At 50.1% G+C, this 66,123-nt stretch overlaps 2 protein-coding genes across 3 annotated transcripts in view; both read right to left on the reverse strand.

Moving 5' to 3' along the window:
• Positions 1-19,756, reverse strand: part of LOC132805519 (atrial natriuretic peptide receptor 1-like) — a 52,648-nt gene extending 32,892 nt beyond the window's left edge. Inside the window, exons 1-9 of the mRNA XM_060820631.1 lie at positions 18,979-19,756; positions 17,083-17,282; positions 15,474-15,587; positions 14,091-14,226; positions 12,270-12,364; positions 9,533-9,668; positions 8,536-8,623; positions 4,436-4,556; positions 2,512-2,586 (exon numbers count right to left, since the gene is read on the reverse strand). Of these exons, the coding sequence (XP_060676614.1) occupies positions 2,512-2,586; positions 4,436-4,556; positions 8,536-8,623; positions 9,533-9,668; positions 12,270-12,364; positions 14,091-14,226; positions 15,474-15,587; positions 17,083-17,282; positions 18,979-19,756 (1,743 nt within the window). The remainder of the gene's footprint in view (positions 1-2,511; positions 2,587-4,435; positions 4,557-8,535; positions 8,624-9,532; positions 9,669-12,269; positions 12,365-14,090; positions 14,227-15,473; positions 15,588-17,082; positions 17,283-18,978) is intronic.
• Positions 19,757-34,066: 14,310 nt separating this feature from the next.
• ilf2 (interleukin enhancer binding factor 2) lies at positions 34,067-59,951 on the reverse strand. Of its 2 annotated transcripts, none has more exons than XM_060820573.1 (14): positions 59,898-59,951; positions 59,761-59,803; positions 59,003-59,107; positions 56,479-56,556; positions 54,695-54,797; positions 52,913-52,978; positions 50,623-50,739; positions 49,128-49,206; positions 46,356-46,443; positions 44,821-44,882; positions 44,304-44,418; positions 42,820-42,910; positions 38,721-38,865; positions 34,067-34,228 (listed from the first exon to the last, which is right to left on the reverse strand). In XM_060820573.1, exons 3-14 carry the CDS (start codon positions 59,099-59,101, stop codon positions 34,210-34,212), a joined length of 1,062 nt encoding a protein of 353 aa, XP_060676556.1. In that variant the 5' UTR covers positions 59,102-59,107; positions 59,761-59,803; positions 59,898-59,951; the 3' UTR covers positions 34,067-34,209. The 2 variants fall into 2 exon arrangements, with proteins under 2 accessions (XP_060676556.1, XP_060676557.1); XM_060820574.1 differs by having other exon boundaries at positions 38,689-38,865.
• Between the last annotated feature and the right edge of the window lie 6,172 nt (positions 59,952-66,123).

Genomic DNA, 66,123 nt, shown 5'->3' on the forward strand with positions numbered 1-66,123 from the left:
GTCTACATCCCATCAGGCCCAGTCTACATCCCATCAGGCACAGTCTCCATCCCATCAGCCCCAGTCTCCATCCCATCAGCCCAGTCTCCATCCCATCAGGCCCAGTCTCCATCCCATCAGGCCCAGTCTCCATCCCATCAGGCACAGTCTCCACATCCCATCAGCCTGGTCTCCATCCCATCAGCCCAGTCTCCATCCCATCAGGCACAGTCTCCATCCCATCAGCCCCGTCTCCATCCCATCAGGCACAGTCTACATCCCATCAGCCCAGTCTACATCCCATCAGCCCAGTCTCCATCCCATCAGGCCCAGTCTACATCCCATCAGGCACAGTCTCCATCCCATCAGCCCAGTCTACATCCCATCAGGCCCAGTCTCCATCCCATCAGGCCCAGTCTCCATCCCATCAGCCCCGTCTCCATCCCATCAGGCACAGTCTACATCCCATCAGCCCAGTCTACATCCCATCAGCCCAGTCTCCATCCCATCAGGCACAGTCTACATCCCATCAGCCCAGTCTACGTCCCATCAGCCCAGTCTCCATCCCATCAGGCCCAGTCTACATTCCATCAGGCACAGTCTCCATCCCATCAGGCCCAGTCTCCATCCCATCAGGCACAGTCTCCACATTCCATCAGGCCCAGTCTACATTCCATCAGGCACAGTCTCCATCCCATCAGGTACAGTCTCCATCCCATCAGGCCAGTCTCCATCCCATCAGCCCAGTCTCCATCCCATCAGGCACAGTCTACATCCCATCAGCCCAGTCTCCATCCCATCAGCACAGTCTACATCCCATCAGCACAGTCTCCATCCCATCAGGCACAGTCTACATCCCATCAGGCCCAGTCTCCATCCCATCAGGCCCAGTCTACATCCCATCAGGCACAGTCTCCATCCCATCAGCCCAGTCTACATCCCATCAGCCCAGTCTACATCCCATCAGGCACAGTCTCCATCCCATCAGGCACAGTCTACATCCCATCAGGCCCAGTCTCCATCCCATCAGGCCCAGTGTCCACATTCCATCAGGCCCAGTCTACATTCCATCAGGCACAGTCTCCATCCCATCAGGCCCAGTCTCCATCCCATCAGGCACAGTCTCCATCCCATCAGCCCAGTCTCCATCCCATCAGGCACAGTCTACATCCCATCAGCCCAGTCTCCATCCCATCAGCACAGTCTACATCCCATCAGCACAGTCTCCATCCCATCAGGCACAGTCTACATCCCATCAGGCACAGTCTCCGTCCCATCAGCACAGTCTCCATCCCATCAGGCACAGTCTCCATCCCATCAGCCCAGTCTCCATCCCATCAGGCACAGTCTACATCCCATCAGCCCAGTCTCCATCCCATCAGGCACAGTCTACATCCCATCAGCCCAGTCTACATCCCATCAGCCCAGTCTCCATCCCATCAGGCACAGTCTCCATCCCATCAGGCCCAGTCTACATCCCATCAGCCCAGTCTCCATCCCATCAGGCACAGTCTCCATCCCATCAGCCCAGTCTACATCCCATCAGGCACAGTCTCCATCCCATCAGCCCAGTCTCCATCCCATCAGGCCCAGTCTCCATCCCATCAGCCCAGTCTCCATCCCATCAGGCACAGTCTACATCCCATCAGCCCAGTCTACATCCCATCAGCCCAGTCTCCATCCCATCAGGCACAGTCTCCATCCCATCAGGCCCAGTCTCCATCCCATCAGCCCAGTCTCCATCCCATCAGGCACAGTCTCCATCCCATCAGCCCAGTCTACATCCCATCAGGCACAGTCTCCATCCCATCAGCCCAGTCTCCATCCCATCAGGCACAGTCTACATCCCATCAGCCCAGTCTACATCTCATCAGGCACAGTCTCCATCCCATCAGGCCCAGTCTACATCCCATCAGCCCAGTCTCCATCCCATCAGGCACAGTCTCCATCCCATCAGGCACAGTCTCCATCCCATCAGGCCCAGTCTCCATCCCATCAGGCACAGTCTACATCCCATCAGCCCAGTCTACATCCCATCAGCCCAGTCTCCATCCCATCAGGCACAGTCTCCATCCCATCAGGCCCAGTCTCCATCCCATCAGCCCAGTCTCCATCCCATCAGGCACAGTCTCCATCCCATCAGCCCAGTCTACATCCCATCAGGCACAGTCTCCATCCCATCAGCCCAGTCTCCATCCCATCAGGCACAGTCTACATCCCATCAGCCCAGTCTACATCCCATCAGGCACAGTCTCCATCCCATCAGCCCAGTCTCCATCCCATCAGCCCAGTCTCCATCCCATCAGGCACAGTCTCCATCCCATCAGCCCCGTCTCCATCCCATCAGGCACAGTCTACATCTCAGACATTCACCCCCCCCCCCACTCCCCTTGGGAGTGAGACCCCCATTCTCCCCCCTCACTGCTGGGGGAGTGGGGGCCCCCAGTAGTTGCTGTGTTGTTGTGTGACCCACCAATGCCCGATGAGCTGACCCCACAGGGAGGTTCGGTGACATTGCCTGTGGTGCCCTACCTTGTAATACGCCGTCTTGGCAAAGAGCTGGCACTGCTCATCGCTCGGCACCAGTAACCCACCGTTCGAGTCACGCTGCAGGAGACCAACTCTGTCAACAGCACATTCAAACTTCCTTTAAACCAGACCCAGCCCCCCCGACCCTGGGGGGCCCCACCCCCGACCCTGGGGGACCCCACGCCCTGACCCTGGGGATCCCACCCCCTGACCCTGGGGATCCCACCCCCTGACCCTGGGGGGCCCCACCCCCGACCCTGGGGGACCCCACGCCCTGACCCTGGGGAACCCCACGCCCTGACCCTGGGGGACCCCACCCCCTGACCCTGGGTGATCCCACCCCCTGACCCTGGGGGACCCCAACCCCTGACCCTGGGTGATCCCACCTCCTGACCCTGGGGGACCCCACCCCCTGACCCTGGGGGATCTCACCCCCTGTCCCTGGGGAATCCCACCCCCTGGACCCTGGGGGATCTCACCCCCTGACCCTGGGTGATCCCACCCCCTGACCCTGGGTGATCCCACTCCCTGACCCTGGGGAATCCCACCCCCTGACCCTGGGGGACCCCACCCCCTGTTCCTGGGGACCTCACCCCCTGACCCTGGGGGACCCCACCCCCTGACCCTGGGGATCCCACCCCCTGTTCCTGGGGACCTCACCCCCTGACCCTGGGGGACTGCACCTCCCTGACCCTGGGGGACCCCACCCCCTGTTCCTGGGGACCTCACCCCCTGACCCTGGGGAATCCCACCCCCTGACCCTGGGGATCCCACCCTCTGACCCTGGGTGATCCCACCCCCTGACCCTGGGGAATCCCACTCCCTGACCCTGGGGAATCCCACCCCCTGACCCTGGGGGACCCCAGCCCCTGACCCTGGGTGACCCCACCCCCTGACCCTGGGGATCCCACTCCCTGACCCTGGGTGATCCCACCCCCTGACCCTGGGGAATCCCACCCCCTGACCCTGGGGATCCCACCCCCTGACTCTGGGGAATCCCACTCCCTGACCCTGGGGAATCCCACCCCCTGACCCTGGGGGATTCCACCCCCTGACCCTGGGGGATCCCACCCACCCTGACCCTGGGGGAGTTCACATACACACACACACACACACACACAGACACACACACACACACAGACTCAGACACACACACAGACACACACATACAGTCATACACAGGCACACACACACAAAGACAGACACACACGCATACACACAGACACACACACAGACACATGCACAGACACACAGGTACACACACACACTCACGCAGACTCAGACACATTCACTCACACACATAGAGACACACAAACACACATACACACAGACACACAGACTCACAAACAGACACACACTCACACAGACTCAGACACTCTCACTCACACACACACACACACACACACATACACACCCACACACAGACACACACACACACACACACATACACACCCACACACAGACACACACAGACACACACACACACAGACACACACACACACACAGACTCAGACACACACACAGACACACACATACAGTCATACACAGGCACACACACACAAAGACAGACACACACGCATACACACAGACACATGCACAGACACACAGGTACACACACACACTCACGCAGACTCAGACACATTCACTCACACACATAGAGACACACAAACACACATACACACAGACACACAGACTCACAAACAGACACACACTCACACAGACTCAGACACTCTCACTCACACACAGACACACACACACATACACACCCACACACAGACACACAGACACACACACACATACACACCCACACACAGACACACACAGACACACACACACACACACACACACATACACACCCACACACAGACACACACACACACACACACACACGGCCCCCCCCAGACACTGCTGCCCTCCCCATACCCACCAGGGACAGGGTCAGTTTGCTGCCCGTATTCCCCAGGGTCTTCTCCGCGCTGCTGAAGTGAATGTTCTCTGAGCGGATCCTCCACAGCTCGCTCGCCAGCTCCTTCTCCAGCTTCAACTTCCTACAGAAGGACATCACAACCCGAGAACGAGAGTCAAACTCCCCTTTCCTCTGTCATCCCCACCACAACAACAGAGAGAGAGATTCCCTGATGGGATTTACAACAGGCAGAGGTGGCTGAGTGAAATATACAAGGGTCCTGAGAAGGAGTTAACAGGGAGAGTGTCAGTGTCTGTGTCTGTGTCTGTATGTGAGTGTGTGAGAGAGAGTGAGAGTGAGTGTGTGCGTGAGAGTGAGTGAGTGTGTGTGTGTGAGAGTGAGTGAGTGTGTGTGAGTGTGTGCGTGTGTGTGTGTGAGTTTCTGAGTGTGTGTGTGTGTGTGTGAGTTTCTGAGTATTTGAGAGTGTGTGAGTGAGTGTGTGAGAGTGTGAGTGTGTGTGAGAGTGTGAGTGAGTGTGTGTGTGTGAGTGTGTGTAAGAGTGTGTATGTGAGTGAGTGTGTATGAGAGTGTGAGTGAGTGTGTGTGTGCGAGAGTGTGAGTGAGTGAGTGTGTGTGAGTGTGTGTGTGAGGGAGTGTGTGTGAGAGTGTGAGTGTGTGTGTGCGAGAGTGTGAGTGAGTGTGAGAGTGTGTGAGAGAATGTGTGTGTGTGAGTGTGAGTGAGTCTGTCTGAGAGTGAGAGTGTGTGTGAGTGTCTGGGTGTGAGTGAGTGTCTGAGTGAGTGTGAGTGTGTGTGTGAGTGTGAGTGAGTGTATGTGAGTGTGAGTGTGAGAGTGTGAATGAGTGTGTGTGAGTGAGTGTGTGAGCGTGAGTGAGAGTGTGAGTGAGTGTGAATGTGAGAGTGTGAGTGTGTGTGTATGTGTGTGTGAGTGAGTGCGTGTGAGAGTGTGAGATTGTGTGTGAGTGTGAGAGTATGAGTGTGTGAGAGCATGAGTGTGTGTGTGAGTGTGAGAGTATGAGTGTGTGTGAGAGTGTGAGTGTGAGATTGTGTGTGAGTGAGTGTGAGTGTGTGTGTGAATGTGAGTGTGTGAGTGAGTGTGTGAATGTGAGTGTGAGAGTGTGTGAGTGTGAGAGTATTTGTGTGTGTGTTTGTGAGTGTGGGTGAGAGTGTGTGTGAGTGAGTGTGAATGTGTGAGTGTGAGCATGTGAGTGAAAGTGAGTGGTGTGAGTGTGTGTGTGAGTGCATGTGTGTGTGAGAGTATGAGTGTGTGTGTGAGCGAGTGTTGTGTGAGTCTGTGAGTGTGTGTGTGTGTGTGAGTGTGTCTGTGAGTGTGAGTGGGAGTGTGTGTGAGTTTCTGAGTATTTGAGAGTGTGTGAGTGAGTGTGTGAGAGTCTGAGTGTGTTGAGAGTGTGAGTGAGTGTGTATGAGAGTGTGAGTGAGTGTGTGTGCGAGAGTGCGAGTGAGTGAGTGTGTGTGCGAGAGTGTGAGGGAGTGTGTGTGAGTGTGCGTGTGTGCGAGAGTGAGTGTGTGTGAGTGTGAGAGAATGTGTTTGTGTGAGTGTGAGTGAGTCTGTCTGAGAGTGTGTGTGTGTGAGAGTGTGAGTGTCTGAGTGTGAGTGAGTGGGTGTGAGTGTGAGTGTGTGTGAGTGTGTGAGTGTGTGTAAGAGTGTGTATGTGAGTGAGTGAGTGTGTGTGAGAGTGTGAGTGAGTGTGTGTGTGCGAGAGTGTGAGTGAGTGTGTGTGTGTGTGAGTGTGAGAGTGTGTGAGAGAATGTGTGAGTGTGAGTGAGTCTGTCTGAGAGTGAGAGAGTGTGTGTGTGTGAGTGTCTGAGTGTGAGTGAGTGTGTGTATGTGAATGTGAGTGTGAGTGTGTGAATGAGTGTATGTGAGTGTGAGCGAGTGTGTGAGCGTGAGTGAGAGTGTGAGTGAGTGTGAATGTGAGAGTGTGAGTGTGTGTGTATGTGTGTGTGAGTGAGTGCGTGTGAGAGTGTGAGATTGTGTGTGAGTGTGAGAGTATGAGTGTGAGTGTGAGAGTATGAGTGTGTGTGAGAGTGTGAGTATGAGTGTGAGATTGTGTGTGAGTGTGTATGTGAGTGTGTGTGTGTGAGTGAGTGTGTGTGAATGTGAGTGTGTGTGAGTGAGTGTGTGAATGTGAGTGAGTGTATGAGAGTGTGAGAGTGTGTGAGTGTGAGAGTATTTGTGTGTGTGTTTGTGAGTGTGGGTGAGAGTGTGTGTGAGTGTGAGCGTGTGACTGAAAGTGAGTGGTGTGAGTGTGTGTGTGAGTGCATGTGTGTGCGAGAGTATGAGTGTGTGTGTGTGAGCGAGTGTTGTGTGAGTCTGTGAGTGTGAGTGAGTGTGTGTGTGTGAGTGTGTGTGTGAGTGTGAGTGAGTGTGTGTGTCTGTGAGTGTGAGTGAGAGTGTGTGTGGGTTTCTGAGTATTTGAGAGTGTGTGAGTGAGAGTGTGAGTGTGTGTGTGTGCGAGAGTGTGAGTGTGTGTGAGTGTGAGAGAATGTGTTTGTGTGAGTGTGAGTGAGTCTGTCTGAGAGTGAGTGTGTGTGTGTGAGAGAGTGTGAGTGTCTGAGTGTGAGTGAGTGTCTGGGTGTGAGTGTGTGTGTGAATGAGTGTGTGTGAGTGAGTGTGTGAGCGTGAGTGAGAGTGTGAGTGAGTGTGAATGTGTGAGTGTGAATGTGTGAGTGTGAATGTGAGAGTGTGAGTGTGTGTGAGTGTGAGTGTGTGTGTATGTGTGAGTGTATGTGAGAGTGTGAGATAGTGTGAGAGTATGAGTGTGAGTGTGAGAGCATGAGTGTGTATGTGAGTGTGTGTGAGTGTGAGAGTATGAGTGTGTGTGTGAGAGTGTGAGTGTGAGTGTGAGATTATGTGAGAGTGTGTGTGAGTGAGTGTGTGTGAATGTGAGTGTGTGTGAGTGAGTGTGTGAATGTAAGTGAGTGTATGTGAGTGTGAGAGTGTGTGAGTGTGAGAGTATTTGTGTGTGTGTTTGTGAGTGTGGGTGAGAGTGTGTGTGAGTGTGAAAGTGTGAGTGTGAGCGTGTGAGTGAGTGTGAGTGGTGTGAGTGTGTGTGTGAGTGCATCTGTGTGTGAGAGTATGAGTGTGTGTGCGAGCGAGTGTTATGTGAGTCTGTGAGTGTGAGTGAGTGTGTGTGTGTGAGTGTGTGTGTGAGTGTGAGTGAGTGTGTGTCTCTGTGAGTGTGAGTGAGAGTGTGTGTGAGTTTCTGAGTATTTGAGAGTGTGTGAGTGAGTGTGTGAGAGTGTGAGTGTGTGTGAGAGTGTGAGTGAGTGTGTGTGTGTGAGTGTGTGTAAGAGTGTGAGTGAATGTGTGTGTGCGAGAGTGTGAGTGAGTGTGTGTGTGTGTGAGGGAGTGTGTGTGAGAGTGTGAGTGTGAGTGTGTGTGTGTGCAAGAGTTTGAGTGAGTGTGTGTGTGTGTGAGGGAGTGTGAGTGAATGTGTGTGTGCGAGAGTGTGAGTGAGTGTGTGTGTGTGAGGGAGTGTGTGTGAGAGTGTGAGTGTGAGTGTGTGTGTGTGCAAGAGTTTGAGTGAGTCTGTGTGAGAGTGAGAGTGTGTGTGTGAGTGAGTGTGTGTGTGTGAAAGAGTGTGAGTGAGTGCCTGAGTGAGTGTGAGTGTGTCTGTGTGTGAGTGTGTGTGTGTGAGTGTGAATGAGTGTGTGTCAGTGTGAGTGAGTGTGTGTGAGTGTGTGAGTGAGTGTGTGAGTGTGAACGTGAGTGTGAGTGTCTAAGTGTGAGTGAGTGTCTGAGTGAGTGTGAGTGAGTGTGTGTGTGAGTGTGTATTCATGAGTGTGTGTGAGTGTGAGATTGTGTGTGAGTATATATGTGTGTGTGTGAGATTGTGTGTGAGTATGTGTGAGTGTCAGTGTGAGAGTGTGAGTGAGAGTGTCTGTGTGTGAGTGTCAGTGTGAGTGTGTGAGTGTGTGTGTGTGTGTGTGTGTCCAGGCTAGACCAGGGCCCCAGGACAGTGACACTGAGTGTCCCCCTGCCCTCCCACCCCACAGCTGTCAGGAGAGTGACCGTCCGCCTGTCCCAGGGCAGTGGCTGCGAACCCCCCTCTGCCCTGAGTGAGGGAGAGCCCCTTACCTGTAGATGAGGAATGAGCTCATGGTGATGATGATGAGGATCACGCTGCCTCCAATGGCGAGGCCCTCCAGCGTGGTGAACCCTCTCCCTGTCAGACAGGCAGAGGAACACACTGAGTCAGTCCAACCGCGGCGAGAGGGGGGAGGGGAGAGGGGGGAGGGGGGAGGGGAGCACAGGGAAAGGGCAGGGGGAGGGAGCAGGGGTTAACGCTCAGTTGGAACGGAGTGAATCTCCAACAGAAGGCAGAGAGACGCTGTCGGTTAAGGCTTTGTCAAAGCCCCAGCAGCAACATGGTCTTCCATTTGGGGTCCCGCACTTCAGGAAGGAGATTGAGACCCTGGGGGCAGAGGGGCAGAAACAGCCTTACCCCTGACAGGGGAACTGGGGGAGATCTGAACCCGATAGCTCAGGCAAAGGGCCGACACATGGCCAGAGGGCTGAATGGTCTCCTCCCTCCACAGAGGGACTGCACCGGACCGCGTTGGAAATGCCGGTCTCTCGCAGAACGTTCCATAAGGTGGACAAGGGGCTGGCGCTCACTGGGGGAAATATTTAGTAGACGGAGGGAGTGAGAGAGAGAGAGAGAGAAAATGATAGCGAGGTGTGAGAGAGAGAGAGGGAAAGGACAGAGAGAGACAGAGAGAGAGAGAGTAAAACAGAGCAAGGGTGTGTGTGAGAGAGAGAGGAGTGAGAGAGAGAGAGAGGGAAAGAACAGAGAGTGACAGAGAGAGAATAAAAGAGAGCAAGGGTGTGTGTGAGAGAGGAGTGAGAGAGGGAAAGGACAGAGACAGAGAGAGAGAAAGGGCAGAGATAGACAGAGAGAGTAAAACAGAGCAAGGGTGTGTGTGTGTGTGTGAGAGAGAGAGAGTGAGAGAGAGAGGAGTGAGAGAGAGGGAAAGGACAGAGAGAGAGAGAAAGAGAGAGAGAGAGAGATGGGGAGGGTGAGACAGGCAGGGGTAAGGACCAACGCTGAGCTGACCGGTGAGCAGCCACTGACCTCTCCTGCAGGCAATGTTCTCGTTGTCGAAACCACACCAAGGCACATCCTTTGGGACGCCGTTCCCAGGCCAGTGGATGGCAACGCCGGAAACAGGAATGATCTTCTTCAGAGTGCCGTTGTACTGAGAGACAACCTGGGGGTACCACAGGAGAGACAACGGGAATGTGTAACATGGGCCAGCTCAGGGCCAGGGACAGACACTCTCACCGGCCTTCACACCGACAGAGTCAGCACGGCCCAGCGCTGAGGGAGTGGGCCCTGTCAGAGGGTCAGCGCTGAGGGAGTGGGCCCTGTCAGAGGGTCAGTGCTGAGGGAGTGGGCCCTGTCGGAGGGTCAGTGCTGAGGGAGTGCCGCACTGTCGGAGGGTCAGTGCTGAGGGAGTGGGCCCTGTCGGAGGGTCAGTGCTGAGGGAGTGGGCCCTGTCAGAGGGTCAGTGCTGAGGGAGTGGGCTCTGTCGGAGGGTCAGTGCTGAGGGAGTGGGCCCTGTCGGAGGGTCAGTGCTGAGGGAGTGCCGCACTGTCGGAGGGTCAGTGCTGAGGGAGTGGGCCCTGTCGGAGGGTCAGTGCTGAGGGAGTGGGCACCGTCGGAGGGTCAGTGCTGAGGGACTGCCGCACTGTCGGAGGGTCAGTGCTGAGGGAGTGGGCACTGTCAGAGGGTCAGTGCTGAGGGAGTGGGCCCTGTCGGAGGGTCAGTGCTGAGGGAGTGCCGCACTGTCGGAGGGTCAGTGCTGAGGGAGTGGGCCCTGTCGGAGGGTCAGTGCTGAGGGAGTGGGCCCTGTCAGAGGGTCAGTGCTGAGGGAGTGGGCTCTGTCGGAGGGTCAGTGCTGAGGGAGTGGGCCCTGTCGGAGGGTCAGTGCTGAGGGAGTGCCGCACTGTCGGAGGGTCAGTGCTGAGGGAGTGGGCCCTGTCGGAGGGTCAGTGCTGAGGGAGTGGGCACCGTCGGAGGGTCAGTGCTGAGGGACTGCCGCACTGTCGGAGGGTCAGTGCTGAGGGAGTGGGCACTGTCAGAGGGTCAGCGCTGAGGGAGTGGGCACTGTCGGAGGGTCAGCGCTGAGGGGGTGGGCACTGTCAGAGGGTCAGTGCTGAGGGAGTGGGCCCTGTCAGAGGGTCAGTGCTGAGGGAGTGGGCACTGTCGGAGGGTCAGTGCTGAGGGAGTGGGTGCTGTCGGAGGGTCAGTGCTGAGGGAGTGGGCACTGTCGGAGGGTCAGTGCTGAGGGAGTGCCGCACTGTCAGAGGGTCAGTGCTGAGGGAGTGGGTGCTGTCGGAGGGTCAGTGCTGAGGGAGTGGGCCCTGTCGGAGGGTCAGTGCTGAGGGAGCGGACACTGTCGGAGGGTCAGTGCTGAGGGAGCGGACACTGTCGGAGGGTCAGTGCTGAGGGAGTGCCGCACTGTCGGAGGGTCAGTGCTGAGGGAGTGGGCACTGTCAGAGGGTCAGCGCTGAGGGAGTGGGCACTGTCGGAGGGTCAGCGCTGAGGGGGTGGGCACTGTCGGAGGGTCAGTGCTGAGGGAGTGGGCCCTGTCGGAGGGTCAGTGCTGAGGGAGTGCCGCACTGTCAGAGGGTCAGTGCTGAGGGAGTGGGTGCTGTCGGAGGGTCAGTGCTGAGGGAGTGGGCACTGTCGGAGGGTCAGTGCTGAGGGAGTGGGCACTGTCGGAGGGTCAGTACTGAGGGAGTGGGCACTGTCGGAGGGTCAGTGCTGAGGGAGTGGGCACTGTCGGAGGGTCAGTGCTGAGGGAGTGGGCACTGTCGGAGGGTCAGTGCTGAGGGAGTGGGCACTGTCGGAGGGTCAGTGCTGAGGGAGTGGGCACTGTCGGAGGGTCAGTGCTGAGGGAGTGGGCACCGTCGGAGGGTCAGTGCTGAGGGACTGCCGCACTGTCGGAGGGTCAGTGCTGAGGGAGTGGGCACTGTCAGAGGGTCAGCGCTGAGGGAGTGGGCACTGTCGGAGGGTCAGCGCTGAGGGGGTGGGCACTGTCGGAGGGTCAGTGCTGAGGGAGTGGGCCCTGTCAGAGGGTCAGTGCTGAGGGAGTGGGCACTGTCGGAGGGTCAGTGCTGAGGGAGTGGGTGCTGTCGGAGGGTCAGTGCTGAGGGAGTGGGCCCTGTCGGAGGGTCAGTGCTGAGGGAGTGCCGCACTGTCAGAGGGTCAGTGCTGAGGGAGTGGGTGCTGTCGGAGGGTCAGTGCTGAGGGAGTGGGCCCTGTCGGAGGGTCAGTGCTGAGGGAGCGGACACTGTCGGAGGGTCAGTGCTGAGGGAGCGGACACTGTCGGAGGGTCAGTGCTGAGGGAGTGCCGCACTGTCGGAGGGTCAGTGCTGAGGGAGTGGGCACTGTCAGAGGGTCAGCGCTGAGGGAGTGGGCACTGTCGGAGGGTCAGCGCTGAGGGGGTGGGCCCTGTCGGAGGGTCAGTGCTGAGGGAGTGCCGCACTGTCAGAGGGTCAGTGCTGAGGGAGTGGGTGCTGTCGGAGGGTCAGTGCTGAGGGAGTGGGCCCTGTCGGACGGTCAGTGCTGAGGGAGTGGGCACTGTCGGAGGGTCAGTACTGAGGGAGTGGGCACTGTCGGAGGGTCAGTGCTGAGGGAGTGGGCACTGTCGGAGGGTCAGTGCTGAGGGAGTGGGCACTGTCGGAGGGTCTGTAGTGACCATGTGTACAGTGACAGTGATTCGGAAGGATCCGATAATGAGACAGAGGCGTTCCTGATCAGATGGTGTGGGAGACTGAAGCTAAAATCCCGTGTGAGTACTGACCTGGAAAGTTCCGAGTTCGGGATCAGTCATGTCCCAGAGGGAATAATCGTTCTCTCTGTCGCCATTCTCATCCATCTTAAGGAACCCAGTCACTCCTACACAATGGGATGGAATAATAAATCTGCTGAAAGTATGAAGTGGTTCACTCAATGACCCCACTTCCACACCTCCCCATAACCCCACCAAGCTGACAAAGCCATTCCCCCCACATTCACACAGCGTTAAAATGGAGGGGGCGGACAGATAACCATAATCAGAGACATAAACTCTCAGTCACGGTCACCTCCCATCCTCCCACTGCACGGTCAGGGCTACGTAAACCACAGAGACTGTCATTCCAGACCAGCACAGAGTCCAGGGCAACCCAGTCTCTCAGTCCCCTCTCTCTCAGGGAGATATGTGTACACTGACTGGTGTCTCTCAGTCCCCTCTCTCAGGGAGACATCTGTACACTGACTGGTGTCTCTCTGTCCCCTCTCTCTCAGGGAGATATGTGTACACTGACTGGTGTCTCTCAGTCCCCTCTCTCAGGGAGATATCTGTACACTGACTGGTGTCTCTCAGTCCCCTCTCTCAGGGAGACATCTGTACACTGACTGGTGTCTCTCTGTCCCCTCTCTCTCAGGGAGATATCTGTACACTGACTGGTGTCTCTCAGTCCCCTCTCTCTCAGGGAGATATGTGTACACTGACTGGTGTCTCTCAGTCCCCTCTCTCAGGGAGATATCTGTACACTGACTGGTGTCTCTCTGTCCCCTCTCTCTCAGGGAGATATGTGTACACTGACTGGTGTCTCTCAGTCCCCTCTCTCAGGGAGATATCTGTACACTGACTGGTGTCTCTCTGTCCCCTCTCTCTCAGGGAGACATCTGTACACTGACTGGTGTCTCTCTGTCCCCTCTCTCTCAGGGAGATATCTGTACACTGACTGGTGTCTCTCAGTCCCCTCTCTCTCAGGGAGATATGTGTACACTGACTGGTGTCTCTCAGTCCCCTCTCTCAGGGAGATATCTGTACACTGACTGGTGTCTCTCTGTCCCCTCTCTCTCAGGGAGATATCTGTATACTGACTGGTGTCTCTCAGTCCCCTCTCTCTCAGGGAGATATGTGTACACTGACTGGTGTCTCTCAGTCCCCTCTCTCTCAGGGAGGTATGTGTACACTGACTGGTGTCTCTCAGTCCCCTCTCTCTCTCTCAGGGAGATATCTGTATACTGACTGGTGTCTCTCAGTCCCCTCGCTCTCTCAGGGAGATATGTGTACAGTGACTGGTGTCTCTCAGTCCCCTCTCTCTCAGGGAGGTATGTGTACAGTGACTGGTGTCTCTCAGTCCTCCCTCTCTCTCAGGGAGGTATGTGTACAGTGACTGGTGTCTGTCAGTCCTCCCTCTCTCTCAGGGAGATATCTGTACACTGACTGGTGTCTCTCAGTCCTCCCTCTCTCTCAGGGAGATATGTGTACACTGACTGGTGTCTCTCAGTCCTCCCTCTCTCTCAGGGAGGTATGTGTACAGTGACTGGTGTCTGTCAGTCCTCCCTCTCTCTCAGGGAGATATCTGTACACTGACTGGTGTCTCTCAGTCCTCCCTCTCTCTCTCTCAGGGAGATATGTGTACACTGACTGGTGTCTCTCAGTCCTCCCTCTCTCTCAGGGAGGTATGTGTACAGTGACTGGTGTCTGTCAGTCCTCCCTCTCTCTCAGGGAGATATCTGTACACTGACTGGTGTCTCTCAGTCCCCTCTCTCTCTCGAACTGTTACGTCTGGCTCTCGCTGGGTAATATGTGCACACGGATATGGAGGATTGGTTGTAGAAAGTTTACCCTGAAAGGTTCGGTTCCACATCTGCTGGGTAATGGCGACACCGTTCCTGGTGGTTCCTCCAGCAGCGAGGGTCTCGTTCAGAGCATGAGCATAAAGCATAATCCCATCATAGAACGCTCCCGCAATGTAGTTCATCTGGAGGAGGCAGACACCAGCTGTGATCAGGCTGGGCGTATCACCGAGAGCCCAGGGAAACACTGCTGCCTCACGGATTCTCAGGGAAAGTGACATGTCAGACAGCAGTCAGCACCGACCCACCGACAGTGCCCACTCCCTCAGCAGTGACCCTCTGACAGTGCCCACTCCCTCAGCAGTGACCCTCTGACAGTGCCCACTCCCTCAGCACTGACCCTCCGACAGTGACCACTCCCTCAGCACTGACCCTCCGACAGTGCCCACTCCCTCAGCACTGACCCTCCGACAGTGTCCACACTCTCAGCACCAACCCACCTACAGTGCCCACTCCCTCAGCAGTGACCCTCTGACAGTGCCCGCTCCCTCAGCACTGACCCTCTGACAGTGACCACTCCCTCAGCACTGACCCTCCGACAGTGCCCGCTCCCTCAGCACTGTCCCTCTGACAGTGCCCACTCCCTCAGCACTGACCCTCCGACAGTGTCCACTCCCTCAGCACTGATCCTCCGACAGTGTCCACACCCTCAGCACTGACCCTCTGACAGTGTGGCACTCCCTCAGCGCTGACCCTCTGACAGTGTCCACACCCTCAGCACTGACCCTCCAACAGTGCGGCACTCCCTCAGCACTGACCCTCTGACAGTGCCCGCTCCCTCAGCACCGACCCTCCTACAGTGCGGCACTCCCTCAGCGCTGATCCTCCAACAGTGTGGCACTCCCTCAACACCGACCCTCCGACAGTGCGGCACTCCCTCAGCGCTGACCCTCCGACAGTGCCCACTCCCTCAGCGCTGACCCTCCGACAGTGCGGCACTCCCTCAGCACCGACCCTCCGACAGTGCGGCACTCCCTCAGCACTGACCCTCCGACAGTGCCCACTCCCTCAGCACTGACCCTCTGACCGTGCAGCACTCCCTCAGCACTGACCCTCCGACAGTGCCCACTCCCTCAGCACTGACCCTCTGACCGTGCAGCACTCCCTCAGCACTGACCCTCCGACCGTGCAGCACTGACCCTCCGACAGTGCCCACTCCCTCAGCACTGACCCTCCGACAGTGCCCACTCCCTCAGCGCTGACCCTCCGACAGTGCCCACTCCCTCAGCGCTGAAGGCTGGACTCTGTGTGGACGGGGAGGGTAACTGGGTCTCTCTGGTAGTTGACCGGGTGAGCAGGGGACTGTGACAGGACTGGTGTGTGGTCAGATCCCCTCGAACCCCCCCAGGACTGAGACCTCGCGGCTACTCACCAGGCTATCCACCACGGTGAAATTGAAATACTGCCTGGCGTAGAGTTTTAGATTGTGTACAAACTGCTGGTATTCCCGGTTGTCAGGCTCTCTCAGCGTTATAACCATGACCGCCTGTCGGAGGGGAACACAACAGGATGGGAGACACAATTGGATCAATTCTGCACCTTACTCACTCAACCATTATCCTGTCCCGAATACTCCAATCCGGATTTATCCCCATTCATCATTATCCTGACACATCGATTAATTCCAACAGGAATTCAGGGGATGACATATCCCCCTCGGAGTGCCTGGGAGAATGTGGGACTCACTCTGACTGTGAGTGAGGACAGTTACTGACATAACCACAGCGGCTGGTCGCCTGTTACTGTGTGTGTCCACAGCAAGAGACCCTGACACTGACCCAGCCCCCTGAGGGGCAGCTGGCAGAGGGAACAGACCCTCGGGACAGACCAGGCCTCCAGCCCCACTCAGGGAACTCGGATTCCGGAAGGTCCACTTGGCTGACCACCTTCCCAACAGGGACAGGGACAGAGGGGGCTGGATCGGGACACAACCCGCGCACACACACACACACACACCCAACACACACACAGACACACCCACACACACACACCCCACACACATACCCCACACACACACACACACACACACACACACCCCACACACACACAGACACGCCCACACACACACACGCCACACACCCCCCACACACATACCCCACACACACCCCACACACACACCCCACACACACACACCACACACACACACAGACACACACACACCCACACACACACACCCCCCACACACACACCTACACACACACCACACACACACACCCCACACACACACCTACACACACACCACACACACACCTACACACACCCACACCACACCACACACACACACCCCCCACACACAGTCCCACACACACACCACATACACACACACTCACACACCCCACACACACACTCCCACACACACACACACACCACACACACTCCCACACACACACACACATACGCACACACACACACACACACACACACACAGACACACACAAGGGGAAAAGGGAGAGAATGACAAGGGAGCGGGGGGAGAGGGATAGGGAGGGGAGCACACCATAAATCCAGGCTGGCAGAAATACAGAGAGGGAATCAGGATCATAGGGTGTGGGAGCAGAGGGGTCCGGAAGCTTGATTAAAGGGATGGGAATCAAAGGGAGCCGGGAACAGAGGGTGGAGACTCAGAGGGATCTGGGATCAGAGGGAATCAGGAACAGAGGGATGGAAATCGGACGGAACTGGGATCAGAGGGAGTCAGGTGCAGAGGGGTTCGGGATCGGGGAGGTCTGGGATTGAAAGGAGCAGTGGGATCCGGGATCTGGGAATTCAGGGATTGTTTTCATGGTCATCACGTGACCCCACAACCCAATCTCCATTGAATTCAATGAGCCAGTGGGAGTCCCCAGAGCGTTCCCAGAGGGGCTCTCTGGGTTAATAATCCCGGGATAATATCCTGCAGCCCGGACCCTGTCCCAGTCTGGGCGGAGGGAGGGGTGGGGGTGAGGGGTAATTCCCTCCACCCGCGGTGGTGACACTCTTACCCTGTAGGCCTCTTTGGCATCCTGGTCGTCTGGGTCCTGCCGTTTCCATGGCAACAGGGCCCCCTGCCCATGCCCCCCGTGGAGACTCTCCCCGAAGACATCGACGTGGAAGAAGGCGTAGTCCCCGGTGGTCAGGCCCGCATGCCTGGCCGTCAGCATCAACTGGCGGAACGTGTCCGGAGAGCAACAAATGTAGATGACTGTCCGGGGGAGGGGAGGGGTGGGGGAGGGGTGGGGGAGGGGGCAGTGTGGGCGAGAGCAATAACCGACAGGCAGTGAGAAGTCAGTTCCTGACGCAAACACCCCGTCCCTCAGCTCGCTGGCAGCCATTCGGCCCCTCCAGCCCCTGCTAGGATCCGGGCGCTCTGTGGGGTTGTGGGATGGGGGCGGACTCCAAACCGTCTGGAGAGAGAGAGGCGATGCCTCCTAGCCCTCAGTCCACAGCGGCCTGAACCCCCTTTCCCAGAGGATTACCGCAACCCCACCCTCCCTGTTTCAAGGCTCCCCAATTAGTAAGTGCTCAGCCCTGTACCCAACTTGATGGTCAGTCTCTCTGAAGCGTCCTCACCCCTGCCCCTTGGCGTGTGTTGGTCTTCTCCCCCCAGTCCCATCAAGGTCCTGACGATGTGACCTCTGTGACCCTCCCTTCGCTGAAACGCACCATGCCCAAGTTCTCTGGTTCCTTCCCTGCCTGCTCCTCCCACCCTCAGGAATACATCACCAATCCCCTTTCCACCAACGACCCACAGGACGGGAACCGGCTAGGAGCCAGGACGGGTTGTACCGAAGGGTCGGTTTCGGTGCTACACACCTCTCCACCACATAGTGCCTGGTCCTCATTGGGAGTTGTGTTTACACTGCTGCCCTGTTCAAAAGGTGGGTGGGTGTGACGGAGTTGATCAGGAGGCCCTGGTGTCCATGGACGTGCGGCCAATCAAATGGGGGGGGTTGCTTTGTCCCTGGATGGTGTCAAGCTTCTTAATCAGCACTATGGGAGTTGAAGAAGAGGAGGGGGCTCGCTCCCATGGGGAGTGGGGGGAGAATGGGGGACTCGCTCCCATGGGGAGTGGGGGGAGAATGGGGGATTCGCTCCCACGGGGAGTGGGGGGAGAATGGGGGATTCGCTCCCACGGGGAGTGGGGTGGGGATGTGGGGAGAAAGTCCTGAAAGGGCTGGGGGAGTGGATTCAATGGGAACCTTTAAACAGGGCAGGGAGGGAATAGGAGGGAGCTGGTCCGACTGGGTTGCTCTTGGGTAGTGGGCTGAAGGGCCTCATCCTGTGCTAGAAGGTTCCTGAATTACAGCTGGCTCAGTGGTTAGCACTGCTGCCTCATAGTGCCAGGGAGCCGGGTTCAATTCCAGACGGGGTTAGAATGGAATACTCCCACCATGTCTGCGTGTGTTTCCTCCCAGAGTCTGAAGACAGACAGGTTAGGGTGGGTTAGCCATGGGAAATTGTCCCATAGTGCCCAGGGATGTGCAGGTTAGGGTGGGTTAGCCATGGGAAATTGTCCCATAGTGCCCAGGGATGTGCAGGTTAGGGTGGATTGGCCATGGGAAATTGTCCCATAGTGCCCAGAGATGTGCAGGTTAGGGTGGGTTGGCCATGGGAAATTGTCCCATAGTGCCCAGGGATGTGCAGGTTAGGGTGGGTTGGCCATGGGAAATTGTCCCATAGTGTCCAGGGATGTGCAGGTTAGGGTGGATTGGCCTGGGGAAATTGTCCCATAGTGCCCAGGGATGTGCAGGTTAGGGTGGGCTGGCTGTAGGAAATGCAGCGTTACAGGGATGGGGCTGTGGTTGATCTGGGTTGGATGAAGACTGAATGGGCTGAACGGCCTGTGTGCCCACTGTCGGTGTGCCAGGCCGGGGTTGTGCCCGCGTTTTGGTACTCACTGCGCCCTTTCTGTCTGATCTCCTGAATCAGGAAGTTGTAGTCGATGGTTGCGCTCTCTTTGAATGGGATGTCAAACACGGTGAGGTTCCTGAATTTGGGCACCTCCTGGTACATCCCCTCGACGGCGAAATAGCAGGGCCGGTCATCCGTCTTCTCATCGTTGTAAATGAACAGGGCTCTCTTGGTCCAGTTGAAGAGCTGGTGGATGGAGGCCACGTACTCACCCAGTTTCCCGTGGGACGGCCCAGTCCTGGTCAGCAGGGAGTAGCTGGCTGACCTGCGGGAGAAACCGTAGGCTGGTGCGCCAGCCGTCAGCATTGGCACCTTCCAGTGCCCGGTGAAACGGGCCACGGGCGCCGCTGTGTACACACAGCCGGGCCCCACAAAGACGTTCGGGTTATTGGTGAACTTGAGGTCTACGGCCACCAAGGGGGCAATGGACTCGGAGCAGGTCCCCAGTTTGTCCTCACAATTACCAAAGACGTAGGTCAGTTGGTGCCCAGACAATAGCCACGGCTCCTTGTTAATGGTGTCCTGTGCCAGGCGGACGGCTGGTCCCACTCTCTGCCAAACCCATGGGTACGAGGTGTTGTTCTGAGGCAATACCACTGCGATGGTCACCAGCTCTGGCTCAGAGGTTCCCCCGAGCTGCAGGTGGGCACACAGGGCCCAGAGTAGCCAACACAGCCGGGCAGTCCCACTCCAACCCTCCAGCAACCTCCCAGAGTCACTCCGGGGCACACTGCCACTGGCCACTGGTGATGTGGTCAGCACCATTCTCCACTCACTGGGCAGCTCACCACAGACTCATTCTGCCTGGTTCGTCTCTCTCACACTCCCTGCCCCTCACACTCACACGCACACTCACACTCACACTCACACACACTCCCTGCCCCTCACACACTCACACTCACACACTCCCTGCCCCGCACACACTCACACGCACACACAACACTCACACTCACACCCTGCCTGCCCCTCACACACTCATACGCACACACTCCCAGCCCCTCACACACTCACACGCACACACTCCCTGCCCCTCGCACACTCACACTCACACACTCCCTGCCCCTCACACACTCACACACTCCCTGCCCCTCACACACTCACACGCACACACTCCCTGCCCCTCGCACACTCACACGCACACACAAACACACTCACACATAGTCACACTCACACACTCTCTCCCTTACACACACTCCCCTGTTACACTCTCACACACACACTCCTCTCTCACACCCTCCTATCTCTCAGACACTCTCTCACACTGACCCTGTACACCGTTCTCACACAGCCTCTCCTCTCCTTTACCCTCTTGCTTCTCACACTCCCTCCCTCGATCACACCTCCCCTCTCACGCTCCCTCCCTCGATCACACCTCCCCTCTCACACTCCCTCCCTCGATCACACCTCCCCTCTCACACTCCCTCTCTCAATCACACCTCCCCTCTCACACTCCCTCTCTCAATCACACCTCCCCTCTCACGCTCCCTCCCTCGATCACACCTCCCCTCTCACACTCCCTCCCTCGATCACACCTCCCCTCTCACACTCCCTCCCTCGATCACACCTCCCCTCTCACACTCCCTCTCTCAATCACACCTCCCCTCTCACGCTCCCTCCCTCGATCACACCTCCCCACTCACACTCCCTCCCTCGATCACACCTCCCCTCTCACACTCCCTCTCTCAATCACACCTCCCCTCTCACGCTCCCTCCCTCGATCACACCTCCCCTCTCACACTCCCTCCCTCGATCACACCTCCCCTCTCACACTCCCTCTCTCAATCACACCTCCCCTCTCACGCTCCCTCTCTCAATCACACCTCCCCTCTCACACTCCCTCCCTCGATCACACCTCCCCTCTCACACTCCCTCCCTCGATTACACCTCTCATACTCTCACTCTCTCTTTTGTCACTTGCGAGTGCAATGCCCCTCCACACCCCCCCGTCCCACTCTCCTCTCGCTGTCACAGAGACTCTCTGCTGCGTTTTCACAGGTTCCCTCACTGCTGCAGAGTGACACACTCTCCCTCTCTCTCCCGTCCCCTGTGACGTCCCCCCCTCCTCCCCCCAAGGTACACTCTCTCCCCTTCCCTCCCAAACTGGACTCTCTGGTTTGGAGCGATGTTGCTGAGGATTCCGTGAATTAGGTGCTCTGTGGGCAGAGACTCACTTGCCCACCCCCTCACAAAGGTCCACCTTCCTCTCTGTTTCAAGGGTGAAACCTCTCATCTCAGTCGACCAGCCAAACACTGTCACACAAACGGTCCCCAACGCCCCCTCGGGAATCGGTCTGTCCCTCAGTCACTGCAAACCCCAGCTCCTGTCCACATCCTCTGGGCTGTCGGATTTCAATGCAGTCAATTTCCTTGCCGGGTCAATATCCCCCGCATCATGCCAGGCGAATGGAAAGAATGAGATTACGGGGAGGGGAGAGAGAGAGAGAAAGAGAGAGACAGAGAGAGACAGAGACAGAGAGGGTGAGGTGTGGGTGGTCTGAACAGCAATATGTGAATCTGCAATGGGGCTGGATTCCTTGACCCTTTCAGTGCCAGACACAGACTGAGCTAGGCACTGCTGCTTTTCAGTGTGTGTGTGTGTCGTGTGTGTGTCTGTGTGTCTGTGTGTGTGTGGGGTGTGTGTGTGTGTGTGTGAGAGAGAGAATGTGAGAAAGTGTGTGTGTGTGTGTGTGTGTGTATGTGAGAAAATGTGTGTGTGTGTGTGTGTGTGAGAGAGAATGTGAGAAAGTGTGTGTGTGTGTGTGTGTGAGAGAGAGAGAGAATGTGAGAAAGTGTGTGTGTGTGTGTGTGTATGTGAGAAAGTGTGTGTGTGTGTGTGAGAGAATGTGAGAAAGTGTGTGTGTGTGTGTGTGAGAGAGAGAGAGAATGTGAGAAAGTGTGTGTGTGTGTGTGTGTGTGTGTGAGAGAGAATGTGAGAAAGTGTGTGTGTGTGAGAGAGAGAATGTGAGAAAGTGTGTGTGTGTGTGTATGTGAGCAAGTGTGTGTGTGTGTGTGTGTGTGTGTGTGTGTGTGTGTAGTGAGTGCAGAGTGTTTTAAGTCTGTGACTGAGCCCTCCACAACCCCCTGATGAAGGAGCGTCGCTCCGAAAGCTAGTGCTTTCAATTAAACCTGTTGGACTATAACCTGGTGTTGTGTGATTCTTAACTTTGTACACCCCAGTCCAACATTGGCATCTCCAAATCATGACTTTAAACAGGATCACTGCCTTGGAGTAGGTAAGGGTCAGGACAATGCCAGAGGGCTCTTTGTGTAGGGAAGGGGGGTAACGGACAGGTCAAATGGAACTGCTCCCTCAATGAGCTGAAGAAGGCCTGACCTGATCTCCCCCTGTGTTAAACCAGTTAGTGAAGCCTTTCCTTAACCCATCACTGTTTCTATAACCTGCACTGGGAGACTCGGTGGCCCACTGGTTAACACTGGGAGACAGTGGGGTCCACAAGACATTGGAGAGTCAGAGGCGAGAGTGTGCGGCTGGAAAAGCACAGCAGGTCAGGCAGCATCCGAGGAGCAGGAAAATCAACACTTCAGACCAGAGCCCTTCATCAAGGTGAAGCAAGATCGGGCCTGGGTTTGATTCCACCCCCTCAGTAACTGCCTGTACAGACTTCGTACATTCTCCCACCCCCACCCCATGTCCGCGTGGGTTTCCTGCGGGTGCTCTGGTTTCCTCCCACAGTTCAAAGGGTTAAGGAGGATTGGCCATGGGAAATTGTCCCATAGTGCCCAGGGATGTGCAGGTTAGGGTGGATTGGTCATGGGGAATTGTCCCATAGTGCCCAGGGATGTACAGGTTAGGGTGGGTTGGTCATGGGGAATTGTCCCATAGTGCCCAGGGATATGCAGGTTAGGGTGGATTGGTCATGGGAAATTGTCCCATAGTGCCCAGGGATGTGCAGGTTAGGGTGGATTGGTCATGGGGAATTGTCCCATAGTGCCCAGGGATGTGCAGGTTAGGGTGGATTGGCCATGGGAAATTGTCCCATAGTGCCCAGGGATATGCAGGTTAGGGTGGATTGGCCATGGGAAATTGTCCCATAGTGCCCAGGGATGTGCAGGTTAGGGTGGATTGGTCATGGGGAATTGTCCCATAGTGCCCAGGGATGTGCAGGTTAGGGTGGATTGGCCATGGGAAATTGTCCCATAGTGCCCAGGGATATGCAGGTTAGGGTGGATTGGCCATGGGAAATTGTCCCATAGTGCCCAGGGATATGCAGGTTAGGGTGGGTTGGCCATGGGAAATTGTCCCATAGTGCCCAGGGATGTGCAGGTTAGGGTGGATTGGCCATGGGGAATTGTCCCATAGTGCCCAGGGATGTGCAGGTTTGGGTGGATTGGCCATGGGAAATTGTCCCATAGTGCCCAGGGATGTGCAGGTTAGGGTGGATTGGCCAAGGGAAATTGTCCCATAGTGCCCAGGGATATGCAGGTTAGGGTGGGTTGGCCATGGGAAATTGTCCCATAGTGCCCAGGGATGTGCAGGTTAGGGTGGATTGGCCATGGGAAATTGTCCCATAGTGCCCAGGGATGTGCAGGTTAGGGTGGGTTGGCCATGGGAAATTGTCCCATAGTGCCCAGGGATGTGCAGGTTAGGGTGGATTGGCCATGGGAAATTGTCCCATAGTGCCCAGGGATGTGCAGGTTAGGGTGGATTGGCCATGGGAAATTGTCCCATAGTGTCCAGGGATGTGCAGGTTAGGGTGGATTGGCCATGGGAAATTGTCCCATAGTGCCCAGGGAGGTGCAGGTTAGGGTGGATTGGCCATGGGAAATTGTCCCATAGTGCCCAGGGATGTGCAGGTTAGGGTGGATTGGCCATGGGAAATTGTTCCATAGTTGGAGGGTGTATAGTTTCCACTTGGGCCAGCTATTCGCCTGCGCGGGGCATCGCTGTCCTTGCGTGTTGACCCTCACAGCGCCCCCCACTCTTACCCTCTTGACGTGGTCACCCCACCCCCTGCCAATGATTCCTCATTTAGCCCCCACTCCCCCTACACTGCCCTCCTTCTCTCTCCCCTAACTGCTGTTGGGTGCAGTATGTCCTAAAGCTGGCCTGGGGGAGAAACGGGGCTGAATCATGTCCCTCCTGCTGCTACAAACTCCAGAACAGATGGGGGGCACAGGTACCCACCCCCTGACGAGGCAGCAGAGAGTGGGAACGCCACCTCAAACTGGAAGCATAAACACCGAGGAGGGTGCCTTACAGGCTAAGAGCTGCTGGGATGCGCTAACTCCGCTCGCTAGGTATACTAGACTGGGCGCTGGGGAGTTGCTGGAGATTCTGGAGGGCTATCACAGGAGTCTTACCCTGAATGGCCTCTCTCTCTCTCTCTCTCTCTGTGGGCAAGAGCAGCGGTCAGCTGAGGGATGGTGCCATCTGCTGGGACACTCTTGTACTGTCTCCTCCACTTCCTGCCAAAGCCACCCTGCTCATCATTGGAACCAAAGGAAACTATTCAGCCCCTTGAACCTGTACCCGCCACTCGATGAGGTCATAGTTGGTCTGTGGCTCAACTCCAGAGAGTGACCTTTGCCCCCCCCCCATCCTGGAATTTCTTGGCTGAACAAAATACAACCTCTCTCAGATTTGAGACTGACCACGGATCCGGCATCCATCGCTGTTTGGGGAAGAGATTTCCAAATCTCTCACCCTGTGTGTGCAAAAGAAATTCCTAAAATCTCTCCTGAACACTCTGACCCTAAGTCTCAGACTACTCCCCCTAGTTCCAGAATTCCCAACCAGTGGAAATAGTTTTATCTTTATCGACCCTGGTATTTCCTGTCAATATCTTGAAGACTTCACTCAGATATTGAATCATAGATTTGGCCCACTGAGTCCACACTGATCCTCCAAAAAGCATCACACCCTGCTCCACACCCACACCTGACCCTTTCCCTGTAACTGCGTGTTTCTCATGGCCAATCCACCCTAACCTACACATCACTGGGCACTATGGGACAATTTCCCCATGGCCAATCCACCCTAACCTGCACATCCCTGGGCACTATGGGACAATTTCCCATGGCCAATCCACCCTAACCTACACATCCCTGGGCACTATAAAACAATTTCCCATGGCCAATCCATCCTAACCTGCACATCCCTGGGCACTATGGGACAATTTCCCCATGGCCAATCCACCCTAACCTGCACATCCCTGGGCACTATGGGACAATTTCCCGTGGCCAATCCACCCTAACCTGCACATCCCTGGGCACTATGGGACAATTTCCCATGGCCAATCCACCCTAACCTGCACATCCCTGGACACTATGGGACAATTTCCCATGGCCAATCCACCCTAGCCTGCACATCCCTGGGCACTATGGGACAATTTCCCATGGCCAATCCACCCTAACCGGCACATCCCTGGGGACGATGGGACAATTTCCCCATGGCCAATCCATCCTAACCTGCACATCCCTGGGCACTATGGGACAATTTCCCCATGGCCTATCCACCTTAACCTGTACGTCCTTGGACTGTGGGAGGAAACCGGAACGCCGGAAACCCGGGGGAGAATGTGCACACAGATAATTGCCTGAGGCTGGAATTGACCCCCAGCGCCTTGGCGCTGTGAGGCAGCAGTGATAACGTCTGGAAATCTTCATCCACCTTCAGTTAAAGAGAGACAGATAAAATGCGTCATAAATCAAACAAATCCTGTTCAGAGAACATTCCTTCCTTGAGACTAATTCCATTCATCAGATATCTCAGGAAGGTCAGCTGCAGGAGATAAATGGGTGCATAAATCTTTGGAATGACATCTTGTTTCAGGTACAGCTGGGAAGTTGATACCCAATTTATTGTGGAGCTGGAGACATAGTGAAAGTCATCTCAAGGTGCTCGCTTATGAGAGTCCTGAGCAGGAGGTAATACAGTGACAGGATTCAGAGGCTGAGGCTGGAAACATGGCTATGAGAATATCAGAGACTCGGAGCAGGAGGAGGAGACCATTTGGCCCCTCGATGCCCGCCCTGCCATTCAATAATGTCATGGCTGACCTTTCAACGGACTCAGCTCCAATTGTCTGCCCACTCAATGTCACCCTTAATTCGTTTACTGTTCCAAACTCTATCTTTACCTCAAAAACATTCAACAAGCTGCCCTCAGCTGGGCAGAGAATTTGAGATGGCCAACCCTTTGGATGCAGATGTTCCCCCTCAGCTCAGTCCTAAAGCTCCCCCCACTACTTTATTCTGAGATTATGCCCCCTAGTTTCACCGCCCAATGAGAACAACCTCCTTGCTTCTGTCCGGCCTAATCCCTTCATCATTTTGTATCTTTCTATAAGATTCCCCCCACCCCACCCCCTTTATTCTTATAAATCTCAATGAGTGTAGTCCCAGTCTATACTCAATCTCTCGTCATAAGGCAACCCTATGAATTTCAGAACCAACCTAGTCTAGGAGGGAAAGCATTCCAGAGGTCAGGAATATTTCGGTAGAATCACAGCTACAGATTGAAAAACAGGACGATGCTGTTCCATCAATGCCTTCATCCCAGAATTAGTCCACGATGCTGCAGATGTGAGGCTGCTGGCCAGTCCAACACCGACTCAGAGCAACGTGGAATCAATTCTGTTGCACGTGGAAAGAGTTTGCTCTCAACTGAAATCAAAAAACCCCTCCAGTTCGGAACACTGTCTCAGCTCCAACACAAGGCTTGGAAATTTATCTCCCCTGAAAGTGGGCATGATATGTCCCAGAGTTAAAAATCATGGAGATACTCACAGGATAGACATGTCTCATTAGAATTACAAGAAGGTTAAAGAACAGTACAGCACAGGCCCTTCGGCCCTCTAAACCTGACGCATTTTGCCCTTCCATACCAAAACTGTCTCGATCTACAGGATCCGTGTCCCTCTATTCCCTTCCTTTACCTCCTTTTTAAACACTGCTGTTGTGTTGCATCCTCTGGCAGCCCCCCAGCTTAGTATGAAAAACCTGCCTCACACATCTCTTTTAAACTATCCCCCCTCCCCCCACACCTCGACCCTGGTCCCCTCGTCATTGACCCTGCCATTCTGGGGGAAAAACCTCATACTTCCCACTCTATCCATTGCCATTCACAATCTATAAAAGGTCACCCCTCAACCTCCTGTGTTACAGTGACACCCAGTCTATCTTCATCACCAAAACCCCCCATCCCAGGCAGCACCCTGGTAAACCTTTTCTGTACCCTCATCCTTCTGGTAGTGTGGTGACCAGAACCGTACGCAATATTCCTGAGTATTCTTAACTAGATGTGAAGAGGGTTTATTGCCGCATGTACTCTAGTCCAGGAGTATATTGAACAGGAGAAAGTGAGGACTGTAGATGCTGGAGATCAGAGCTGAAAATGTGTTGCTGGAAAAGCGCAGCAGGTCAGGCAGCATCCAAGGAACAGGAGAATCGACGTTTCGGGCATGAGCCCTTCTTCAGGATTCCCGAAACGTCAACACTCCTGCTCCTTGGATGCTGCCTGACCTGCTGCGCTTTTCCAGCAGCATATTTTCAGCTATATTGAACAGGGTTCAGTGTCACCCTACACAGCACCACCTTAGGTATAATGTACCGAGTTACAAATCTTAGCTACTAAAATAGATTAGCTACAAGAGAAATAAAGTAAAAATGTGCAAGTTCTACTGGAGCACAGGTGATGCACATGGAACTAGAACACACTGTGAACATTTTCATGCAAACAAAGGGTGGGAAGAGAATGTTTGATTTATTTAATGTCACGCACCACAGTACAGTGAAAAGCTTTGTTTACGAGCAGTACAGGCAGATCGCAGTCAGCAAGGAAGGACAGATCAGAGACGCTGAGACAGAGGCAGACAGGTTACATTGCACAAGAGATCAGCATTACCAAGGATGGTATTATTTCAGACCAGAACATTGGGGAAGAAGCTATCCCTAGACCTGGTGTGTGTGTGTGTGTGTGTGTGTTCAAGCTTCTGTATCTGCCTGATGGAAGAGGTTGTAGGAGATCATTACTGGGATGCGATGGATCCTTGGTAAGGTCCGAGGGAGTGTTGCTGAACAAAGAGACCTTGGAGTGCAGGTTCATAGCTCCTTGGAAGTGGTGTCGCAGGTAGATAGGATAGTGAAGAAGGCGTTTGATATGCTTTCCTTTATTGGTCAGAGTATTGAGTACAGGAGTTGGGAGGTCATGTTGTGGCTGTACAGGACATTGGTTAGGCCACTGTTGGAATATTGCGTGCAATTCTGGTCTCCTTCCTATCGGAAAGATGTTGTGAAATGTGAAAGGGTTCAGAAAAGATTTACAAGGATGTTGCCAGGGTTGGAGGATCTGAGCTACAGGGAGAGGCTGAACAGGCTGGGGCTGTTTTCCCTGGAGCGTCGGAGGCTGAGGGGTGACCTTGTAGAGGTTTCCAACATCATGATGGGCATGGATAGGGTAAATAGGCAAAGTCTTTTCCCTGGGGTGGGGGAGTCCAAAACTAGAGGGGCATAGGGTTAGGGTGAGAGGGGAAAGATATAAAAGAGATCTAAGGGGCAACTTTTTCACCCAGGGGGTGGTACGTGTATGGAATGAGCTGCCAGAGGAAGTGGTGGAGGCTGGTACAATTACAACATTTAAGACACATTTGGATGGGTATATGAATAGGAAGGGTTTGGAGGGATATGGGCCGGGTGCTGGCAGGGGGGACTAGATTGGGTTAGGATATCTGGTCGGCGTGGACTGGTTGGGCCGAAGGGTCTGTTTCCGTGCTGTACGTCTCCATGACTCTGTGTTGGCAGCCTTTCTGCTGCAGGGTGCTGTGTAGATGGAGTCCATGGACGGGAGGTTGGCATCAGTGATGGTCTGGGCTGTGCACACCACCTTCTGTAGTTTCTTACCATCCTGGGCAGAGCAGTTACCGTATCAGGCTGGACCGTAGGCGTTCCGTGGTGCATCTGGTGAGGTTGGTGAGGGTGTCTGTGGAGATGCCGAATTTTCTGAGCTGCCCGAGGAAGAACAGACTATTCTCCTAGTTGATGAGTCTAATCTAGGGGCTGGAGCGTCATGATGAGGCAGCAGTCATTTGGATCAGGGATAAGGAGAAATGTATTCCCTTGTCTGGTGCAAACCTTTGGAATTCTCTGTCCTGGAGAGGTCAGTCAGAGGTTATTGAAGTTGAAAATGTGTTGCTGGTTAAAGTACAGCAGGTCAGGCAGCATCCAAGGAATAGGAAATTCGACGTTTCGGGGCATAAGCCCTTCATCAGGAAGGCAATCATTTACACAGAGTGAAAGCTGGAGGCTGGATCCCTGAACTTATTCATCAGACAGACTTTTGATGAAGGAGTCAGGCTCACAAGGAGGACAGAGACTGTAAATACTCAGAGAGTAGCGAGGGTATGGAATGCTTTGCCTGCATCAGTAGTAGATTCGCCAAGTTTAAGTGCATTTAAGTCGTCATTGGACAAGCATATGGACGTGTAGGTGGGATGGGCTTCAGATTGGTGTGATAGGTCAGTGCAACATCGAGGGCCGAAGGGCCTGTACTGTTCTATGTTGTAAATTGGCATCAAGCTCCCAGCAGATTCAAGGGGGCCAAGCAACCTCTTCCTCAACCCTAAATTCCAAGCTCAATGTTGATAAACTCTTGTGTAGAGAGAGCTGACACAATGCAGGGCAGGCGTGGGGTCAGGGAAAGAGAGGTGTAGATCAGAAACTCAGCAGGCTAAGGGGCAAAGCACCAATAGGATTCATGATCAGAATCCTTTCCCCCCTAGTGTTGAAACTAGTGGGCCTTCATTTAAAGTGAGACGGGGAAAGTTTAAGGGAGGTATGAGGGGCAAGTTTTTAGATTAGATTAGATTAGATTCCCTACAGGGTGGAAACAGGCCTTTCGGCCCAACCAGTCCACACTGACCCCCCCCCGAAGAGTAACCCACCCAGACCCATTTCCCTGTGACTAATGCACCTAACACTATGGGCAAATTTAGCACGGCCAATCCACCTGACCTGCACATCGTTGGAGTGTGGGAGGAAACGGAGCAAACCCACGCAGACACAGGGAGAACGTGCAAACTCCACACAGACAGTTGCCCGAGGCTGGGATCGAACCCGGGTCCCTGGTGCTGTGAGGCAGCAGTGCTAACCACTGAGCCACCGTGCGTACAGAGAGTGGTATAACGGGCTGCCAGGGTTGGCGGTGGAGGAAAATACGACAGGGGTATTTAAGGGGCTTTTAGACCAGCACATTAATATGCAAGGAATGGAGGGCATGCAGAAGGGATTCGTTTAATTTGGTGCCACGTTTGGAACAACAGTGTGGGCTGAATGGCCCGTTCCTATGCTTGTACTGTTCTATAATTTGGGTCTGTGGGAAGAAAGTAGAGTTAATGTTTCAATTCCAGTGACTGTTTGTCAGGGGTAGGTCAGGCCTGACCTTCTTAAACGAGACAGTGTTTACCAGAGGCCGCATGGATTACAAACAACCATATTTCTTCACGTTTTTGTAGAATGAAAGGTCTCAGGACTTCCTCCTCCCAAAAACAGCCTCAGCAATACAGTCCTGAGCTCGGGGGACGAGAGGTTGCTAGGTGAAGGGAAATGAGATTAGCTGAGCACGTTTTCATCTGTCCTCCATTCCTCTACCCTTGAGTGAAGACAGCTGTTGACAGAGATGGATCACTTCAATGACCCAAAGATGCACCAACTAAACATTTACAGAGAACCTGCTTTTGCAAATAATCCCAGAGCTGAGCAAATGTAGTCGTTTGCTGGTTTTAAGCATCCTTTAGCTCTGTCCATCCATTCAACCAATACTTCCTCAATATAACTGGGAACAGACGCATAAACCTGCATAAAAACATATTCCTGGCCTCAACAAATTTCACATTTCTTGCAATGATATCCTGTTAACCCCTCAGTTAGATTCCAGTCCACAACTCAGTCTCCGTATCTTTATTCTTTTCGATTTATTTAAGGCATCACTGATGAGACCAGCTGTCATTGGCCACCCCTAATTGCCCCTTGAGGTGGTGATAGAACATAGAACAATACAGCGCAGAACGGGCCCTTCGGCCCTCGATGTTGCGCCGACCTGTGAACTATTCTCAGCCTGTTCCCCCTACACTATCCCATCATCATCCATGGGCTTATCTAAGGATTGTTTAACTCTCCCTAATGTGGCTGAGTTGACTACATTAGCAGGTAGGGTATTCCACACCCTTACCACACTCTGTGTGACATCTGTCTTAAATCTATCACCCCTCAGTTTGTAGTTATGCCCCCTCGCACAGGCTGATGTCATCATCCTAGGAAAAAGCCTCTCACTGTCTCCTCTATCAAACCCCCCTCTTAACCGTCTTCTTTCCAATGAGAACAGACCCATGTCTCTCAGCCTTTCCTCATAAGACCTTCCCTCCAGACCAGGCAACATCCTGGTAAATCTCCCCTGCACCTTTTCCAATGCTCCCACATCCTTCCCGAAATATGGGGACCAGAACTGTACACAATATTCCAAGTGTGGCCACACCAGTGTTTTGTACAGTTGCAGTACGATATTACGGCTCTGGAACTCAATCCCTCTATGAATGAACTGAAAATGTGTTGCTGGAAAAACGCAGCAGGTCAGGCAGCATCCAAGGAGCAGCAGAATCGATGTTTCGGGCATGAGCCCTTCTTCAGGCTCATGCCCAAAACCTCGATTCTCCTGTTCCTTGGATGCTGCCTGACCTGCTGCGTTTTTCCAGCAACACATTTTCAGCTCTGATCTCCAGCATCTGCAGTCCTCACTCTCTCCCATACCAATGAAACCTAACACACCGTGTGCCTTCTTAACAGCACTATCCACCTGGGGGGCAACTTTCAGGGATCTATGTACGTGGACTCCAAGATCTCTCTGCAGATCCACACCACCAAGAATCTTTCCATTGACCCAGTACTCTGCCTTCCTGTTATTCTTCCCAAAGTGCATCACCTCACATTTAGCTGCATTGAACTCCATTTGCCACCTCTCAGCCCAACTCTGCCATTTATTCCAAGTCCCCCTGCAAGAATCTTCCACTACTCCACTGGCTTTAGATGGTGAGCTGCCTTCCTGAACTACCGCAGACCGTGCACTGTACTCGGACCCACAATGCCGTAAGGGAGGGAATTCCAGGATTTTGACGCAGCAACGCAGAGAGTTGCGGTGATATGTTTTCAAGTTAGGGTGTCGGGTACTCGCAGGTGGTGGCGTTTCTGTGACCTCCTAGGTAGTGACGTTTACCAGTTAGAAGATGGTTGAGGAGCCTTGGTCAGCTTCTCTAGTGCATTTTGTAGACAGTACACATTGCTGCTGAACAGCAGTGGCGGAGGGAGGGGAAGGTGGTGCCAATTAAGCAAGGGCTGCCTTGTAATGGATGGTGTCAAGCTTCTTGAGTGTTGTTGGAGCTGCATCACTGAGGCAAATGGGAGAACTCCTTCACACTTCTACCCTGTGTCTTGTGGATGGGCGGACAGGCTGTGGGGAATCAGGAGGGGAGTGATTTGCTGGATTCTTAGCCTCTGACCTGCTCTTGTTATAAGGTTTAGTTGAGTCTCTGGTTGTTAGTAGCTCCCTCCCCCAGGATATTGACCGTGGAGGAACGTCACAATGCAAAGGCTAGGTTCTCATGTTGGAGACGACCATGGTCTGGAATGTTCCATTGCACTGACCCTGCATTTCAACATGAACTGTTTCAGTATCTGGGAACTGCACCGTGTAACCTTCAGGGGAGATCCCACTTCTCACAACAAGCACTGTAAATCTTTATCTCAACTAGTCATATCAGACTCAAAACATGACCGTTATTTCACTCACCACTGCTGCTGCTTGACTTACAGAGTTCCTTCAGGATGGGAATTGCTAGTTTTACAATCTCGCGTATCCACAGTACTTTGCTTGCTACTCCACTTCTGACCTTATCGTTCAAGGAAGGTCATTGATGAAGCAACTAGCAATGGCCGACCCTTTTCCCATATCCAAGTCCTTCATGTACCATACGAAACTACCTGTTCAGGTGTGTTATTCCTCACCTCTGAGCCATCAGAGACTTGAACATGGGCCTGCTGGCCCAGAGACAGGGACACTACTTCTGTACTACTCGAGTGCTCAAATTAATCTGTTCGGACAGTCGACCAGGGCAGGGAGAGCGTGAACCCAGCCCAGAAAGACAGCCATTCCCACTGCACTACGAGCACGCACTCACTTACCCCAGTTAAGATTCCAGTCTGTAACTCCCTCTCCGGGGGGGGGAGCTGTTATTCTGCACGTAAACCACCCCGAACCCCTCAATTAGATTCCAGTCTGTAACTCCCTCCCCGGGGGGAGCTGTTATTCTGTATATAAACCCCTCGATTAGATTCCAGTCTGTAACTCCCTCCCGGGGTATCTGTTATTCTGTATATAAACCCCCCCGAACCCCTCGATTAGATTCCAGTCTGTAACTCCCTCCCGGGGTATCTGTTATTCTGTATATAAACCCCCCTGAACCCCTCGATTAGATTCCAGTCTGTAACTCCCTCCCGGGGTATCTGTTATTCTGTATATAAACCACCCCGAACCCCTCAATTTGATTCCAGTCTGTAACTCCCTCCCGGGGAGCTGTTATTCTGTATATAAACCCCCCTGAACCCCTCGATTAGATTCCAGTCTGTAACTCCCTCCCGGGGTATCTGTTATTCTGTATATAAACCACCCCGAACCCCTCAATTTGATTCCAGTCTGTAACTCCCTCCCGGGGAGCTGTTATTCTGTATATAAACCCCCCCGAACCCCTCGATTAGATTCCAGTCTGTAACTCCCTCCCGGGGTATCTGTTATTCTGTATATAAACCCCCCTGAACCCCTCGATTAGATTCCAGTCTGTAGCTCAGTTCCAGGCTGGCCAACGTTCAGAAGCTGGAAGAAGTGATGTATGCATAGTGAGACCACTTTACAAGTGTGTATGCTGGTAGACGTACCAATATCCTCGGTGTAATCACAAGCAATGTGGGAAGTGTGGAGTGTCCAGGAACCAAGATTCCGTTCTGCTATTCAGCAAAAAAAAACCACTACAAGAATCATTCAATCTTACATTGCAATCGATGGACAAGAAATGGAAATAAAAAAACACTTTATTGCAACTGGAATCAACTACAAAAAGGGATACAATAAACAGGACGATGAAGTTGAGAGCAGCGGTCTGTTGCTTGGTCCAGCAGCAAGGCAGCAGGTTGTGTGCGTGTTGTCAGAATGTTCCTCAGACACTGGGCACTGGCCTGGGTGAGAGACAGGGAAGGAGCAAACAAATTTAAAAGAAAAAAAAACGTCAGATGTACAGCATGGAAACAGACCCCTCGGCCCAACCTGTCCATGCTGACCCAGATATCCCAACCCAATCTAGTCCCACCTGCCAGCACCCGCCCATATCCCTCCAAACCCTTCCTATTCATATACCCATCCAAATGCCTCTTAAATGCTGTAATTGTACCAGCCTCCACCACATCCTCTGGCAGCTCATTCCATACACGTACCACCCTCTGGGTGAAATAGTTCTCTTAGGTCTCTTTTATATCTTTCCCCTCTCACCCTAAACCTATGCCCCTCTAGTTCTGGAGTCCCCCACCCCAGGGAAAAGACTTTGCCTATTTATCCATTCCCCTCATGATTTTATAAACCTCTATAAGGTCACCCCTCAGCCTCCGACGCTCCAGGGAAAACAGCCCCAGCCTCTCCCTGTAGCTCAAATCCTCCAACCCTGGCAACATCTTTGTAAATCTTTTCTGAACCCTTTCAAGTTTCACAACATCTTTCCAATAGGAAGGAGAGCAGAATTGCACGCAATATTCCAACAATGGCCTAAGCAATGTCCTGTACAGCCGCAACATGACCTCCCAAATCCTGCACTCAATACTCTGACCAATTAAGGAAAGCATACCAAACACCTTCCTCACTATCCTATCTACCTGCGATTCCACTTTCAAGGAGTTATGAACCTGCACTCCAAGGTCTCTTTGTTCAGCAACACTCCCTAGGACCTTACCATTAAGTGTATAAGTCCTGCTAAGATTTGCTTTCCCAAAATGCAGCATCTAGCATTTGTCTGAATCAAACTCCATCTGCCACTTCTCAGCCCATTGGCCCATCTGGTCCAGATCCTGTTGTAATCTGAGGTAGCCATCTTCGCTGTCCACTACACCTCCAATTTTGGTGTCATCTGCAAACTTACTAACTGTACCTCTTATGCTCGCATCCAAATCATTAATGTAAATGATAAAAAGTAGAGGGCCCAGCACCGATCCTTGTGGCACTCCACTGGTCACAGGCCTCCAGTCTGAAAAACAACCCTCCACCACCACCCTCTGTCTTCTACCTCTGAGCCAGTTCTGTATCCAAATGGCTAGTTCCCCCTGTATTCCATGAGATCTAACCTTGCTAATCAGTCTCCCATGGGGAACCTTGTTGAATGCCTTAGTGAAGTCCATATAGATCACATCTACTGCTCTGCCCTCATCCATCCTCTTTGTTACTTCTTCAAAAAACTCAATCAAGTTTGTGAGACATGATTTCCCATGCACAAAGCCATGCTGACTATCCCTAATCAGTCCTTGCCTTTCCAAATACATGTACATCCTGTCCCACAGGATTCCCTCCAACAACTTGCCCACCACCGAGGTCAGGCTCACCGGTCTATAGTTCCCTGGCTTGTCCTTACCACCCTTCTTAAACAGTGGCACCATGTTTGCCAACCTCCAGTCTTCCGGCACCTCACCTGTGACTATCGATGATACAAATATCTCAGCAAGAGGCGCAGCAATCACTTCTCTAGCTTCCCACACACCTGATCAGGTCCTGGGGATTTATCCACCTTTAACCGTTTTAAGACATCCAGCACTTCCTCCTCTGTAATCTGGACATTTTGCAAGATGTCACCATCTATTTCCCTACAGTCTATATCTTCCATATCCTTTTCCACAGTAAATACTGATGCAAAATATTCATTTAGTATCTCCCCCATTTTCTGTGGTTCCACACAAAGGCCGCCTTGCTGATCTTTGAGGGGCCCTGTTCTCTCCCTAGTTACCCTTCTGTCCTTAATATATTTGTAAAAATGCTTTGGATTCTCCTTAACCCTATTTGCCAAAGCTATCTCATGTCCCTGTTTTGCCCTCCTGATTTCCCTCTTAAATATACTCCTACTTCCCTTATACTCTAAGGATTCACTCGATCTATCCTGTCTGTACCTGACATATGCTTCCTTCTTTTTCTTAACCAAACCCTCAATTTCTTTAGTCATCCAGCATTCCCTATACCTACCAGCCTTCCCTTTCACCCTGACAGGAATATACTTTCTCTGGATTCTCGTTCTCTCATTTCTGAAGGCTTCCCATTTTCCAGCCGTCCCTTTACCTGCGAACATCTGCCTCCAATCAGCTTTCGAAAGTTCTTGCCTAATACCGTCAAAACTGGCCTTTCTCCAATTCAGGATTTCATCTTTTAGATCTGGTCTAACCTGTTTCATCACTGTTTTAAAACGAATATAATTATGGTCGCTGGCCCCAAAGTGCTCCCCCACTGACACCTCAGTCACCTGCCCTGCCTTATTTCCCCAAGAGTAGGTCAAGTTTTGCACCTTCTCTAGTAGGTCCATCCACATACTGAATCAGAAAGTTGTCTTGTACACACTTCACAAATTCCTCTCCATCTAAACCTTTAACAGTATGGCAGCCCCAGTGTGTGTTTGGAAAGTTAAAATCCTCCTACCATAACTACTCTATTATTCTTACAGATAACTGAGAGCTCCTGACAAATTTGTTTCTCAATTTCCCTCTGACTATTAGGGGGTCTATAATACAATCCCAATAAGGTGACCATCCCTTTCTTATTTCTCAGTTCCACCCAAATATCATGAGCTTCAGTTGACGTCTGGGAGAGAAGACTGATGAAGGGCTTTTGTCCGAAACGTTGATTTCGCTGCTCATTGGATGCTGCCTGAACTGCTGTGCTCTTCCAGCACCACTGATCCAGAATCTGGTTTCCAGCATCTGCAGTCAGTGTTTTTACCAGGACTGATTACATGCCTGGCTGTGGGATTCATCAATGGGAACTCATCCGCCCCAGGGCAGCAGCAAACAGTTTCAACCGAGATGGCATGCAAACCCGCCATAGGGACTAGGAACAGGAGCAGGCCACCCATCCTGTCAAGCCTGCATCACCATTTCATATGGCCAAAGCTGACCGAATATTTCCAATGTCTGTTACCCACACTATCCCTCTATGCTATTAATAATCAAAACCTTATCACCCGCTACTTTCAACTGAAGTAGTAATTATGTCCCACCTCAATCACAGCTTGAGGATGACACACTGATGCACATACCTCACTTTGAACTGCGGAAGCTTGACACCATTTCTCCACACACTATCCCAGTAACTTTGAACAAGAAACCTGCCTCTTCCTGTGTTGGTGCAGGGAGGAATGGTGGACCAGGACCCAGGGGAAGCCCCTGCTTAGCCAACCCTGTCATGTCCTGAAGTACAGTATTGCTTACAATGCAACAGATCTTCAAGCATTACAGCCTGAGCCATCTTCAGACAGGAGAGTCACAGGCACTAACTAAACCACACCACAGATAACTAAATGATCCCATGGGTCCACTAAAATCCCACCCCCACCCAGCTTCCACTCCCTATATCTGAAGGAACAAATTGAACTCAGCTGCACTGGCCAGTTTGGTTTTGAACGTACCAAATGGCACAGCTTCCCCACATTCCCTGCCTCACACTGTGATCCCGAACACTCAAATAGGCTGCTTTCATCATCACAAACAGCTTTCATTAACACAACGGCATTCCACAGCTTGGAATTCAAAACAAGCAGTCAACTCTTTCAGTCGGGATGCCTTGGTGCAGTTATACAGGGCCCTGGTGAGGCCACACCTCAGGTACTCTATGCAGTTTTGTTGTCCCAGTCTGAGGAAAGACATTGTTGCTACTGAGGGGGTCCAGCAAAGGACTGATTCCCAGGATGACAGCACTGACAGAAGAGGAAAGACTGAATCGATTGAGCTTGTATTTGCTGGAATTTCGAAGAACTGTCGGGGGAGGGAAAGAGGAAGAGTCTGATGGAAACATACAAAACCAGGGTGAGTCTGGACAAGTTACATGGGGAAGAGTGTCCCCGATGGTGGGCAAGTCCAGAACTGGGGGCCAGAAATTAAGAAAAAGGGGTAAGCCCTTCAGGACGGAGGTGAGGAAGAACACTCTGGGTTGGGAAGCTGTGGGATCCTCTCCCAAGGAAGCTGTCGGGGCCGGTTCATTAGATCTATTCAAGAGGGAGATGGACCTGGCCTTTGTGGCTAAAGGGGTCAAGGGGGATGGACATAAAGTGGGAGTGGGATACGGAGAGTGCATGATCGGCCATGATTGTATTGAATGGTGGTGCAGACTGGAAGGGCTGAATGGCCTCCTCCTGCAGCTATTTCCCATGTTTCTATAATGGCCCGGTTAACTATGGAACAGAGAGAGAGTCCAGCTCCCAGCCAGGGCTACAGCTGGAGGCAGCACATTAAGCTGGATAAGATGGGAGTGATTTACTGGTGGGTACAGATCTATCACTTGTGGTAGGAACACTGTGTGGATCTAAATTGAAGACATTTTTTTAACAAAATGGTACCGATGGCACAGGTGAAATAACCTTGGTGATAACACTAAAGGGTGAAAGTGACATTGCACGTACCACTCAGTAACATCACAGCAAGAGGCCCTTACTCTGCAGTCTCCATATTCTCTTCCTCCTCCTCAGCTCCTTCCGTGGCCTCTTCCTCTCCCTCCTTCTTCTCAGGTGGTTTCTCATAAGCCTTCTCCGAGGGCGTGACGATCACTCCGTCCCAGGTGGACATTTCCACAGCTAGACCTGGTAGATAAAGTAAGGCATTACTGCTTCTGATAGTGGGCTGGTCGCACAGAGTCAAGCACCAAAACCCAACCTCCAAACACTCCTGGGAATAGCTCGACAAAAGTACCATACCTAAACCGCAATCTCCAGGACATTAATTATCCGAGGAGAGAATCTCACTGTGAAACCATCCCACCATCCAGAGCTACTTCAAATAGTCAGCAGCTTTGCAAGTAATTCCCAAAGATACTTCCTTCACATGTACCTGCCATGAATCCATGTGAAGTCCTGATAGCTCAATCGATATTGTCTGCCTCATCCTCTTAACTTCTGGCCTGGACATTGGAACCCAAACTGCTCCCACCATGCCTCCTTCATCCCTTTTACCGTTTACAATCTGCCCTGACGGTACTTCACTCTCTTACCCCACCATTCGCAAGCTTGTGAGAAAGCACCTGGACAGCTTTACTTTCAACCTGGGGTCCCCTCAGCTTAGCTCCCTGTAGCCTGACAGGGCCTTGGCAGCATTCGCCTGACCACTGGCCTCAAGGGTTGGTTCTCCTGTTGCAGTGTTACCGATCGGTCACTCAGGACAACAGGGGTTGACCTTCCCTTGTCCCTCACGCCCAAGGTCCGCCTGGGTAGCTGAGTCACATTGTCTGCCCACAGACCTCAACCATGTTTGGCCACTTGAGGGAAGTGCTTACTAATGAAGAGTAATGCAGCCTGCACTCAAGGAGAAACATTTACGTACCAGTCCCTGAATGTAAAGCTTTACCTTTTAAAATAAAAACTCAAGCCGAGGAGCTAAAGACTGGGGCCTCAATTTAGTGCATTACATCTGTAGCACTGGGGTCCGAAGGAGGCACATATAAACTCAACACTTCAGATCTAAGTAAAACCAAAATATTCGCCTGCTTGTCACAAATTAGCACTTTAGACAAGCACGGGTCCACGGAGATTGGCCTGCCTGCTGTGTGCTGAATATTCACGAGGCAACAGATTGTTAAAAACAGCCTTGCTGCTACCTTCAGTGACGTACAGATGAAAGCAAAATAGTAGTTACATTAAAAAGAACCAAAAAGGAATTAACCTCCTACTGCATTCTGCTTACGTCTGTGATTACAGCTGCTGACGTTCACAATGTTGGACCTGATTCAGAGGAAGTTTACCAGACCTGGAAGGAACAGGCTTTCTTACAGAGAAAGGTTGGACAGGCTGGGCTCGTTTCCCACTGCAGCTTATAACAGTGAAAGGTAACATCAGGGAAATGCATAACAGCCTGAATGGTCCTGACAAGGTGGACATGGAGAGGAGATTTTCTTCAGCCTGGAACTGGAGGGCTTTATTCCAAAAATTAGGGGTTGTCTTTTACAACCGAGCTGAGAATGTGTTTCTCTCAGAGGGCTGTGCAAGCTCGGAATGCGCTGCCAGCTGTGCTAGTGAGTGCTCACTGAATATTTACAAGACACACAGAGAGAGTTTGGTTCAATTGAGGATAGTAAAAGCTTTTTTTGGTATGTGAAAGGCAAAAAAATGGTTAAGACTATAATTGGGCCCTTGAAGACAGAAACAGGGGAATATATTACAGGGAACAAAGAAATGGCGGAACAATTGAATTGGGACTTCAGATCTGTGTTCACTGGGGAAGACACAAGCAATCTCCCTGAGGTAACAGTGGCTGAAGGACCTGAACTGAAGGGAATTTATATTTGCCAGGAATTGGTGTTGGAGAGACTGTTAGGTCTGAAGGTTGCTATGTCCCCGGGGCCTGATGGTCTACATCACAGGGTATTGAAGGAGGTGGCTCGAGAAATCGTGGATGCGTAGGTGAATATTTTCCAGAGTTCAATAGATTCGGGATCAGTTCCTGCGGATTGGAGGGTGGCTAATGTTGTACCACTTTTTAAGAAAAGGTGGGAGAGAGAAAGCAGGAAATTATAGACCAGTTAGTCTGATCTCAGTGGTGGGAAAGATGCTGGAGTCTATTATAAAGAATGCAATTACGACACTTCTGGATAGGAGTAACAGGATAGGTCAGAGTCAGCATGGATTTATGAAGGGGAAATCATGCTTGACTAATCTTTTGGAATTTTTTGAGGATGTAACTCTGAAGATGGACGAGGGAGATCCAGTAGATGTAGTATACCTGGACTTTCAGAAAGCTTTTGATAAAGTCCCACACAGGAGGTTAGTGAGTAAACTTAGGACACATGGTATTGGGGGCAAAGTACTAGATTGGATTGAAAGTTGGTTGACTGATAGGAAACAAAGGGTAGTGATAAACGGCTCCATTTCGGAATGGCAGGCAGTGACCAGTGGGGTACCGCAGGGATCAGTACTGGGACCGCAGCTTTTTACAATATATATTAATGATATAGAAGATGGTATTAGTAATAACATTAGCAAATTTGCTGATGATACTAAGCTGGGTGACAGGGTGAAATGTGAGGAGGATGTTAGGAGATTACAGGGTGATCTGGACAAGTTAGGTGAGTGGGTAGATGCATGGCAGATGCAGTTTAATGTGGATAAATGTATGGTTATCCACTTTGGTGGCAAGAACAGGAAGGTAGATTACTACTTCAATGGAATCAATTTAGGTAAAGGGGCAGTACAAAGAGATCTGGGTGTTCTTGTACACCAGTCAATGAAGGTAAGCATGCAGGTACAGCAGGTAGTGAAGGCGGCTAATAGCATGCTGGCCTTCATAACAAGAGGGATTGAGTATAGAAGCAAAGAGATTCTTCTGCAGCTGTACAGGGCCCTGGTGAGACCACACCTGGAGTATTGCGTGCAGTTCTGGTCTCCAAATTTGAGGAAAGACATTCTGGCTATTGATGGAGTGCAGCGTAGGTTCACGAGGTCAATTCCTGGAATGGCAGGACTACCTTACACTGAAAGACTGGAGCGACTGGGCTTGTATACCCTTGAGTTTAGAAGACTGAGAGGGGATCTGATTGAGACATATAAGATTATTAAAGGATTGTACACTCTGGAGGCAGGAAACATGTTCCCGCTGTTGGGTGAATGCCGAACCAGAGGACACAGCTTAAAAATACAGGGTAGACCATTTAGGACAGAGATGAGGAGAAACATTTTCACCCAGAGAGTGGTGGCTGTGTGGAATGCTCTGCCCTAGAGGGCAGTGGAGACCCAGTCTCTGGATTCATTTAAGAAAGAGTTGGATCGAGCTCTCAAGGATAATGGAATCAAGGGTTATGGAGATAAGGCAGGAACAGGATACTGATTAAGGATGATCAGCCATGATCATAATGAATGGTAGTGCAGGCTCGAAGGGCAGAATGGCCTACTCCTGCACCTATTGTCTATTGAATTAAAGGCTCTTGGGCTTAGATGACCACATGGAATTCAGAACCCAAACAGATGAGCAAGGACCTTACTGAAAGGTGTAGGAGGCTCACAGGGCCGAATGGGCTACTTCTGCTCCTAACTCTTGTCTCTGTAAGTGACCAGAGAATGCCTGAATGAGCTTCTTATCTCCTCCTCCCTTGAAGGCCCTTGTGGTTTGTGTAACTAACCACTCTCTGCTGCCAAGTGCTCACCCTCTGAGAGAACGCTACTGATCAGGAGGGTGCCACAGACCAAGCCAAGACCTTCTTCAACTCATGCCCACCCACAGGGGCTGTGGGACATTGGTCAGGAGCATGACGCCCAGCCGACTTCTCACCTCCCCAGACTGAAGGCACAACACCAGCAGACCAGGCTTAAATCCCCCCCCACTCCCCCAGACCAGGTTTAATCGCCGTCTGCCAACACTGAGATAACATAAAATGGGAATTCAAAGCTGGCATCTCAACATCATCACAGAAGGAATTGCTTTTGCTGCAAGTGTTTCATCATTCCAACTTGTCAGGTGATAGGTGGTGATGTGGAGAAGTGTTTCAGATTCCTGGCGAATCACATTTGGGAGGGAAAGAGAGAGGGCGGATAATGCCAAGTAGCACTTACTGCTGGCGTCTCCTTCTAACCCGAGGATTTTCCTGTAGCCTCCGTGAGACAAGATGCGGACCAGGGTCTGCGCCGTGAAACACACAGTGTCCTAAAAGAAGAAACAAGATTCCGTGCACTCAGATCCAGTCACAGGGGAAATGGAAGACAAAACAACCCAAATTCACACAGCACCTTCTGGGGAAAAGTCAGAAGCCTTTCCTGAAAGTGAGTCACCCTTGTTTGGACACAGCAAGATCTCTGAAGTGGCAAAGGGATAAACTGAACAGATGGGATTTTGGATTGAAAGGTGGCACTTCAGGCACAGCGTGTTCTCCTCTCACACGGCAACTTCCGGCATGTACTCAAGCTCCTGCAGCGAGGCTGGAATCAGTTCCAGTTCAGTTCAGAGCAGGGAACTCAGGTCGGAAGGTTTATAAACTACCTCTGCAGGAGTACTGTGGACAATTTGGGCACCATGTCTTGAGGAAGATGTAACAGTCTTCGAGACAGGACACAGGGGGTTTACCAGGATGTGACCAGGGATGGGCAGGGGAGGCTGGAAAGGTTAGAGGTCCACTCTTCTCAGAACAGCAATGACTCATGGAAGGAGTGAAAGAGCTGTTCTCTCAATGGAGTTGACAACCAGAGACCATAGGTTTAAAATGGTTGGTAAGAATCTGAAGAGCAGTTCAGGAGAAGAGTTTTCACGTCTGGGACCTGGGATGTTCAGCCTGAAGGCGGCTGAATTCCAGATAATTTTATATACAAGGGATCTGAACAGGGGTTTGAGGGTGAGGAACTTGTAGTGATTTGCATATGGTCTACGCAAGACCGCTCTTTCAAAGGGTCAGCAGCAACATAAAAACCAAAAGAACTGCGGATGCTGTGAATCAAAAACAAAAACAGTAGGTGCTTGGAAAAGCTCAGCAGGTCTGTGCAGAGAAATCAGAGTTAACGCTTTGGATTAGAAGGAAGGATCATCAAACTGAAAACATTAACCCTAATTTCTCTTCACAGATGCTGCCAGACCTGCTGAGCTTTTCCAGCACCTTGTTTTTTTGTTTCAGCATCAACATGATGGGCCAAATGACTTCCTTCTGTCCTATTATTATAGGGAGGGAGAGGAGTTTTTTTCCCACACACTTACACAGCAGAGTCAGAAACAGAAGGCATGTAGCTGCTGATCTTCATACAAGGACGTAAGACCTTGTATCGTATTGCAAGAGACAGATCCCTCCATAAAACCAAAGGCTTTTTCCACCTCTCCCACTGACTACCATCCCTCCAAAAGGCACAAAAGCCTTGCCGGGATGTGCTACTGTAGATGATGCACACTGAACGGTCTAATTTTCTTAGAAAGTGAGAGTCAGCAAACACCCCACTTACCAGAAACAGTGGCCCAGTGCTGATCTCTCAGGCTACAAGTCACTTTGAAATGCAACTGGCCCATAACCTTGGGAAAGCACAAAGGCAGTAACCTCAGATCGAAGGAAGGTCCTTACCTGCTGTTCCAGCGTCATCACTGTATGCACTCGAAAGTTTCCACTTTCACAAGGGTCTGTAATTCCAACTGATCCCGGCAGGAACAATCCTGCTGCAAGGAGCTGGAGGCAGCGCCTGTTCAAAAACAACCCTCAAGCATCAAATATTTAATGTCTGAATCCAACCTCAGCCCTCCAAAACACAGGTGACCATGTAGGAGAAAGTGAGGACTGCAGATGCTGGAGATCAGAGCTGAAAATGTGTCGCTGGAAAAGCGTTTTTCCAACAGATGACCATGTGTCTCACAAACCCATGAGAGCATGACCCATTGTACAGACTGCTCTGGAGTATTTATCCCACCACATCTCTCTCCCATCCCTACTCCTAACAGACAAGACACACAACCTGACTCCTTCAGTTTCTCTCATCACAACCTTGCACTTTTCCACATATTTCTTTCCAGCATCACCCAACCCATGGACGTACACTCAACAGGGAACAGCCCCATTTCCCCAGCCCCACAGTCCCAGCACATACCTGAAGCCAACATTGAGTGCCAGCGGCTGCCTGGATGGGTTGTTCATTACAGCGGAGTGGCCCTGCAGGGTAATTCAAGGGAAGAGTCAGCTCCAGGTGATAACTCTCTGGTCAGTGTATACATTTCTGGTAACATGCCCCTCAGCACAAGGCCAGGCAGCCTCTCAGGGCCCTAGGAGGTCACAGCATGGCTCGTGTACTCCTCCAGGAAAGCACTCAGCAAACAACGGTTGGATAGATCAGGCAAAAGGCTTCCACTTCCTGCACTTGCTTATGCCCTCAGAATGTTGCATCATTTTGGGAACTGTGACCTGGTTTTACAGAAAGTGACATCACCAGGACAATTAAGGCCAAATAAAAAGTAATATTACATAACCCCCAGGGAAAGTAAAGTGAATAAAGCAAAAGTCTAGACCATCAATTGCACGGGAACAGAATAACTACTTGAAAAAGGGTGATTGCAAAGACTAAAGCAGAGAGGCCCAGTCGGGTAATAACGGAAAAGCAGTTTGCTGCATTTTACAAATGTCCCAAAAGTGCCAGAGAGGGAACTTTCTGTACAGAGTTCCTGCTCCTGAGAAACATCCTAATTAATCTGCCGGACTGCATGCAAAGGTTGGTGTTGGGAACGAGCAAAGGTGGAGTTTATTTGGAGCAAGTTGCTGGAAACTGATGGCCACGTGATGCTGCTCACTCAATGCAGCACGTCCCGTGGGAATTGGAAGGGTAAAGCCATCTCGGTCCAGAAATCTTTAAACAAAGCCTCCTCTGCTCCCTAAAACACGACGCACGCCAGAAATCGGGATAATTCCGCAGCCACATTAGACTGTCACTGTGAACGTGCAGAAACTGGCAGAGTGCTTTTGTAACTGCTTCGTCTCCCATTCAGAAATGAGACCACCCCTCACCCCTTCCCCCCTGCCACAGAATTACACTCCTACAGCCCACAGGATAACAAAAGCCCCAACCAAAACCATCCGTGTCCAGAAAGAATTGTGAAACGTGTGAAGGAAACAAAAGGCATTATTGTTCCTCTATGCTGGCAGGTTTTCTTTTATAATAAGCAGACAGCCAGCAGTTAAATGGGTGTCACTAAGGGAGGCATATACAATAGATTAGATGAACAACCAGAGATTTCACAGAAGCTCAACCATGCTATTTTGTCAGTACACATTTTAAAGATGTGCCTTTTTCTCTGTTCTAATCCCACTCTCCCTTCCAGAGGAACAATGGAGTTACTGCCTATTTAGTTATTTATCGGCGATTCTGTCCAGTGAAGTGTCGACAGGCAATGCGTTCAGCCAGGCCTTACCCTGAGTTCGTACACACAGAGCATCTCCAGCAGCAGCCAGACAGGAAATCAGGACGCGGAGTGCCCTCCACTTCCCAACTTTCCTCACCCAACGATAAGCCGATACCAGCTGCAGTCAGTGAACTCGGCACATTACGGAGCTGGGTTTACAGGGCCTCACTGGATTAACTCACAAACCTGTCAGCCAAATGTGAAAGGAGGGTTGCTCTAACCATAGACATACCAGGAGGTCAATGATCCAAGGTGTCAAAGGCTCAAACCCAGGAAACCGACATCTCAAATCCTTCATCAGCCGGATCAGCACTTTCACTCTGAGGAAAGAAGAAAGCACTTTCATCTTTGTGAACTATTTACAGCACAGACCCTCAAGATCCCAATGCCTGAAGTCAACCGCCCCATTAACACATTTCTGCCAGTGAGGATCCCAATCTCCAGTTTATTAATCAATGGTGAACCAGTGCTGGGAAAAGCCTATCCCAATGCTCAGGATGGAAATAATAAACATAAGCAAGATGAGAAGAGCTCAGCTGCATAGACGATGTTGGACAAGCTCAGATATAGATGACAGGCCAAGGGTTGGATACTCACTTTTTATTCCATGTACAATCGAATGCAGAAAATCTTCGTAACTCAATGCAAACATGCTTCATTTTTTAAAAATGTGCATTTCTAAAGCTGGGTTTGAATTGTATCTTGATAACTGGTCTCTGCTGATGGTTACAGTTAAGTGCAAGCCCTTGAATTTAACACTTTGGCACTTCCAGTAACACTGCTCGCTAACTAGAAACTAATACTTTATTAACAGAGAGAGCTCAGCCATTACTGATGATGCTTGCCAAATATACAGGCTGTGGAGGCTGAGCAGGGATTTGCAAAAAAGAACCATCACTACATGGGTCATTCAGCCTCCATTTCCTGCATTACTGTAAGAGCTATAACAGCATCGGCACTGCAGCACATCCTCAACCACCCTTCTGGTCCTGATTAGATTAGACTTACAGTGTGGAAGCAGGCCCTTCGGCCCAACAAGCCCACACCGACCCGCCGAAGCGCAACCCACCCATACCCCTACATTTACCCCTTACCTAACACTACGGGCAATTTAGCTTGACCAATTCACCTGACCCGCACATCTTTGTGACTGTGGGAGGAAACCGGAGCACCCGGAGGAAACCCACGCAGACACGGGGAGAACGTGCAAACTCCACACAGTCAGTCGCCTGAGTCGGGAATTGAACCCGGGTCTACAGGCGCTGTGAGGCAGCAGTGCTAACCACTGTGCCACCGTGCCGCCCTGTGTATTATTCATCTGGATGCAAACCAGCAACTGGGGAGTTAACAACTGAGAGGAAACAGAAACGCGAGCAAAACAGCAACGGGTATTCAGGCACTAAATTGAGAGGAGGACTGGAATCCACAACGGTCTCTGTCTTGGGCGCGGGCTGATGCAGAAAGGATTGCAAGACATGTGCTTTCTGTTTAAAAAATATAGCTGAAAATGTGTTGCTGGTCAAAGCACAGCAGGCCAGGCAGCATCTCAGGAATAGAGAATTCGACGTTTCGAGCATAAGCCCTTCATCAGGCTTATGCTCAAAACGTTGAATTCCCTATTCCTGAGATGCTGCCTGGCCTGCTGTGCTTTGACCAGCAACACATTTTCAGCTGTGATCTCCAGCATCTGCAGACCTCATTTTTTACTCGAAGAGTTTAAAAAATATAGGATGTTTTACTCAGCAGCTAACCCTGTCCAGGAGGATTTGATGGTAACAGTGCCAAGTGAGCTTTTGTTTTAGTTTAAAAGAATGAAGGCATTTTTTTTCACAGGGTATAAAAAAATGTACAGGTAGCTTTAATTACAATTGACTTCCTGTTTCAAAGAGTAGAGGGAGTTTCACTCTGTACCTAACCCCGTGCTGTCCCTGATCTGGGAGTGTTTGATGGGGACAGTGTAGAGGGAGCTTCACTCTGTATCTAACCCCGTGCTGTCCCTGTCCTGGGATGGGGGGACAGTGTAGAGAGAGCTTTACTCTGTATCTAACCCCGTGCTGTCCCTATCCTGGGAGTGTTTGATGGGGGGACAGTGTAGAGGGAGCTTTACTCTGTATCTAACCCCGTGCTGTCCCTGTCCCGGAAGTGTTTGACGGGGGGACAGTGTAGAGGGAGCTTTACTCTGTATCTAACCCCGTGCTGTCCCTGTCCTGGGAGTGTTTGATGGGGGGACAGTGTAGAGGTAGCTTTACTCTGTATCTAACCCCGTGCTGTCCCTGTCCTGGGAGTGTTTGATGGGGGGACAGTGTAGAGGTAGCTTTACTCTGTATCTAACCCCGTGCTGTCCCTGTCCTGGGAGTGTTTGATGGGGGGACAGTGTAGAGGGAGCTTTACTCTGTATCTAACCCCGTGCTGTCCCTGTCCTGGGAGTGTTTGATGGGGGGGACAGTGTAGAGGTAGCTTTACTCTGTATCTAACCCCGTGCTGTCCCTGTCCTGGGAGTGTTTGATAGGATGAGGATAGTTTGGAGAGAGCTTTACTTAATTTCTAATCCTATTCTGTCCCTGCCCTAGGAGTATTTGAGGGGACACTGCAGAGAGATCTTTACTTGATGTCAGGTTAGGCACAGAGTAATGAAAGGGTTTGGAATCTATACCTACCATGATTTGGAGGAGTTTAATGGGAGAGTGTAGCTAAGTTTAATTTAGCCAGTGTTTGCCTCTCTTGGATGCACCTAACACAGATATGAGGTGCATGAAATGGAATAGGCTGCATACTACACCCTGGAATTTTTCTCCTCAAATGGCCAGAACATTTAAAACGAGGAAACAAAATTAATGTATTGGTTGAACAAAGCCAAGCATGACCTCTTGATTCCAACGGGTTAGACCAACTCAATCATTACCATCAGTACAGCTTAACTCCCAGGGCGTAGAATAATGAATTCATTTGACACAACTTTCAAAGGACAGGCTTTCACTAGCAGTGGAATAAGGTGCTGACTTACGTGGACTGAGAGGAGTTCTCTTCAAACCAACGGGCGTGTCGGATTGCTGCCAGAGCACTCTGCAGGACTTTGATGTCCACTAGAAAGTAAAGCAATGTTACAATGTTAGCGACAGAGAGTGAGAGTGAGCGAGAGAGAGTGCATGCATGAGAGAGACACACATACACACACACACACAGTGCGAGACAGAGAGAAAAAACCACCCCGCATATTTCACTAGTGGAAGACAAGTTTGAAACGGGAATATTTAATTTGAAATACATCTCCAGTGTTTCAGTCTGCAGTACGTTGTCAAGATGGACAATCAGATTGTGATGTGACATCACATACCGCCTGAATTAAACACACTGACAAACATTAATGATGTTTACACCAAATGAGAAGTGGACCATGTCAGGATTTGAAGACGGGAGGGAAATTGGGGTTAATGCAGCAAGTACCAGGGTGAACAACCTGCACCAACAGCCCTGATCAAATCGACCGATTCCATTCTGTTCTTCATTAGCTCATTAAAACCTAGCCCAAGAGCCTGACACTATTAAAGTGAGACAGACTTTAAAAGTGACCATTTCATTTAAGAAAGTTCCCCAGTGTTTCAGCACAGAAATCAGTGGGTTCCAAGTTTCGTTCAGAACTCTGTGGGGACCAGTGATACAACAATCTTGGGCTAGTTAGAGTGGTGATGGTGGTGGCTGCTTGTTATCTGCTGACTCCCTGCTGGAGGGTACATGCGAACAGTGGGATTAGAATCTTCCTCCCACAGCTTTATGTCACTAACTGCATTCACTGGATAAAAAACAGTTATCCCCAAATCCATGGTTAGCAACTCGCACACCAGGAAATTTCCACGCCCTGGTCATCTTGGATGATGAATAGATACACAACTCACTCTCAATGATGTTGTGACCCAAGCGCTCAGGGAGTGTGAGCAGGAATTGGTGGAGAAGGGGAGAACTGCACCAAGCTCCAGGTGTGGAACCTGCACGGATTTCCAACCTAGTGGATTGTAAGAGGAGTTCTTTACAACTGAAAAGCAGCAGAAACCATGACTGAGCAGTCCCCAAGTGTCAATGCCATTCGATGGACTGCACTCCAGAGCTTAAGTTCTGAGCACTACAAGTGGGTAGCACTGGGGCCATACTCAGAATTCGGTCTGGAGTTCAAGATCAGTGGCAGAGTGAAAAAAATCCAGGATGAATATTCCCAGTGAAATCCTGAGGGAATGCTGTATTGTTGAAGGACTGAGGATCTGTCTGTGCCTTCAGTAAGGCAGTGTGCCTGGTTATTTCAAAGCAGAGCAGAAGATTCTGATCAGTCTTGCACATGGGTAGACAGGATTGGGTTTATATCCTCTGAACTATTGGGGCATGCTGACCACAGTTTGCAGCTACGTTGTTTCAAGGTTTGCTGTACGTTTTGGGAAAGGTGCGTTATCGGACAGGTTAAACAATAGGCTGAAGTTTTCAGAAAGTTTATATGCAGTAAGAATACTTACAATGGAGCTCTGGGTCAAGCTTACGAAGGTTGGGTGGGACTGTGGTGATGAGAATTTTGACAGTGGCATCAGGAGAGCTGATCTCAAAACCAGTCTCATTGGTGATCATAGTGAGAACTGAAAGCAAGTAGAGAACGGTTAGATTTGACACAGTCATACACTAAATGTACTTTAACATTGACTGACAAATACACAGCTTCCCCGAGAAGGCAATTGTTCAGCTTGACTATATAATACAGCTCAAATAAAACCAAGCAGCAATTCAACACCACTGCCCCATCAATTTCCTACCCTGAAAAGGGATACAACTCAGGGATATGGAGGCCGAGGTGCCCCCTGTCCTTTCAGGTACCAAGTGCTGGGGAACACTGGTCAAGCGCAGGGATATCGACCCAATGCCAGCCTGTTTGAGGAAAAGTCACTAAAGGTTGATCAGGAGTTGGGCCCTGATCAAGTTGTCTCCTTCCCAGCTGATAGCAGAGATTTCCTTTTAAGCAAGTATTCTTTCATGGGATATGGACATCACTGACAAGCTGAAAATGTGTTGCTGGAAAAGTGCAGCAGGTCAGGCAGCATCCAAGGAACAGGAAATTCGATGTTTCGGGCATAAGCCCTTCATCAGGAATGAAGGAATCACTGCCAAGGCCAATGTTAGTTGTCCAGGCGACACTGCTCTGGACTGGAATGGGCAGTTAATAGTCAACACCTTGCTGAGGGCCTGGAGTTCCACACTGGGCTGCCCAGACAAGGCTGCAGCTTTCCTTCTCTGAATGACATTACTGAGCCAGATGAGTTTTTAAATAACCGTTAATGACAGTTTCATGATCACTGTAGATTTAATAACTGAATTTAACATTTGCCAGCTGTCACAATGGGATTACCCACTGACATGAACCGGGGCCTCTGGCTTTAACTCCAATGGTTTCACCATCGCACTGACTTCCCCACTGTAGATCCAGTGGTGCCTTTACACAAGCCCTTGGGGTAGAATGCCACCATGCATACCATCTCCAGATGACAGCACAGGTTTCTATCATTCACTTCCCCACTGACCTCTCAAATGCTGAGTGACAAGAGATCAGACACGAGATAAAGGAGAGATAATTGCAACCATGCATTACATCAGTTAGCCCCAAGAAAGCATTACTCACAGCAACTGTGCTCTCATAGTGAGTTTGCTAATTCTCTCTTTCACATCTCCCACTCCCATCCAGACCAAGTACAGTTTGATGTCAGGACTGTGCTCATTACAAACTTAGTGACAAGTGAAAACAAGGACTGCAGATGCTGGAAACCAGAGTCTAGATTAGAATGGTGCTGGAAAAGCACAGCAGGTCAGGCAGCATCCAAGCAGGAAAACCGACATTTCAGGCAAAAGCCCTTCACCAGTAATAGAGCTGTATTCCTGATGAAGGGTTTTTGCCCGAAACGTCGATTTTCCTGCTCCTCGGATGCTGCCTGAACTGCTGTGCTTTTCCAGCACCACTTTAACCTAGAAACTTAGTGACAGGTCAAACCACATTCCTGGTGGCAATAAAGGCATCTGAGTTCAGAGGACTGCTTCTCACTGAACTTTTAACAGTCAGTTCACCTCCTGCTCTCGATGGGAGGAGTTTGGTTGCTTGGACCACAGTGAAGACATTTTAACAAATTTATCTGCAATATATGTCACAAATAATGGACATGACAGTGTTAAGTATTAGATCTCTCAGCCAAGTCCATTATGGGACTAGTCACAAGCTCCAGAAACTGTAGGTCCAATAGTGATACCAGTAGCACACTGGAATTTTTCCATTGTGACTTTTTGTGGGCGGCACGGTGGCACAGTGGTTAGCACTGCTGCCTCACAGCACCATAGACCCGGGTTCAATTCCCGACTCAGGCGACTGACTGTGTGGAGTTTGCACGTTCTCCCCGTGTCTGCGTGGGTTTCCTCCGGGTGCTCCGGTTTCCTCCCACAGTCCAAAGATGTGCGGGTCAGGTGAATTGGCCATGCTAAATTGCCCGTAGTGTTAGGTAAGGGGTAATGTAGGGGTATGGGTGGGTTTCGCTTCGGCGGGTCGGTGTGGACTTGTTGGGCCGAAGGGCCTGTTTCCACACTGTAAGTCTAATCTAATCTAAAAAACAGCAGGTGACCCACGAGTCCCTATCGTTCATCGTGGTTTCGTCACAACACTTCATACCAGATAAAGCCAGTCAGCTTCCTCAATCACAACCTGAAAATTGACGAGAATGAAAAGCTACAAACGGGAAAGTGAATACTAAAGAGACAAGATTAGCAAGCACTTACTCTCAGAGGGTTCCTGGGCCCGGAGGGTTTCTGCCACTTTGTTACCCAGAGCAGCAACAGCTTCCACTGAGGGCAAAAGGGGAAATTAACAAAAAACACAATTACATTTGATCTGAAGGCAATTATTGGACAGGTAGTTACACCCTGAAAAGTGGCACGTCCAGACAAAATATGAAAAGTGAAACGCAGATCCTCACTCAGAACAAGGGTTCCTTTGTTCAGGTGCTGGGCATTTCCAGGATTTTGTTCCTGGAGTGTCTAGTTTTGGATGAATGTTATTGTGGTGTTACAGGAAGCAAGGGATGGCCCGAGACTGAGCACCAAGTGTGAGTGAGCGAGCCACTTGGTAGGATTAGAGAAGCTCGGATTAGAATAGTCAGAAGTCACGAGACACCATATTATAGTCCAACAGATTTATTTGTATTCATTAAGTTTTCAGAACACTGCTCTTTCATCCAGTCACCTGACGAAGGAGCAGCACTCCGAAAGCTTGTAGTTTCAAATAAACCCATTGGACTATAACCTGGTGTCATGTGACTTCTGCCTTTGTCCACCCCAGCCCAACACCAGCACCTCCACATCAGGAGGTTACCTATAGGAGGAAAGGCTTTGAGAAACTCCAAGGTACATGGAATGACGGTGTGAGACATTGACATACTAAGTACAATTACTTCGATGTATTCAGAATAGAACCAGGGAATAAAGCATTCAATTCTGGTCTATCTGCTTTAGGAAAGATGTTGCGAAACACGAAAGGGTTCAGAAAAGATCCGAGGATGTTGCCAGAGGTGAAGGGTTTGAGCTATAGGGCGAGGCTGAATAGGCTGGGACTATTTTCCCTGGAGTGTCAGAGACTGAGGAGTAACCTGAAAGAGGTTTATAAAATCATGAGGGGGTTGGACAGGGTGAATTGCCAAGGTCTTTTCCCCAGGGTAGAGGAGTCAAAATTAGAGGGTATAGATTTAAGGTGAGGGGGAACGATTTAAAAGGGATCAAAGGGGCAACATTTTCACGCAGAGGGTAATGCATGTACAGAATGAGCTGCCAGAGGAAGTGGTGGAGGCTGGTACAATTACAACATTTAAAAGGCATTTGGATGGGGACATGAATAGGAAGAGTTTAGAGGGATATGGGCGAACTGCTGACAAATGGGACTCGATTAATTTAGGTTATGGACATGGACAAGTTAGGCCGAAGGGTCTATTTTGTGCTGTACATCTCAGAGACTCTAAGAGGAGAAAGTGAACTTTCTGGGTTCAAGTCCTGTCTGCCGCAGAGATGCATCATCACAATGTGTTTGAACAGATTGGTTCAAAAAACCCAGAGACCACATGTGGAAGTTTGTGGACAGAGGAATTAACCTTTTCAATCAGGCCGGTTCACGGTGACTAAACCATGGGGATTATTTTCAATATAATTAGGTGCTGTAACAAGAGGCAGTTAACGTAACAGATGAATGAGCTAACAATCACCCCTCTACCCTGACTGGCTAAGATAAGAGCCCTGTATGTTAGGGATTTGCTGTTAAACACTGTGACCTTAAGGAACGCATTATTAGAACCAAGCCCAAGGACTGGGTGACAAAATCGTATGAAGAAGCAAGTCATATCAGGATTGCATGGAAATTCAGTCGCCTTCTGGGTTAGGAGATACAATAACGGCATCAGGGTAGAATTAGACCCAGAACTTGGACAACATAATCCTGCCAGAGAGTCCTAAAAACAATACAACTATGAAATGACTGGAACGAAGGCACTTTCTTGATTTGTTGACAGTACTCACAAGTTGGCAAGATCTTTAGGATGACAACAAGATCAGCAACATTATGACCGGTCATCATTGTTCCTTTCTTGTAGGAGCCAACTTGACGCACTTCCTCGATTTGCTTTAGAGACAGAAGACAGGGTTACAAAATAGATTCAACATTTAATCACAACAAAGCATAGCCATAAAGTAGCACTGGAACATCACAACACAGCCTCTGGTTTCACTACACAAGTTACAAGAAAAATTCTATTAATTGCAGGTGGAAGTGAGAGAGAAACCTCATCAAATTACAATCACAAGAGGAGTGGTACCAAGTAAACTGTTGGAACTGGAGGCTAACATGTCTCTGGGTCCAGAGGGCCCTCATCCTAGAGTCTTAAAATAGGTTGCTAACATTGGTGCTGATGGCCCAAAATCCCCACATTTCAAAAAAAGTTCCATTAGACCACAAAGTAGCAGATATAACCTCGCAATTCAAGAAAACAGGTAATTTTACGCCAGTTATTCTGAAGACCTGTCATGGGGAATGTGCTGGAGTTGATCGTGAGAGATTACAGCTGCACGCTTTGAGAAACAAAGTAATTGGGAGGTCAGCCCGGCTTTGTCAAAGGGAAAATCACACGATCAATTTGCTGGAATTCTTTAAAAGGTGTAGCGCAGACTGTGGATAAAGGGGGACTCATAGACATATCAGACTTGGATTTCCGCAAGGCTTTTGATGTCACACCAAAGCAAGAAATAAAAGCTCACGTTGGGGGGGGGGGAACGACACACACGCTATAATGGATAGCGGGTCAGCTGACAGGCAGTAAACAGGGAACATAAACAGGTTTTTGTCTGACTGGCCAACATGACGAATGGGGGCTTGCATGGTGCACGTTGAGCCTTCACCTTTTCACAACCTTCTTCAGACAGAGAAAGGGAACAAAATTTACAGGTGACACGGAGAGAAGTAGGATGGATGTTCTGAAAAAGACACCAGGAAATTGCAGATGCTTTTGGCCATAATGAGAGTGCTGGCAAAGCGGTGTACCACTGGGAAGATGTGAAGCTGGCAGGAAGAATAAAAAAGCAGAATATTACTTAAACGGAGACTGACTGCAGGCAGATGTCACTATTCTGGTGCATGAGTGTGTAGGTATAGCACATCTCCAGGCAGCTCATGGGCTGCTGTCCTTTCTAAGGAGAGGAACTGAATATAAAATGAAGAATACAAAAGGAATGCTGGACCATTCAATACAATTACAGAAGCTTCTCTATCTCAATATCATTTTGCCACTTTCCCCTCATCCCCTGTGATGCCTTTAAAATCTAAGGATGCAACTATTGCTTTCTGAAATACCTTCAGTGACCTGGATGACAGAGCCTTCTGTGGTAGCAAATTCCATTGGTTCACCAGCTTGGAGTCCAGAAATGCTTCCTCATCTCAGTCCTAGAAGGTCCACCCTGTGTCCTGAAACTGCATCACCTGGTTTACCCCATGTTGTAACACGCGGCAGAGCTGGGGTAAGACATACGTAATTCTAAACTCTCAAATAATCAAGACCACCTCCAGTAAGGAGGATTCACACCTGAATCTCTAGCCTAACACTGACAAGACCAAAACAGAAAAAGGAGCAAGGGACCAGTGGCTATGCACAATCCCTGCAGGCAGAAGGCCATTTAGAGAGGGTCAAGGGAGGAACCACACCCCCTCTATCACCAATAAATCTTTTCTGTCGAGAGAAAGAGAAAGAGAGAGAGAGAGAGAGAGAGAGAGAGAGAGAAAGAGAGAGAGAGAGAGAGATTGTGCAACTTACCACTTCAAAATTGCCTGGAGCCACAATCAGATTGTCGATCACATTGTTAATCTTGGTCACTAAGGACAGTATGGAAGCCTAGGAAACAGTGATAGCTACATTAACACTATTGCTCAGTGACAGATTGATTTCAAACACTTGCATAACATGATGGCTACAAGTGCCGAACTTTCTGCCTCCTGGCCATATCTATGACAGCAGGAAGTTCCCAAACTCTCGGCCTTTCCAGTATCTGTAGTGGAAGAAACCAGCACAGAAAACCAGGGCAGTCAGGTTGTAGTCACCTCATTCCAAAGCGAAATAACAAAGGTGTCATTTGTTAGCAATCTACCACAGTCCTGGAAGTATGCAGCCAGCCAGGCTGACTCTCTTCAGCATTTTCTAGCTCCACATTTCATAAGCAAGTGGGAGAGGTTAACCTGAACAGTAGCAGCTTTGGGGACTCCAGTACATTGGGGGATCCAGCATATGCTAGGGGAAGAAGGTGCTCCTTTACTCACTGGGAGTCGTCAGGTGTTGCGGCAGGGAGAGGCACCTGTTTTATTTATTCATTCATTCATGGGATGAGGGAGTCGCTGGTTAGACCAGTATTATTACCCCGTTAACCGCATTGTGGTGGATCTGAAGTCACATGTAGGCCAGACCAGGTAGGGATGGCAGAGTTCCTTCCCTGAAGGACATTCATGAACCAGATGGGTTTTTCCAACAATCGACAATGAATTTATGGTCATCATTGGACTGCTAATTCTAGAATTTTATTAAATTCAAAGTCCAGCATCTGCCTGGCAAATCTCAGCCTCCATATCATGGATAACAAAGAACAAAGAAAATTACAGCACAGGAACAGGCCCTTTGGCCCTCCAAACCTGCACCGATCCTGATCCTCTATCTAAAACGGTCGCCTATTTTCCAAAGATCCGTATCCCACTGCTTCCTGCACATTCATGCATCTGTCTAGATCTATCTAGAATGATGCTATCGTTCCCGCCCCTACCATCTCTGCTAGCAACGCATTCCAAGCCCCCACTACCCTCTACGGAAAGGACTTTCCACACAGATCTTCCTTCAACCTTTCCCCCCTCACTTTGAACTTGTGACCCCTAGTAATTGAGTCCCCCACTCTGGGGGGGAAACTTCTTGCTGTCCACCCTGTCTGCACCTCTGAAGATTTTGTAGACCTCAATCAGGTGCCCCCCCTCCCCTCAACCTCTGTTTTTCTAATGAAAATAATCCTAATGTACTTAACCGTTCTTCATAGCTAGCACGTTCCATACCAGGCAACATCCTGGTAAACCTCCTCTGCACCCTCTCCAAAGCATCCACATCCTTTTGGTAATGTGGCGACCAGAACTGTACGCTGTATTCCAAATGTGGCCAAACCAAAGTCTTATACAACTGTAACATGACCTGCCAACTCTTGTACTCAATATCCCGCCCAATGAAGGAAAGTGTGTACCGTGTACCACCTTGACCACTTCACTGACCTGCGCTGCCACCTTCAGGAAACAATGGATCTGAACACCCAGATCTCTCTGTACATCAATTTTCCCCAGGACTTTTCCATTTACTGTATCGTTTGCTCTTGAATTGGATCTGCCAAAATACATCACCTCGCATTTGCCCGAATTGAACTCCATCTGCCATTTCTCTGTCTAACTCTCCACTCTATCTATATTCTGCTGTGTTCTCGGACAGTCCCCTTCACTATCTGTTACTCCACCAATCTTAGTGTCATTTGCAAACTTGCTAATCAGGGCAACCAATACTTTTCTCCACATCACATATATATCATAACTAACAATGGTCCCAGCATGGATCCCTGTGGAACATCACTGGTCACAGGTCTCCATTTTGAGCAATTCCCTTCCACTACTACTTTCTGTCTCCTGTTGCCCAGCCAGTTCTCTATCCATCTAGCTAGTACACCCTGGAGCCCATGCGACTTCACCTTCGCCATCAGCCTACCATGGGGAAACCTGATCAAATGCCTTACTAGAGTCCATGTAAATGACATCTACAGCTCCCCCCTCCCCCAACCAACTTTATCACCTCCTCAAAAGAATTCTATTAGGTTGGTAAGACATGACCTTGCCCACACAAAACCATGCTGCCTTTAACTGATAAGCCCATTTTCATTCCAAATGGGACTAGATCCTATACCTCAGTATCTTCTCCAGCAACTCCCCTATCATTGATGTCAGGCTCACCGGTCTGTAATTCCTGCTACCCTGCTTAAACAAGGGGACAATATTAGCAATTCTCCAGTCCTCCACGTACGTGGATCTCTGGATTAACAGTCTAGTGGTTATACCACGAGGCCATTGTCTCCCTCTAGTGCATCAATATCCCACATGGAAACTCATCAGATCTGCACCGACATACCCGCTCATGTCTTTTCAGTAAAGCACAGCCCCAAAGGACTGTATGCACCATTTCTGGTGGATACTGCTCTTTGATAAGTTAGTTTGAGCATGTGCTGTTAAGAGGTAGCCATTAATCTGCCCCTACTCTTCAACATTCTTACCTGCTCCGATGGAGTGGGGGACAGATCCTGGTTCCGCTTCAGTAAGGCTTCACTCAAAGTAGTTTCATCAGGGGCAGGCTTCACTCGGGGAAAGGCCATTTCACACTGTGAGGGGATAACACCAACTTATCCATTTGGAAAAGCAAAACTTGGCAGGCAAATGAAGTCAAATAACCAGTTTGTTCTCAGCTGACATGGACAAAGCACAAGCACCTGGTCAATGTATAACACAATGTGCAATATCCAAAACGTGGTTAAACTAAGCGTGTCGAAAGGTAAATACAATAGTGTGAACACGTGTCGACAGACTGAATAGCAGGCAATCAAAAGTGTCAACTGCTGAAAAGCAAGTGAAGGGATGACCACTCTCAATTACCTGAAATTATCTTGCCATTAGCTCTCTGCAAATAAATTCTGTGCCTGTGCACTTCCCTCCACTTAACCTGACAAAGCAGTAGCGCTCCAAAAGCTTGTGATTTCAAATAAACCAATTGGACTACAACTTTTTCCACCCCAGCTCAACACCGGCACCTCCACTCTCAGGCAGAGGTAAAGGAGCCCATGGTAACCACTCAAAGAAAGGCCCAGACATCCAGATCAATATTTAGCCCAACAACTCACTATATAATAGATGATCTAGTCATTATTATACAGCCGTTTGTGGGGGCTTACTGTGTACCAATTGGCTAACAATTGGTTACTACATGTCAATATCAACTCACTGGCTGAAAGTGCTGAGAAAAGGTACAGTGACTTACCACATAAAAGTCAAACGGGATGTGAGGGACGAATGGTCTGAACCTGTTTACATCAGGGAAATAAAAAGCTTCAAATTAATAAAATCTGGATTGTAACAGGAAAGATCTTTAGCTAACAACTCTCTGGTGACACGTACCCCCCAACTGGACCACCCCGTGCACCAAAACGTCCACGGCCACGTCCTCTGTCGCCCCTGTAATAGAAAGCATACGAATGTGCAGTTAAAAAAGGTACAAGCTCCCGTAAGCGAGGAAAACATTCAACCCCAAGGTGACAGCATTAAGGCCGCCTGTGGCGTAGTGCGTCCAAGTTCCTGAATCCTGGATGTGGCCCAAAATACCAAAACAAGCCAGGTCCTGGATTCAAAAGCAACCTTTTACAAATCAATCACAAGTAATTAGAAAACAAAACAACGCTGGCATCACAATCTAGAAGGCAGTCATCACAGGGACAGACTCTCATGTCCCCAACATGGAGACACGAAAGGAATCAAATGTTGGGAAAAGCATCCAGCCTAAGCTCACCAACCACCTGGTTTACAAACACCACTGAAGTCATTAGATGATGTATTCCTGCGAACTATTATGTAGTTTTATTGCCATGTAGTTTACATTCAATGTCCCTTAGAATATTGAATACATCTACCTACCCTTTGCAAGTATATTTTCATTGACACTATTTACTCAAGTCATTGTTCTCCAGACGATGAGTACCAATCACTGCCCATTCCCTCCAAACCAGCCTCCCTAAACAGGGCTCCAATTGATCCTGGGTGTCACTGAGAAGCAGGAATTTGACTTGGAAACTTCTGGTTGGGAGTTGTTCAGTTAGAGTCATACAGCACACAAACAGACCCTTTGGTCCAACACATCTGCACCTACCAAACATCCCAATCTAATCTAGTCCCAATGTTAGAGTCACAGAGTCATACAGCACAGCAACAGACCCTTCAGTCAAACCAGTCTGTACCGAATGTAATCCCAAACTAAATTAATCCCACCTGCCTGCGCTTGACCCATCTCCCTCCAAACCTTTCCTATTCAGGTACTTATCCAGACATCTTTTAAATGATGTAACTGTACCCGCATGCCACAGAAGAACCACTATGTTAAAAAAATTGACCCTCATATTTTTTAAATCTTTCTCATCTCACCTTAAAGATATGTTCCCCCAAGTCCTGAAATCCTACCCCCTAGAGAAATGGCAGCATTTGGCCCATATCTGTCTAAACCCTTCCTATTCATGTACCCATGCTGATGCCTTTTCATAGTAATTGTAGCAGCCCCCACCACCTCCTCTGGCAGCTTGTTCCATATATGCACTACCCTCTGTGATAAAGTTGCCCCTAAGGTCTTTGCATTGCCCTGATATTTCTGTGTTCAATAGGTGAGCTGAGCTTGTGAAATTCACAAAGTCAGTCTTTTTGAATATGGAGTGTTGTCTGAACATACTGTTTAGATATTTCTTGCCCAGGTGGATCTGCTCCATGCTGCTGTGCAGTGTTCAGTCTGTAAGCGTGCACCTGTGCTGCCATGTGTTCAGCCTGTGGTCACTTTTATGTTGGAAGAAATGCAGGGCATCATCCTGGAGACACTATGTCGGTATTGGAGCAGTGTGGCCTTACAGGGGTCAGGTAGGGCTCAAATCACAGAACACCAACATTCCAAAGTACTTTTGAAGTGCAGTGCATGATTTAAATGGGGCTGTCAATTTATGTCAAACAAACTCCAGCAATTAGCAATATGGTCATGAGCAGATAAGCTGCTTGTCCAAGGTTGACCAAAGGTTAAATGTCAACCTAGACACCAGGAATAATTTCCCTGCTCCTCTTCAAAGTAATGCCAGAGAATCTTCAATGTCAATGTGAGAGGGTTGCCAGGCCCTTGTATTTAATGTCTTATCCACAGTGTAGCACCCCCTCAGCAGTGCACAGAGACTTACAAGAAGTGGAAATGATTTCTGACTTCAAGGCAACAGGTCTGCTCACTTTGCAACAGTTAACACTGAACGGAAAAAGCTAAAGCAAAAATCCAAGGAAAGAGAAAGCGGTCCTCAGAACTGGTCACGTTGCAAGAATTCAACGTGTGTGTGTGTGTTCCAGGTTTTTATGGTCTTGCTCCTGACACAGTGAAAACCTCTCACCTTGTGGCAGGCTGTGGGTATGACACATACCTTGCGGATTACACACTGTCCTTACTGAAATTAATGATGAGCACTATTAATTACCTGTGCAAATGTGGAATCTTGTTCATTCCTGTGACAAATTTTCTGCAACATCACCCTGCTTTGGGAATCTCAGTTTTACAGCACAGACACAACATTTAGCCCATCTGCCTATGCCAGCTCATGCCCATCTGAATTATAACATCACTACTCCACTAAGAACTGCTTACATCAATATTTTGAGTAGGGCATTCAACACCTAATTAACCCTCAACATACTGACATTTCTTTCATCTTTATCCAGACTTAAATCTTACAATTTATGTTCCATAGTTATCCATTGCTATTAGGCAGATTTGGTCTCTATTAATTCAATTAAATCTGCTGTAAAATTTACTAATGCGCCAAAGATAAAGACTTTAATTACTGGTGCTTATACCAAAAGCATCCATCCCTCAGTGCCAATATGGAGCACCTAGATGCATCCTGGTGAGTACCCTGACCACATCAATAATTTGGCACATTAGCGAACTTTGAGAAGATTTGTAGCTCAGGTTAAGGTATAGGTTTAGGTTTTCTTGGGTTGGCGATATCTTTTCTGTGGTGACACCACTTTTTATGTTGATGTAATTTCCTGTTTTTTTCTCGCGGGGGGGGGGGGGTAAATGTGTTTGTTGATAGAGTTCCGGTTGGAATGCCATGCTTTTAGGAATTCTCGTGCATGTCTTTGTTTGGCTTGTCCTAGGATGGATGTGTTGTCCCAGGTGAAGTGGTGTCCTTCCTTACCTGTGTGTAAGGATACTAGTGAGAGTGGGTCATGTCGTTTTGTAGCTAGTTGATGCTCATGTATCCTGACAGCTAGTTTTCTGCCTATTTGTCCAATGTAGTGTTTGTTACAGTCCTTGCATGGTATTTCGTATAAATTACATCAGTTTTGCTCGTTGTCTGTATAGGGTCTTTCAAGTTCATTAGCTGTTGTTTTAGTGTGATAGTGGGCTACCATGATGCCAAGGGGTCTGAGTAGTCTGGCAGTCATTTCCGAGATGTCTTTGATATAGGGGAGAGTGGCTAGGGTTTCTGGATGTGTTTTGTCTGCTTGTTTGGGTTTGTTGTTGAGAAATCGGCAGACTGTGTTCATTAGGTACCCACTCTTTTTGAATACACTGTATAGGTAATTTTTCTCTGCTCTCCATTATTCATCTGTGCTACATTGTGTGGTGGTACATTGAAATAATGTTTTGATACAGCTTTGTTTGTGTATGTTGGGACGATTGCTTCTGTAGTTCAGTATTTGGACCGTTTGCGTTGCCTTCCTGTCGATACTCGTTTGAAGTTCCCCATTGGCTGTACGCTCTACTGTGACATCTAGGATTAACAGTTTGTTGTTGTTGTTTTCCTCCTCTTTTTATACCAGTAAGGATATTATTGATGGCCTGTAATTTTCCTCTAATTTGTTTTGTTTAGTGATGACAAAGGTGTCATCCACGTTGCGGAGCCAAAGTTTGGGGTGGATGGTTGGCAGAGCTGTTTATTCAAGCCTCTGCTAAGAGCCCTGATATCGGAGATCCCAAGGGTGTTCTGTTGGTCTGCCTGTAGGTTTTGCTGTTGAAGGTGAAGTGGGTAGTAAGGTATACGCCCACTAGCTTGTCGATACTTTCCTTGCTGATGAAGTAAGTGGTGTGTGGTGTATGCGTCTTTGGGTCTTCTAATAGCGTAGTCAGTGTTTCCTTGGCCGAGTTAATGTTGATGCATGTGAACAGGGTTGTTACATCAAAGGAGACCATTATTTCATCCCCTTCTATCTTGGTGTCTTTGGTGATCTTCAGGAACCCTTGGGTGGAGTGGATGGACTGACATGAGTCTTCTACACTAAATGTTTTAGTCTTTGATGTAGCTCCTTGGCCAACCTGTAAGTCGGTGTTCCAGGTAGCAAGACTACGGGTCTGAGGGGGGCTCCTGGTTCGTGAATTTTGGGTAATCCGTAGAGGAGCGTTGTGTTAGATCCATCTGGTTACATTTTTTGGAAGTCGGTCTTATTTATTTCTGCAGATTTCTGAAGTTTTTCTGAGTAGGACTGTGTTTCAGTTCTCTAGTTGTGGGGTTGGGTCTATTGCCATTTGTTGGTAAGTGTTGGTACCTGCAAGTACTGTGTTTGCTTTCTCAATGTGGTCACTAAGTTAAAATGACTTCAAGTGTCCTTTGTCTGCAGGTAGGATAACAATATTTTTTAGTTACTTCTAGGGCTTTCCTTTCTTGGCATTGAGTATGTTTCCTTCCTTTTTCTGCTTAATGTCGGTGCGACTACCTGCCTGATTGGGTTTCTTCAGTGAATTGTTTCTAATGCTGCTAAGCAATCTTTCTTGTCTGCATCCTGGAAGTTGTTATTTAATCCTCTTACTAAGACGCCTTTTTCAGTGTCTGTTAAGGGTTGGTCAGATAAGTTTTTTATCCTTCTGTGTTGTCAGTGTTGTTATTTTGTGTAAGTTTGCCTAGTTTTTTTCTGTAGGTCTAGTTTTTTCATTTGCTGTGTTTGTCGCTGTCTAATATCTATGGCTTGTTGGACTGTGTTTCTGTCCATTCATGGTCTGTTGCATGAGTGATTAAAGATTTTGGTGCAAAATTTCCCAGTTGTATTAATGGAGTCTGTTGTGGGCATCATTAAATCTACATTTTCTCTATACCAGCATTGATCTGAGTGTCGACATCAGTTAGCACTGGATCATGTAGACTTATGCATATATGTCAATGCTGTTTTTGCCATAATGCACATGAATTCAAAAACTTAGAAAAGGCTAAAGACACGAAAAAAAAACCTGAAGCAAGACAAAATTAACCATAAAAGCCAAGTCAACTTATTCGCAGGGGTCACTTGAAAACAGAAGTCAAACGGTTTGCCACATGGAGTTGTACTTAACCCGAGAATCAGATCTTCATTCACAGGACAGCACAGAATCAGCAGTCCAGATGCTTAAGTGTACAATTCACAGATCTCTTTTATAAAATTTCCCCAACCATGGAAATTAATGTTACACTCTTTTGACTTCCACATGTGCGTCAAGTAACTTCATTTGCCGCTGATGTTGCTAAATGTTTCTGGCAATCCAGTACTGAAATGATGACTGATTTGAACAAGATCACCTAACACGACACTGTTACAGCAACAGCAATACTTGACAGAACACCTTAAATTTTCTGCAAGGTCCCTAGCACTTCAGTGAGAAAACCAGAAGCCAAGGCTTACAAGGAAGTACTGGGACAGCTGAGACAAAGTCAAAGATAGGTCTTAAGCCTAGTCTTTAATGGGAGGAGACACGAGACGTTTAAGGAAGGGAATTCCAGTGTTTGGGGCAAAGCAGCTGAAACATAACCACCAACGACGGTGCACAAAACATGACAGCGCTGTCAACTGCACAAACGTATTCAGCAATAACTACTGCTTAGTTGGAGTTTTGAAAGGGTCCTCCAACTCCAAAACAGATGGCACACGTACAAAGGAATTTGAAATCCAGAGGAGACGCAATAGGGGCGGTGGAAGTGCACGAACCCTGTGGTCCCCATATTTATCACGTGGTCACAACCCCATCACGGTTCTCAGAGCAGAAAAAGAAAACAAAAAAAAAGGGCGAACAGAGGGCTTTAATTGATTTTAGAGATGAAGGAAATTGAGGACTGTGGATCAGTGGTGCTGGAAGAACACAGCAGTTCAGGCAGCATCCAAGGAGCAGCGAAATCGACGTTTCGGGCAAAAGCCCTTTGAGGAATGTGTCAGTTCTAGAAAAGCAAAATGCTGTGAATCTGAATCCAACTGAGAATGCCGGAGAAACTCAACAAATGGTCCTCCGGGTGCTCCGGTTTCCTCCCACAGTCCAAAATGTGCAGGTTAGGAGAACTGGCCATGCTAAATTGCCCGTAGTGTTAGGTGAAGAGGTAAATGTAGGGGAATGGGTCTGGGTGGGTTGCTCTTTGGAGGGTTGGTGTGGACTGGTTGGGCTGAAGGGCCTGTTTCCACACGGTAGGGAATCTAATCTAATGTAAAATGTGGCAGCAGCTGTGGTGACAGAAACAGAATTAATACTTCAGAGTTCAGAACAACTGTTCTTCAAAACTGAAAGGAGCTGGAAATATGCTGTCAACAGGAGAAGGAGCGACACGTGGAATGGGGGGGGGGGAAGAATGGGGGGAGGGGGGAGGGAGGGGAG

Source organism: Hemiscyllium ocellatum, chromosome 50, assembly GCF_020745735.1.
Source record: "Hemiscyllium ocellatum isolate sHemOce1 chromosome 50, sHemOce1.pat.X.cur, whole genome shotgun sequence".
In the NCBI taxonomy this organism is placed as follows: domain Eukaryota; kingdom Metazoa; phylum Chordata; class Chondrichthyes; order Orectolobiformes; family Hemiscylliidae; genus Hemiscyllium; species Hemiscyllium ocellatum.

Coding starts and splice junctions, on each gene's coding strand:
- ilf2 (XM_060820573.1), bottom strand. CDS start 59,101: ATGGCCTTTCCCCGAGTGAAGCCTGCCCCTGATGAAACTACTTTGAGT. Junction 52,979..54,694: donor CCTAAAGATCTTGCCAACTT/GTGAGTACTGTC, acceptor TTTTGCCCTCAG/TGGAAGCTGTTGCTGCTCTG. Junction 38,866..42,819: donor GTTAGAAGGAGACGCCAGCA/GTAAGTGCTACT, acceptor TTTATCTACCAG/GTCTAGCTGTGGAAATGTCC.